The sequence below is a fragment of the Ylistrum balloti genome, unplaced genomic scaffold (assembly GCF_031769215.1).
Source record: "Ylistrum balloti isolate Yb309-2 unplaced genomic scaffold, AGI_CSIRO_Ybal_v1 Utg370450, whole genome shotgun sequence".
Lineage (NCBI taxonomy): Eukaryota > Metazoa > Mollusca > Bivalvia > Pectinida > Pectinidae > Ylistrum > Ylistrum balloti.
The window spans coordinates 3567024-3639112 of NW_026782299.1; positions in this window are offsets into that span (position 1 = coordinate 3567024).

Consider the following 72089-nt stretch of genomic DNA (forward strand, 5'->3'; position numbering starts at 1 on the left):
AAGCAGCCTCTGGATGATAAACAGTATAACTGGGTTTATATCATAACATTGTCTATAATATCCAGTAATGAAAACGGGCACGAAGTCATTATTGAACCCTAAAATTTGACCCAAGTAGATATAAATGGTATCCACTTGTAATTATAGTTGAAGACATGCTTTTGTCTTTCATGTGAAATTCGAATATAGATATTATTACGCTTTCATGTTGTGGGACAAATGTATGAAATACAACACTACAAAGAGTACGATACCGTTTATATATAATTATGAATTGTATTTATGTATGCATTAGGTTATAATACTACATTTCAGCTAGTCATTAATGTATAGGATGATTTAATCATTTAATAAAGGCTGACGTCATTATATATTGTAACATTGCTATATTGTTATAGTATTGATCCACTTACTTACTGTCAACGTGTAAGCCCTCGATAGTTCATCACATCCCGCAATATTGTCACCACATAACATCAGCTTATCAATGGCATTACTGTATTATATAATTTTCTTAGAACTTTTTAATAGCATCCATCACACAGATATGGTTGGCCGAAGCTCCAGTTCTGTTGGTTGTTACGTCTTCAATTTTATGACATCACATGAACTGTAGTGTCACAATTTTACATTTGAAATCAGAAGGAGGGATTTTTAATACAATACCTTTCTAATTCTTCTGATTACCGACTAATTCCTCAAATACATCATTTTCTAAATGGGATTAAGAAAATAACCTTAATTTTATTTTCAAATGGCCAAAGACTCGCGGAATTCAGACAAATAAACCGAATTCGTTCCATTGAGCCGATTTAAAAAGAAACTGATGTGACATCAAGCGTATACTTTGGTAAATAGTGAAAAAAGTTATATTCTATAACAAGATATCTAGAAACATAATCCCTACATAAATAGGATATAAATCTACACATGGCGCTGTTCTGAAGGTCACCAAGACAGTAAAATGATGCTTGTTTCCCATGACAATATTCGTGTTAACATGCCGTCTATTACACACTATTCTATCACTAGATATGAATAACAGCGACGCCAAATCACTTATAACTGTTTGTAATAGACATTTAATAGACACACCAGACTGGGCTAGACCAGTATCGCAGACTCGACAAAATTTGCTCAGGGCTATCCATTGTTTTGTGATATTATATATATATACACTTGATCACTGTTAAGTCTATTTTTAGATAGTTCAAATCTTCGCAGTATTATCGGAGCCTTGAATAAGAAAATATTAGGTTTTCATGTTAAATTCTTCATCGGAATCTATGTAAAACGTTGCGGTTCTTAAATCAATGTACAAGTAAGTTTGTTATTTTAATTGTTAACATCCCAGCTATTGTAATTTGGATTACACAAGATAACGTAATCTTGTGATGGGTATATACTGAACGTTTCATTCAACATTTAATTAATAAAATGCCCTCACGGATATACTGTTAATCAACAAAACTGTTCAAATATAAAGCTGAAACACGTTACATTATCAAAAGAGCTATATGAGACTCGCACATGCTTTAATAGGAAGTACAATTACAAATAAATAAAAAAGTGAGGAGACGGCATTTTTTTTCTCTCTCTACATCAAACGATGTAACCAAGTGTTAACAGGATTACAGAAAAAGAACTACGTGTACTTTTAGTAAGATTAGGGTCGACTGAATATGATTTGTTCACTATAAAACGAGGAAATATTAAAGATAACAGAAGACATTTTTATTAGTAACCACCAGGGTGAAAACTTATTATGGTCTGAATCAACATCAGTGAAGTTTGTACTTTAAGTTGCCTTCCCTCTGGGCAAGAAAATAACATAATGATAAAGATAAATTGTTATTTTCTCACATCTGTCTTACCATTACTTTCCCTATTTACTTTTCATCACCTCATGCTATAATAAATTTAACAAATGGTTACAGCCCTGATTGTTCCTATGTTAGCTTATAATGGTACGGAGACCTAGAAATGATGCCGCCAATTTGAAGCTGTAAGTTTATAAACAACACACGTGATCGGTGATAAAAATGTTTCGTTTCCTGTTATAAATTTCCTTGACATACTTCTTGTTTCTAATAGGCCTTATATTTGATAAAGCACGTGTCATGAGATGCGCTTTGTATGTATAACAATACTAATCAATGAAATCTAAACACGTTGGAAGAGTTATAAGTCTATGTTATTAAATTTATTTTATAGATATTAAATCATCATATGACGTAACCTTTCATTTATCTTAACAAAACAAGATAAGTATGAAGTGATAAATCCTAATTGATATTCTGGTTACGGTCGTGGTATGTAGACAAGTTTATAACCTCTTCTTATCACAAGATTCGACAATGTCGTATAGACGTACATTTATACAACAAGGAAACCTCACGTGAGCCTGAATATTAAACATTTTAAAGTGATAATCTGCAACAATTGGCAAAGTTTTCTTTGTTTTGTACCTTTTTGGATCTCGTTCTATGACTTTTTAAGTATTGTCAGCATCAAAACATCTTTCCTATGATCAGTTTGTACAGTTGAAATTGGTGAATATACCCCCTCCTAATATAAAATAACTGTATAAAATATAGCACATTTAGGAATCCGGAAGTCAGTTACTGACTGGATTTTAGATTGTATGCGAAGTAGAAACACGGATTCGGATTTGTGATTATTATTTTTATTGGGATCGGAATTTCATTGCTTTGTTTGGCCTTTTCTAGTCAATTTCATAATAAAAACAAATATTTAACTTTGTTAGGCTAATACAAAACTCAATCATGGTCGAGTTAATGTTTGAGAATCGATCTGGCTAGATTTATATAGAATTTCTACAAGCAAGATATTGTGTGTTTGTTTATATGGTGAATTTCTATAGGGACATAAACAGATCATTTTATAATTTTCTCCTAAAAGACACCATGTAAAATCCTTCCCATCACTATATGACCAATGCGGAGTTTAAACCACTATACATTATAATATGAAAGTTTACTGGATTGAATGTCTTGAAATGGAATAAAAACTTGAAATATTTTTAAAGGTTGAAAAACATCAGGACAGTTTTGAATAATTAGTTTTGGAATTTCGATTATCTTAAATATCAAGTTTATTGTACCACGAAGGCAATTATTTATTTAGTTCAGAATCTGAAGTCACCTGCGTCATAAATATATCTAATTATTCAAAATAACGGTTGTTAATTTTTCTTTCAACTGTAAATACACATATATCCATGTTACCTTATTAGTCGTCTTACTATGCGAAATAATCTCGCTAACAAGTTTTATCAAGACTTTCTGAAGCGTAATAGTTCAATTCACTTCAAACGAAGTAGAGCTCAAATTTAATAAGTTTATAAAACTTATCACAGACCGTTTAACATCTTTTAGCTGTTCAGGACTGCTCATTTCTTTGTTTTCTAGGCGTTTCAGTTCATGTCTCCGTTAAAGATGAGTTTAAGTACTAGATCTGAAAATTACTGTCTAGCGTATCAAGAGAAAGAAGACCATTGCTTGTGTTATATTGTAGAAAGTTTGATCTATGGTTCATTGGCCAGTTAACCAATAATTATGTTGTTGTGCATAGACATTGCAGATTTTTAACTATCAAAAAATATCTTTATAAATGTGGTCTCTTATAAAAATATAAATAAGTTGACCAAGAAACGAATAAGCTGGGAATTCTTACATCCACGAACAACAAATCTACTTAACGTTGGTTTCAATTATTTTTCTCATTAGCCTTAGAAATATTACGAAATATTGTGAAATAATATATTTTCATGTAACTCAATTTTCGGGAGTTTTTGTTTTTTCTTTCACAAAATCAATCACTATTTCTTGGACTCCTAGTTTCATGGTTGGAAATTTCTCAATTTCTCAGTTGGCTCATACTTATCTTTACACTTTGTAGACATATCAATTCGTTAAGTACCCACAAAAGTTTCCGAAAGAAAGTAATGAATTCACAGTAGTTCAGGATCTTCATAGTTAAGTAATAAGAATAGCAATGCATTATGTACAAGCTGACCAGTTACACACTCGGATTGACCAAGTATCACATGCCGAGTGCCGTCGGTGAAGCAAAAGACGCTTACTCTTTCTGAACACATGGCCTTATTCTCCTTGTATTTTTACATAAATCTCTAAATAAATCTTTCTATTGTTCATATTTTGCCCTTGTTTTTAATGAATTTAAGATTTGATTATGATTATGTTTACATGTAAGTGTTTTCTTATTGATTTCCTAACAGAAATACAATTGATTACGGGTAGATATTTGGCGTGTCACCATTGCAAAATGAAACAAGGTAGAGAGGGCAAAATCCACGGATAAAATAGCAACAATGAGATTTATGACCAAAAGCATCACTAAACAAATATACATATGCACATGTGAAATGCGGGTGTTTAACATTGGTGTCCTACGTGCTGGAAAGTAGGAGGTTTCATATGTAGATTAAAAATATAAATGAATACTATTACTACATGCTGGCAAGTAGGTGTTGAGTTTGATATTGAGATTTTAAATATACTGTTACTACATGCATACAACTAGGTGTTGAGTTTGACATGGATATCTTAAATATACTGTTATTATGTGCATGCAAGTGGGTTTTGAGTTTGATATGGAAATTTCAAATATACTGTTCCTGCTTGTTGGCAAGTAGGTGTTGAGTTTGATATGCAGATTTTAAATATACTGATACTAAATGCTGGTAAGTAGGTGTTAAGTTTGATATGCAGATTTTAAATATACTGATACTAAATGCTGGTAAGTAGGTGTTGAGTTTGATATGCAGATTTTAAATATACTGATACTAAATGTTGGCAAGTAGATGTTGAGTTTGATATGGGAATTTTAAATATATTGTTATTATTTGCATGCAAGTAGGTGTTAATTTTGATATGGGGATTTTAAACATACTGTTACTGCTTGTTGGCAAGAAGGTGTTGAGCGTGATATGGAGATTTTGAATATATTGTTACTACGTGCTAGCAAATAGGTGTTAAGTCTGATATAGAGATTTTAAATATACTGTTAGTAAATGCTGGCAAGTAGGTGTTGAGTTTGATATGGAGATTTTAAACATATTATTACATTTGATGTACCGGCTGGCAAGAGGGTGTTAAGTATGATATAGAGATATCATATTTACCGTTACTTTGTTCTTTGCCTAAAACGTTTTCCGCACTTTTAAGAAATGTTGTGCTGAGTTTGGTATAAAGATTTTAGATATCAAGACATTTCTTCGTGATGAAAAATTCACACGGCAGGAATGGCCCACAGAGATGCTCCAAATAATTTTACAATTTGTGTTAATGAAAAGAATAACTTTGCAGTTCACGCGTTTTAAAGTAATCTTCTGTTGGATAAATACCGTTATTACCTTGTCATGTCAGAAAATGGAAAAAAGAAAGTAGTTTAAATTAAAGAAAATAGGAAATGATATACAGATAGCACAAACTGCTAAATGATTTATTTATTATTTAAGAAACGATCAACAAAATATCACATAATTATTTCCCATTTATCTACAGTAACGACTACCATTGGTGTATTAGCACATGAATGCATTGCGCGTTCATACGAAATAAGAACTGCTATTTGCAAATAATATCAATATTTCCCACAAGTCATTTTGGAAGGAAATCACACATCATAATGTTCTCGTAGTTTAGGCAACATAACGACACATCTTGGCACCAAGGCTTTATAATCAATAATTCAGATCCGTGTTGATACATGAAATTTGAAAAGGAATTGCCCCTCCATTGTAGCTCTCGATGACAGTAAGATGTCGATGATACTTCTCCACCTAGAGAATGTCACAAGGTGTTCTGCTGCTTGATAGGTACAATGGTATAACAGACTTTTTGTCAACAGATCTGTCCATCGCGAATAAAACCCAACAACGGGGATAGTCACCAAAAACATATTACGCGTTAAGTAAAGCTTAGATTCGTTACGATTGTTCCGATATGAATTGTAGTTTTTCATTTAGCGAGGGTTGATTTGAGATACTGATATGGACTCCATTAGTGAAAAACAGTGGAAGCGATTGACTCTAGAGTAAATGTTTATTTACAAAAACTGACGAAGGTTTGTTTTTATCTTTACACAAGTAAATATTTTTCTTATCAGATAGTTATTGCTTCCTGAAAATACTTTATCAGCGTTTATTTATAGTTTATTTACTTCGGGTTTAGGGATGTAGCGATTACACCTATCTGATTATGATTATCTCCCCTTACTACAAGGCATTAAGATAAGAAATTTAATATCTTTTCCATTTGTATCTCTAATTCATTTGAACAAACCAGGGACCAGGCAATTCGGTCATTTAAGCCGTTGGTCTACTAAACCTCAGGCAAAAGTTCGATTCTCCCGATCTGTGGAGGTGAGGTGAGCTGAGCTGAGCTGAGAAACGAGCCAGTCTGTGCTAACAAGGTTTAAGATCTCGGGCAAGGAAATTTATCCCTTTTGCTCCGCATGGAACGGAACGGACTTCCTGTATGTTGTTCAGTGAGGTAGCCACCAGCTAATAAAAGAATTCGTCTGAAAATGTCACTGGCTGTGCTTGTTCAACTAACATGACAGACTGAGAAAACGAAGTGTTTACTGTATATCAGGATGGAAAGACATGAACACGAAAGTTAATTTAGGCGACTTAGAAATTAAACGGAAGAAATTTTAACCATTCAAAAAAAGTAAAGCTCTCAGAAGACACTTCTCAATGCCCTTTTTGCGTATGCAACTCCTACAGAACTTAATACGTCATAATAGTGCGAATAATGGATACTAAGTTTGACATTTTGATTTGTACAAAGGATGTTTAATATTATTATCTTTGCAACACATGAATAAGTCGATCAGTATTCTGCTTTAAGATGCTGTTACTATATCACTACTAAAACAACTGTTTTATGGTTCGTATCCTTACAAGGAGTTTTATACATTAAAGATTCGTTAAGACTCAATCAATAAAACTCCCTCCCACACTCTGAGTATTCTCCAGGACGATATGTTGGTGATTTACTATGATAGAAAGCAGTATCACTGGCATAACTGAATATAACTCGTGATATATGGAAAAATGGAGGAGATCATTGCATTTATATTTGTATGGGGGTACGCTGCACATAAATCACTATTTCTCTGTGTATTTACAGTGTGATATCACTTTTTCTCTTACTCTGGACAGGTAAATCCACGCTTTTTCGCGACTTAAGATTTCCTTATCTCATCCTAGGGTTGATACGAGCTACTTCTGAGGGGTGGAAATCGTTCCTATTCATACGCCGTCCACATGTTATTGTTTACACACAGAACACTTCGTTATTGCACTCGGACAAGGAAAACAGTGTAAGAGAAAAAATCATTCATTCCCTTCAGGGTAAGATTTTGGGATCTCAGCCCTCGAGGAAGACTATTAAGTTGTCAAACACGAGGCTTGCTGTGTGTTTGACAATTTGATAATCGCCACTTCGAGTTGAAATCCTCTATCGCACCCTAAAGAGGATGAAAGATTCTTTAAGTCTCACCCTAGGGGTGAGACGGATGGATTTTTCTTTCTTGGCGAATCGTTGAAATAGCAATAACACATACATAGAAAGCCAACGGGGTAAAATAAATATGATTAAACCCTGTTGATGGGATAGGTGATTCTCCTTCCCGCGGGGGAAGATGATCAAGTTACGAACACTTGGCATGTCATGTTTGCCAACTTAATAATCTTTCTCCTCGGGTTGAGATCCCCCATCTCAACCCTCTGTGGGTGAACGATTCCAGTATTCCACAGTTGGAAAACAGCTATTTTCTATACCAATTACATCTGCTTTCAAAACAACTCACCATTAGAAATACTCATTGCTTGCTTTCGATAGATTTGCTGTCTTGAGACATTTGTTATTTTTGAGACACAAATGAGTTTGACATATTGACATATTATTAGAATTTCAGATATCAACGTGTAGGATGATTGAGAAAATCACGCTTTCAAGACACAATCATTAAGGAGTGTTATTGCACATCACAGACAGACAAGTTCAAAATCCTTGACATGACGCCAGAAAACAATGATCTCGCAAGCGCAGCTATTGAAATATTTTAGAATGTTTTCAAATTGAATTGCAGCGAGTTTCTAAATACATGAAATTTTAAATGTCTGATGATCCACGTCAGTGTTTAATTAATATTTTAATTAACATCACATCTTACTTGAAAAAAATATAAACATTGTTTTATTATTGTATCATTGATAAAAAAATTGTCAAAAATTATATATCTACTAAACTTGAAATAAGTGAATAAACGAAGATATATATATACAAAGATTTGTAGAATTCCATTCATTATGTTTGATGTTTGTGAGACTTTAATCAGATAAGCTACAAATCCATCTTCTTCAGGCTTGCTGTATTATTCCCCCCCTCGTCAATAATGGAACTCACTGAAAGGGCAAATAGTTCTTTCATAAATATAACACTCCAACAGAAGGCCGAATCGTCACATCTGAAGTAAGGAGAGAAAACAAATAACAAAGTAGTCGTTTGGATCAATTTGACCTCGTAAAATGTAAGGCTACATAGGTGTGTGTCATGAGCAATTTGAAATTCGAATAAGATGATCCGAAGAATTTAGCTGGAGGAGTATTGTTATAACATTTGTTATAACATGTACATATGCAAGTCAAGGATCATGTGTCCATTCATTGTCGTAAAGGTATCAGTCAAATATCTTCATTGGGAATTGTTGTGTCAGCCACCCTGACAGAAAGTAGATTCAATCTGTAGTTGATCGTAAATTCGCCAATTATACACGACAGTTGAAATCTATTATTGGCAATCGTAGACTTTCCCCGTGTCTTTTACTCTCGCGGGATTTGTCCCAATGTTATGGTCGTAAACTTGGTATAAACGATATTACTGAAAAAAAAGGATTACCTACAAATGGCCGTGATGGCGGTGTAGACACATTGCGTCTTTCATTGACACACGGCATCAGTAAGTACCAGTAACCGACAAGTGCGCAAGTTTATGATATTTCAGGTGATTGGCAGAATAACGCGGTTGAAAGAGGTTATTGCGATAAAAGCTATATTTCAAATCAAAATTGTCTCCCTGTATGTAATAAAACAAGGGGATCATTAAAAAAATCTCGTCTTCAAGATCTCCTCACGTAATCAATTTTGGGAAAGAAAAAACTTGTATCAGGTATTAAACCAAGGAACACTCGTAACTGATGTAGTAAACGCAAAACACACCTTGAAGAATATTTGATCAGGTGTGTCATTTAGTTTAGTTTAGTATATATATTTTTTTAAGTTCAAATATATGACGTCATTGAGGCAAGGTTTGCACTAGAATATGTGTCACAAGGTGTTTTGTGTACATGATCAAACTACGGGCTGACAATATCACATTATTGGGAAGAAGCTATGCCCCTCTCTTGCCTGGCTTGGTTTTATTTTCAATACACGGATTGGTTTATCGATGAGCTTTACAAGGAAGGTCACAACGACTTTGCAACGTCCTTCCATTTCCCTTTTCGAGATGATGGTGATATCTTGTCTTTAAATAACAAGACATTATTGACCTTTTCTATAGTATATACACACCAATACATTCAAGCTTTTCAAACCATTTTGCAGCTAAATCGATGTGAAAGGACCAGTAACGAAAATTGGGATTTTGTATCCTCTTGAAAGACATTGACAGATGACAGATCCATGTAAACACACAATACAGTGTTTCAAGGAATGTTTGCTGATGAAGATTATGGTTCTATGGTTGACGTTTTCAGGAATGTTTGCTGGTGAAGATTATGGTTCTATGATTGACATAATGATATTTTTTATGAAAATATTTTATTTCCTTATGTAATATTATGTTTGATTGTTGAAAATATTGTTTCTTATTAGGAAACAAGATATTGGATTTACCAAAATTGTTATTGCGGTTGCCGTCGTGTCGTCATATTGCTTTTTTCATGTCTTCATATATGTTTTCTTTTGTTGATACTTTGCCCCAATTTGAGCTCCGATTACGATATTGTTGACATGTTGTAATCTTCTTTCCTGTCCTGATGGCCTCAAATATATCAATATATCAACGTAAACTTAACCATAACGAAAAATGTTAATCATAAAGTGAATGATTTCGAACAATGTAAAGTCACATTTGTCTAATGGAAAATTCAATCTTCCAAGACACGTGGTTCACCGTGGTAAAAGCGCTTTTCTTATAAGCAAAACAAGTTTCCCGCAACACAGGTGCTTATATCTCCTGATGACGTCAAGAAATTGCTGATGTCAAAATATACACATATCATATTTGCTATCCGGTGTTAAGGTACCTTGTTATGGGTTTAACAGCAATACTGACGTAAGCTGTACGGTTTCGACCTTTCGCTAAAGTTATTAGTTTGTTGATACCTTCTCGGCGGGCGAGGTTAGGTGCTACGATACACCAAATAAAGAATCATATTCTCTAAAAATAGGATGGACGTAAACGAGATATTTTGAATGTATCCACAGTTTCTCATTAAACATGTTTTGTTTCATTCAAATATTTTGCTGTCTGATATATTTTAGGCAATTTATCACCCTTACGGTTCAGACGAAAACAGTTTGGTACCAGGTATCGTTCAAAAGACAACACACGTGTACTAAAGTTAGGCTAAGTAATTTGTTTTATTTCTTAAAATAAACCTGATACATGTACCTATTTTCGAAATGCTAGACAGCGGAAATACGTTTGAATCTATTTCTGATGAAACACAGTGTAAATAAACAAAGCATTCGAAAAACAATGACAGGGTTATGAAGACATACTTAATTCTAAAAAAAAGTAAGTTTATTTGATATAAAGAAAGGGTTAATATTGTGCGTGCCTTCACCTTTTTAATTAAATGAGACTTAAAGACAACACAAAACGTTTACATTCTCATACGATTGTAGGTACCAACGTGATCAAATTGCTATGAAGATGCTGGTAAGCTGAACAGACTATCGAAACATGACCCACACGTGCATGTAAACACGTATACAGGCCAAAAGATTTGTTAGCTTTGTAAGCAGTTAATCAAAGGGAGCAGAAACTAAAAGGATTAGTTATATCTGTAAGACTGAATAAATCACCAAATAGCTTTACTAATGGTATGTCTGGTGTGCATATATTTGGGGAAGGGTATTAGTAGAAAGCCCTTCGTATAGAATGTATGCAGATGAAAAAGGTTTTGATCAAACATATGTGAAGGTTCGTAGACATACACTCATACATCAATATGTGAAATTTTAAACTACAAGGAAACATTGAAGTATTCAGCCACAAATAAAACACTTCTATGTCCTGTATACTGTAAGCATATTGTTCAAAAGACTCTCAAGTGAATAGTACATTACAAATGCAAATTAGAAATAGTAGAGACAAATATTTAATTGGACTGCATTAAACATCAGTTTTGTCCTTCTTACTGGCATCAGTGATTCAAGGACCTTAATCTAAAGGTTGCCGAGGAAAATAAAAATTGATCGAAGCACGTCTCATTCTAAATGCGGATGTACACTCAAAACTCAATAATTTCCTTATTTTAAAATATCTCATAATTTTTAAAAGAACAAGGATTTATGCAAATTGTTACCTTCCCTCTATTCGAATGAATTAAGACGTGACATGCAGGTTACATCGGAAATGTCTACCACCTGTTATCTGGAATATTGTAAAAACTGACGTAATACTAACCGTATCTGCGTGAGACGATTGCATTTTCATGGAAATGTAGTTAAGTGTTTGACATGTTGATTTTATTTATGTGTTATTTTAAAAAAAAGGGGGGAAAATAGATTGACTACATTTATATGAAAAACGTCTGGATCTTTTTTTGCAAATATAAAACCAACCAATTTAAATTCAATTCTGTTTCAAATCTTTTAGTTAATGTTTTCGTGTCTAGAACTTTTGACTGGAGGTAAATCCCGTTGACTTTGAATTAACAATAAAGATAAAAAAAAGACCAGCAACGTTTTGCATGCTTCTTTTGAACGAAATAAAAAAGAAGACATTCAAAACACATTGAAATATTTTAAATGCTTTTTTCATATCCCCCGCAGACCATTACAGAATGGCGGTCGTGAAATCAGCATGAAATGAATTCTGTTTCCAAGTCTGAGTCCTTGAAAACGACATTTCTGACTTACCGTTATTTAGTCCGCTATTTACAATTGCCAACATTTCCTTGTTACTTTATCGGAAACATGCCTTTGGGATTTTCTCCGCTATGAAAGAGCCATAAAAGACTGCATTCCATTCTTTGTGTTTATGCATTAGAAGGGCTAAAATATTTCTAACGAGTCGTAAACCACGACAACGTTAATGATGTAGCAATGTATGAGGACTCTATAATGTAAATCCTGATATAGGCGATAAAAAGTTAGAAAACTAATGTCAAAGCGGTTTTTGCTAATCTTGATTTGTAATAACATATTTTTGCGGCAACAAAGCATGTGCGTAAATTTGTATGACTAATGAACAAATTCGTAAAATATAGCTGAGCCATTGTAAATGATCTAGCTCTCCGTGCTTTTGTGGAAAGTGCATTGATTTCATGCTGAAAATGTCAATGAACTACTTTTATTAGCTATAGAGAATTGTTTGGGAGAAATCCTGCCGAAACCTCAAGGTTTGAGTGCAGTAGAATAAGAGATTCAGAAAATATAATTCAATGTATGCGTATGTCTTAGAGGTGTATTATAACAATGGAACTTGTCGAACAGCTTTAATATGGATCATGACATTCTTAATAGATACAAATAGACCAATTTTACACAAGAAACACTTAAGGCCTGATTTTTTTCGTAAGCGATGATCGTGTGATATGATATGGATACGTAGGCAGACAAATTCCATAGCTATTTCACTGCTATTCTTAAATATGAATGAGAGAACGTACAGATATTTTCAAAACATGTGATAAGTGTATACAACAAGAATCACAGCTAGAATAGACAAATTTTGGAAATGTGTTACAGATAATGTAATATTCTTTGATAGATGTTGTGGAATGTTAGTATTGATTTTAAAAATGCAGGATAATGATATTTTTCTACAGCGCCTGTTCTCGATCACGATCACACCAGGACGTAAACAAGTTCTTGCTGCGATAAGATGTAAACTCTGTTCGATGCTCGTTAATACACTCGGTGGTGGCGATGTTTACTGACGACCCCACTTCCGCACAAATAGAGAGAATGCGCGTAAACATGGCAATTTCAAATAACTTCCCTGTCGTAGCATTTTGTTATTAGAATAAATTGGCTTTAGAACATTTTTTTTTTTAATTTTTTAACTTTTAAAAATATGTGCTGATTATAACGCTTATAAAAATTATTTTCTCATTATTTCTCTGTTTAGTTACTTATCTATTTTATATTTTTACCTATTTCAACTTGCACTATAGTATCATAACACCAAGTTCAACATTTTGTTTTCCATTTTGCGGAGGAGCTTTTGAAGTCCTGCCATAAATATTCAATGATTAAACATAAGGGTGTTTTATGCATATAGCAAACACGAATCTTTATAATTTCATACTTAAAATGTAGGTAGGTATATTTGGTATGTATATATGAATGTAGAAACACTTTACACACATCCACGTGGTATATGACTGTATATATTTCTTTCTAGAGAGTCCTATGAAGACACAGGGTTTGGATTTTTCAAGGTACAAAACGCCGACAATGGTGACCTCGAAGCGACGCTCTTTTTCGACCTTACGAGCAGTAGTACTCTGGACCTAACCTTTATGCTAAATTCATAGCTGTCGATGAGTGTTAATTAAATCAAATGCTATCGTCCTGGAGGATTTGATTCCTAGCAAACAAGTCGGTATTCGGGGGCAAACAATATTACGGTCGATAACGCATCAAGGAATGTCGCTTTAGGCATCAATGTGTCCCAGGTGTAAATAAATCCCCACTGGAAGTGGTAGTCTGTTAAACATACACATGACCATAATGAACTAGTGTTTTAGTTACATATACGACTCATCCGATCGTTCGACTCAATTGCGTCTGTATGACCTCATTTTTGGAGTGGCAACGACTAATTTAGAGCATGTTCTAGCTAACATGCTCTTCTAATGTACCTTTCATATCGACATTCTACCCTCACATGTTTAGTTTGGGAATATAAAAATCGGAAATTCTTCATCGGGTATACAAACTTTACAAATATAAACGTATTTGTATGCATTTATCAATATCCGTTTCAATTACTTCAAAAACATTAATTTTCGGGAGGATTTATTTTCGTTGATTTCATTTGTACGTTTAATCAATCCATATATTTCATTTGTCAACGAAGTGATAACATTAATATAACTAGATCTATTGAGCAGCTCTATTTATCTATGAAATCAAGTGTTCACGAAAAAGCAGTAATTTTTAAAAAGCACAAAAGTTCAAACCCGCGAAAATTTATTATTTCATGTTTATATGAAAAAGCATACACCATTGATATGAATGGTTAGATCCTTATCAAAATAGACCGAAGTAACATTTTAATATGCCGTGTTTGTAAATAATGCATGGTTATATCATGGCCGTTTGATCTGATAACCATTTGAAGGTAATGTTCCATTTATACTTATCAAGGGAGGTTCATGTCACTGATCACTCCTTCCTGTAAAGTCTAGCGTCGACGTTTAAGATTTTATCAGTGATATATAAAGCTTTTAACAAATATGGTCTATTTTTACAGCAAACAAACAACTGCTTTCTCTGTACGTTGTATTTTCATTATATCTATATATATTTAGTTCTGTACTCCAAAATAGCAAAACAGACATCTCATAAGTGTGAAATTTGTCTGGATATTTGAGAGTATGCAGTTTCTTCGGAACAATGGAAATATTGAGGAGCGCAGATATTAAGTGTAGTAAGTATAGCAAGAAATGACTTAGTATAAGGTTCGTTCAGAGTACACTTTCATACAATACTTTTACGTGTTTTATGTACGGAATTAACTTCGTAAACATTTAAAATGTGGTTATAGACACTGCATTTCATCCAGATAATGTTGTCTACATTACCTAAAAGGTAATGACATCATTGCTATGCTTTTCAAATATTCGATTTCGTACATTTACATAAGAACCTATTTCATTTCCACTGATTCCTCCATAAATTGACCTTTTTTCAGTTTTTCACTAATTGTTTACATAACGTAGTATTTCCTGCTGTGCATTTTTGTACATGGAAACCTCCATGGACAAACGCAGACAGGCTTCAATTATAAATAGTTATTTGAACAGAACCAGAAACACCAGAAATGTGCACGTTCTGACAATACAGAATCTCATTATCTATAAGGATTCTCCAATGTTTTTTTCCGGTAGTTCCAATAAACCCGATTTCTGCGTGTCCATTTCCATAAAACCAAATTGTTCGTCTTGTCGCATCGTATAACAATCTTGATGGGAAATTCCTTTTCAAATAAGGATCTGAGAATTTCTGGCGAAGATATTGTACCTGTTTTATTTGAAACAGAATAATACTTGTTTCTAATTCCTGTCAGACTTGTGCCAATGAATGTTACAGATTAATTAAACTTGTAAAGCATGTAGAATCATCGCAAGAGTACGCTGCACTTTTCAGTCTGCTAATGAGTAATCTCCTGAAACAATTCTCTCGGAATTTAATTGCAGTCTGTACGTAGAGCTAACGATGTCTCGGTGCAAACAAAGATGTATAGATAGTGCTTTAGTAATTAACTACGTGTCTTACTTTTTATACAGCATGCTGTTTTACCGTTTATATTTTCGTACATGTAAACGAAGGCCATCCTCCCATCAGTCAAACTTAATTATTATTGTATATAATAATGCAGATGACGTAAACTCAATAGAAACAGAATTAAAGTCGAAGTTTTGAATAAGATAAACATATCATGGTTTGAATTGACAAGGAAATAGAATTTTGATAAAAATGTTTTTGTGACAGTTTTAGGATTATGGTTTGGGTTTGTACACTTGCTTATTTTACATGTATGTCTGATAAATTTACGGAATTTGTTTAGCGAATATTGCAAATCCTTCCAATTTCGTATCAACTGTCAGTTATTTCACGTTATATCATATGCGTACATCCCTATATCAGCTATAACGTATGTACTGTAAACATAAGCTACTAGCTATTTTACAAGTAAAGGATAGATCGTACCAAAGGCCTTACTCACGAAGGAATCCAAACGTCTAATACATGTACATGGGGAAACCACAAGTTTATGCCAATGACCCCATACCTTTTCACATCCGATCGTAGAATCGAACTCAGGTCTTTAGGTGAAAGGCAAGAGCGTAGTCATGGCGCTCAAAAACCATGACGTGTTCTCAGATATTCTGGTAGACTCTATCAATACCCTTATTTATTAGTAAGTAGCTTGTCTGAATTAGCAAAGTAAACAAGTAAGCATTGAAAAAGTATCGGAAACAAGCTTGGTGCTTTAATACAGTACGATATTGTATTATTTTATTAATGATAATAGTTTTAAACACGCATTAATGTCTTCAGATATGATACACAATGAAAATAACGGGATGTATGAGCATGTTCGTAGACATTTGTATAACACACAGTCCTAGAATGGAGCTCTGTTGTATACTCCCGTCTACTGATCAAAGTACAACCATCAATGACGAATTCCGTCCAGACATAATCTATATATATGTTTGTGAATTGGATGCCACAGAGGAACCGTGTCAAATTCTTTCATGAAATCATGTAAGAATACATTGATTTGGCCTCCTCTATCTTCCACATCAACTGAAAAGTTCAGATGGAAGTACAAATGGATTTTCGCGCGTTGGATATATTCGTCTCCTGTTTGTTGTTCTGTGAGGTAAAAACCAATTACTACTAGAGGACCCATCTCTAAGCATTGTTCAGAACTGTAAGTTATTGTGGAAAAAGCCAAATCTAGTAACCTTGGAGTGTCTTATCTCGAAATTGGTCAATAAAGTACCAAACAGAGACCCTGTAAACTTTATATTTCTTATTCAAATGAGAGCAGCGGTTTATCATAACAGCTTTAATTACAAACGAATGAAATGTCAAACACCTTAACAATAAAAAAGAATATTTTTGAACGCAAGAATGTTGTATTTGAAAGCAGAAACTTAACATTTTAATAATTCATAAGTTTTGATATTTTCCCCCTATTCTTATTTTGTTTACAGTGTTATGTTCAGTTCCTTGACCTCAGTTTCATCAGTCGATGGACTAAACTTGATACACTAATGGCACTAAAAGAAACTCAAATGGGTTTCTCAAATAAGCAGATGAAGAATAACAAAATTCAATTTCAATTAGTTTTGTATTTCAATGCAACTAATTGGTATATGAAGATACATATTTCAAGTCGTACGTAATTAAGCTTGAAGCTGCTTTTTAAACAGATATTCTCAGATGATAATTTCAATAGCACACCAAAGACAAGAGTACACATAGATTAATTTCTTAGGATGAGTAGTATTGAGTTGCTATGCCAACTATATTAATAGAATTTGAGTTCTTCGTTCTTGCAATTACTATCAATAATCAAAATATGAAGAATGCCAAGCATATACATAATATGCCTTCACTATTATCTGTCATATTGAATTTATTTTGCATATGTCCTTGTGTTTTCATCTGTTGTTTTCTTTCTTGTTTTCTAATTTTCTAGTAGACTCTCTAATTACGTTATGGTTTGTTTATCAGTTAAGTCATCACGTTATTACGTCATAGGTTGACATGTTATCAAAGGAGAGAGTATAGAAAAAATATAAATAGATTAGAGAGGAGTAATAAGGGAGAAAATAACTATCACAATAAAGGTAAAAATTCTATTTACGCTTCTTAAAAGTATCCAGAAATTTAATTTTGGTTTGACAAGTATCATTATCTAGAAAGAAAACAAAGTATCCAATTGTCACAGGATACGCAAGCAATTGTTTTTCAATAAAAAGTTGAGAGAAGGAATTGTTAGTAATATGTCAAGGTCACCATGTTTCCCTGAAAATTTTATCTGAACACGAGGTGTACATTCAAGCAAAATAAGGTCCGAAAAAGGGAAGTGACAAAGAATCAAAGATATCGTAAATTTCCTTTCATTATGCAACAAAGACAAAGCCAATTTTTGCCTACTTTCCTTTCTCTTTCACATTGACCAGTATGGGAGATTTTAATCATTAATACGTGCTCAGAGCTTTGTATCCTTGTGAACTATAGAAACGCCGTTTCACAGGACACATTTAAAGAGGACTGTAATAGGCATTGTCTTTCAGATCTAATTATATCAACATCGCCAAAAGAAAGGAGACGAAGGTCAAAATGTTCAAGGTCAAAGTTTATTTGTACGAAACCATATCGACTTTGGTCTAGCTAGACGTATTATTCTTTAGCATTCTCCTAATTGTTCGTGATGGTAACAATATGTTAGTATCCATTGTATCAGGAAGTACGAAAAATTATATAAATGCTACATGTGCACGTAGCTAAGCACAACATTTTTTCATAAATTAATATTAAATATTGATATATACTGTGACTATATTTCTTTGAATTTCAAAATTCTATCGGATTTTTCACTTTATATTGCCCTTTCTGGACTGAAAAACATTCACCACAGCTTGTCCAATTAAATATATGTGCAGGTAGTCACAATGAGTAACTGCACTTGGTGCAATTAACACTGAATTTATATAAAAAAAAACATGTTATATGTTAAATAAACAAAAAAACAAAAAAGGACGAAACATAATTCACATGAAGATCCGTGAAAAGTACAATTAGAATAAAAAGACCAGGCCCCACTTGTATAAAACATCTCAACTTGAGATTTCCTCAAGCCCAGATTTTCCTCGGCTAATATCTCCTTGAAAATATCTTGTATGAAAATTCCTCAAGAAATTTCAGGATATCCTAGCCGATGCCTTCCTCCTGTTCCTTGGGAAAATTTTATACAAGCCGTTTTTGAGGCGATATCAGCTGAGGAAAATCTCGATTGAGGAGATCTCAAGTTCAGATGTTTTATACAAGTGGGGCCAGGTGTTCCAAAGTACAAAGTGTTATCGTATTTTTAGATGATTGTCAATTCATTCGCCATGTACAGACGCATCTATTTTCTAAGCAAATGTCAACCTCTACATTCTTCGTATAAACCTTGTAGTATTGAATGTAACGTAAGTTCATACAGTAAAACGAGGTGTCCCGAATGTCAATGTCAAGCAAATCAGAGAAGTACGTGTAACCTGAATTTTAAAGATTCATGCGTTCCTCAATTTAGAGACGAGAATCGGCATCGCTAAAACAATTAAAAATTATTAGAAAGATGTGCAGTTTCTGCAATCCGTTAAAATGTGCTACGATTTAAAGTACCTTGAACATCGATCTTACTGTTATCATATTTCCCCCGAAGTATCCATAATCAAAATGAAATAAATTTAGACACGTTTAAAACGTAGAATCATGGAATAGGGGTTTTCATTGCATAATGACATATTAAATGGTTATATTCTTCGTGCACAGCTTGACAGAAACGCCATCAGAATATATGTAATTATCTTTATATCATTTATTTCCATGAATCTCGATATAATAGAAATGGTGGTTAAGAAATGTAAGCCTCCAGAATCAGTGCATAAAGATAGCAAGGGATGTCATTTATGAACTAGTATGCTCACAACTTTCTAGAATGACTGGAATTTCCTCTGATGATATAACACCTTGGCATTATGCAAATTGTTATGGGCAACAAACTACATGCTCTTAATGCGACATCGTACAAATTTTATCGTCAAATAGCGTTGTTAGTTTCTGACAAGTCTATTAAAGTGACAATAAAGCAAGCGTGTGTCGTAAATCTGTTGATAATAGCCATTGATTATCAGCTTTCTGATTTTATACGATATTTTACTTCAAGGACAAAGTTATTATTGATTAACCTAATTCTTATTATTTTCAACTTTAAACTGAAAACCATGTTTTGATTCTACTATAATTGATCAAACAGGAGACACATTCGTATTTAATAAAGGATTGCCCCCTGAAAAGAATAAACAAACATCTTAACATCATAACAGGTTGGCAAAATTTCAGTCGATCAAAACCGTTCAAATTGATAGTCCACTTTAAAAAATAGAAAATCTATAATAAATGAATAAAAAAAACTCGTGTGCTCGTGAAAATAATTGTATAAAGCGATACAAGTGAATCGCATCTGTTAATCCAGAATGTTAAATCGTAATAATACATTCTTTCTTACCCACATGTATTTCACGAAACATCATAAACAGGAAATATTTTGATAGTTGTGTCTCGTAGAATGCATAAAAAACATTTCGCCTTCTGTAGGTAAAAGATACCAATGTTATTTCAACCATGTCGGAAGCCAGTAGGTTAATGCGCGTGTTTAAGCCAGTAGTTTAATTGATAAAACGATGTGAAACTTGTTCGTTTATAATAAAACATGGATTATGATATCATGTCCAGGTCAATACGTCCATGCTTGAACGGATCTAAAATACTCAGCACTGAGGTTAACATTAAAGTATGTTGACCAAAAGATTTCATAACATCCAGGGTTTGGAAATGTCAGATTTATTTGTCCAAATAGTTTTATCTCTTTACTTGTTTCGTTAGATATTTTGACACAGATTTTGTATTTGTGTACAAACTCTCGTGGTTTTTTTCTGTTTTGTTATCTATTTACAAACTCTCGTAGTTTTTAATGTTGTGTTGTTATTTGTGTACAAACGCGTAGTTTTTAATGTTTTGTTATTATTTGTGTAAAAACTCTCGTAGTTTTTAATGTTTTGTTGTCATTTGTGTATAAACCCTCGAAGTTTTTAATGTTTTGTTATTATTTGTGTATAAACTCTTGAAGTTTTATTTTCTGTTAATTGTCAAATTTGTTAAATTGCAAAAGTTCAGAGTATAAAACTAAAGACTTGCAGATTGAGTTTTTGGAAGAAGACGCCAGAATTGTGTTCAGTGGATATGAAGTTGAACATGTAGTTTTGAACATCCTAAACCAAAACAAAACATAAAAAACAAGGATCAAACAAGACAAGAAAATGAACATAATTAAGCCAAAACTTCCTTTCAATGTCAGCATATTACAGCTGACCCACATCACCCACCAATGAGTGTTCGGATGATTCAGTGAACACTGACTGTTCGCTTCAAAAAACTGGTGTCATAAATCCTTAAGCAAAAATTATGCAAGTAACGAATGACTCTGAAATATTTCGCAGCATATCAAATCGTCATACCACGGAGATCGCAATCATGATTGACTATGATTTGTCCCGGGTCAAATCTGGTATAATCTACTTTTAAGAATCACCACTTAAGAAAGTTCCAGCGCAGACCTTCCGACATCCCCGATGGCAATCAATACCGGCCGAGGATATACGAACTAGACACCGTGACATTATTCATTACAACTTTTTCATCGTGTGTTTCTAGATCATGTGACCTAATCTTGGATCATAGGAGACACGTCTTTCTGAGTGTTACATTTATTCAAAGTAGATTTCATCACACTAGTCATCTTCGCATCACAACTTTTTTCTTCAAGTTTTACCTTTTTATCTGTCATTTTTGACACACATCCATCTTTTTCAATCTTCCATTTGTCAAAAAGGTGACAAAACATGGCATTTAGGAGAAGAAAAAACAAACATTCCTAGAGTCACAAATTCACATCAGATGAAGGCTAATATAAAGTGATAGCAACGATATCTAGTAATTTCATTTATACAGATTTGTGTGACATATTCTGTGATATAAAATTGACAAGTACTTTACCGAATATGACTTTCAGAACTACTTTCACAATTTATTTTAAAAATTCATAATAAATAAAAGATACAATGACAATCACAAATGGGGATTTCCTATATTTTTCCAGATTCGAACCTGTTACCTCGGCTGATTATCTTGAAAGACTATCTGTAAACTAGGTCACCATTTATCCAATAACACGCCTCTGCCTACTTCAAGAGTACATAAATTCGGAAATAGCAGTAACTATATCGCTGGTGATAAGCAAAATACCGGGTTGTTTATACTCCGTTCACAGCTCCGGAAATAGATAAAACCGCGAATGGCCATCAATTTTACTCCGTACATTGGGAAGGTCGAACAAAGGTTGTTTTTGCAGTTACTAATAGACTAGGTCTATTTTATGACGAATTTCTTGCAGAAGCTTGTAAATTGGGTACCAGTACAATCTTTTAGATCACCAAGACTTGGAAAACATCTGGGTGATCACAACGCTTGTTATGAAAAGATTATGGATTACGTCTAGCCATGAGGAGTGCAATCATTCAACGGAGGCAGAATAACCGCCATAATGCGATTTCAAACTTGACTTCTCTTCAGCATTCGCAAGCAATCAATGTAACGGTTTTATACTAGCTTCGCCTTCTACTTGGTCCATCTTGTGAGTGGTATTGTGCTGACCATGTTCGAGACAAGGGGCCAAGTCTGGTTCATCTACGCGAGAAAAAAAGTCAATTTCTATAGAAACAATTCACGCTCGCCCGAAATAAAGCTGTCATCCTAAAATCAATAGAAATCAAAGCAATGTCAAAGCTCTCATCAAAACTCAATTTAGACTAAATACCACCAAGGTTTTGTTTGCATGAACTTGAACAAATATTTTCGTTGAATGTCGTTTTGACCTAATTTCAGTCCTAGGGTATGGTTGCCCATGCTCAGCAGTTGTATGGTATAAAATAAAAGATACCAGCCAATTATTTCCTTTCTGTCAATTTGTATAAATAAATGGTTTAGTGACGGTAAAACTCACGAACGTGATGAGAATAAGGTTGTGCGTATTACCTACATTTTGTATCGAACCCCACAAAGAGCTGACCACTGTCCACTATCAATGTTTACCAGATCTTACAATTACTGTAATAATGTTTCTTGTATCAATATATATCTCGCTACCACCTACCTCGCTTTGGCTCCATGATGCATCGACCGAGACCGGTCTATTTGGTTTTCTTAATTGAGACATCCTTATTTGTATATATGAAATATCTTTACGTATTTCATCAAATGACATCGCCAGCAGAAATATTGAGAATCAAGAAGGAAGGAATCATAAGATTATTGGCGGCATAGGTTTTTGTATATCAGCCAGTTTTGATACATGCCGTTGCAACGCGTAAGACGAAGATTTGAATAATCAATCTTTAGAGCCAGACGTTTTTGTATTTTTAATATTCACCACTTATTGTGAAAAAACATTTTAAAAGGGATGTATAAGACATGTAAATACTTCATACCTCGGCTCCCTTAATAAATAGAGTCATGCACTTTTCAATGCTTTCTTGATTGAAAACTAGGTTATTTTTGGATTATAAAATTGTCTTTAATTTTTTTTTTTTTTTCGCAATAAACAAAAATCTATATTTTCAATATATTAAGTAAATAATATAGCTTTTGTGTTACCAATTTTCCCAAAATATGATGTAGTGATATTTCCAAGAATTCGTTATGTCATGGTTTGATTAACGAACACCAGAAGTAGAACCATTCAGAGAACTGACCATTGCCAGGATATATGCCATTTGCAGTAGATCAAATTGATTTCTGATACTTCACTCTCAGTTCCGTCATCTTCAAGAATGATTTACGAGAGTTATATCCTAGAGCTCTTTGGAACTGTTTGACATGCTACGCACTAACACTCGACCCCAAGTCAGAATCCCTGATGCATTTTTAAGTAGAGTGTAATTAACTACCATGATAGAAATACATATATATATATTTGAGAACTCATCCATGTTGAGTTGTAGATTCCAGTATTTTGGCAGTACGTGAAAGAGGGAATAATTACGCTAGCAAATCGGAGAGTGACGTTTTGATTGGCGTATATTGTCGCTATTATAGAATGTATTAATTGTACATGCGGATCATGCTGAAGGCTTGATGAACGGGCTGAATAGCTGGCAATACTTGTGTCAGTTTTGTTATGGTGTGGAAGAAGGAGCGAAGCGGTGAAGACGCGCAGGGGGTTAATGGACAAATTATGTCTCAATTGGTACAAAAAAGTGTTTTATTTTTGCAATGAATCCGTTCGCGTTACATTCTCTGGGGATTGAAATTCATAACAGTTAAATGTTCCTTGTGTGCATTACAATAAATTTTATCTACTTTACAAAGAACAGCGAAACAAGTTATCGACTCGGATAAAAGCGTAGTGGGGGGTCTGCAGAAAAATCAGAGACAGGTCTGAGAAGAACGCCATGTAGGAAGGACATTTGAGAGATCCATGGCCACGACATGCAAAGTACACTAGTATCGTCTAAATCATGACGGTTATCCCAGCCACCGTCATGTATTGCCAGTTTCACGGCTGTTTGATTTCGGGGCGATTGACTTTCTCCAAATGATTTATTTCCCTGTACTGTAATCGTTGTGTGTCATCCTTGCCTCCATTCGCGACGATTAACTTTCGCGAATGTATTTGATCAATAAAATTGCAAACGAAAGACATTTGTTATGTAGTATGCTACTTCCCTGGTAAATATGTCAGTTTTTAGACTGTTCCTTTATCAATAGTAAAGTAATTAGTGAACAATTTTAACAACATTAACTTCAAAAAGGTTTTCGCAAGAAATCAAAAAAATACTATATAGAATACATGCGTGAAATATCTTTATTAATGTATTTCCAAATTGAACACGCTTTTAGTCTATTTTTCCTTTTATGCTATCAACAAACGCTGACAACGTTTCCATCCTGGTTCAGAATTCCTCTTAACAAAGCACATAGCTTGTTAATCTTTCTCATTACTAACATCAACAACGAGAACACGTGAAGATCCGTAATTATAAAACTGATAGAAATATCAAGCACACCAAGACAGGATCCTAAACACGTTACATTGATTTTCTGTATATGTCGCGTATGAGTGCATCTCTGCATGCAACCTCTAAGGAGTTCGAATTTAGTTAGCAATCATTAGTCTTTTTAAGATAATCTGTAATTCTGTATAAGGTATAAGGAATTCCATCTACCACAATTGATCTGATATGCAAGACTAAATTTTAAATTATCTAATTTTCTATTTCAGGAACAGCCTTTTAGTATGCATTAATAGTGCAATTAATATTACTTATAATATTTGCGTCTAAATTACTTTGAAATGCGAAACTGCGGCTTCAATTAAGGTAAGGTGCCAATTAAAGGTGAAAGAAAAACATCGATGTGTACTTCTGTTTATGTCATATTGGTTTCAGTAAGAGTCGAGATGCCATGGGTACTACAGAATACAAAGTTTGGTTCCATCGAAAGTAAGGCTTACTTTTGTTTTCATTTGCGATTGCAACTTCCGGAATCAAGGAAAATATTGAATCCATTTATCAAAATTCATAGCGTTACAGAAAACACATCCTGCTTTCAACTTGTATACTATTTCAGCTTTGAAAAAGGATAAGATTGTTGTAGTTCTATTGGAAAACGTAAAGATATATAATTCAGATTTATATTGCAAGAGACACATTAAACGGATATATCCTGCTTCGGGAAAATTTCGGTATGAAATATTTGTCTGCCAACGGCATTGAAATGTTGCAAAAATATTTCAGACGTTATGAATAAACTATTATGACTACTTCCATATTCCATGTGTAAAGAATATGGAAGACATCATAGTTTTTCATCAGATGATGATGTAGCGAGATATCATTACAGGTCGGTTGTGTTTCCTTAACAATGGTTTCTTATTTCAGTCCCCGAGGTTTGCCGTAACCTAAATGCCACGTAATATTTCATTCGAATGGTAGCATGGTTCAGAATATACACATGTACCGGACGCTGTTCCTATATCACCAGATATTTATTACGGAACAAGTGCTCCTCCCCAAATACATTTTGACTTCTCTTTCGACAATTTGAATTTTCCTCAGTTGCCTCATACGCTTCAAACTCTAGGCCCTTAGCATTACTGACGAAACAGCTATGTAATGAAGTTCAATGTTTGGCTATACTCTAACAATAAAGTTATATTTAAGGTGTTATTCACATGTGTGTCTTTTATACATATAGGATTAGGACGATGTTTATATTATCCGTAACAAGTCATTCCTTTAGTTGTGATATTAAGCGTAAATGTGATGTTCTGTAATATTTTTCTTGATGATGGACGTCATTTCACTATATCGGAAGACATTTTATGTAATATGCCCTTTATGCATTAGACATTCAAGAAATCAACATGTGTTGACCTTTAAGGCATTTGCTGTTTTATTTGATTGTTTTTCATTGATTGTTTGATTTTCATAGAATATTGATTGACAAACCTAACTTGTCATATGACACATAATACTTTACATATGACAAAATCAGACTGCTGAACTTTGTATATGACATAATGATACTACTAGATCACATGAGACGTTAGAACAGGTTTCACAATGTGCTCGAGTTTTATTCCTATGGAGGAAACAGACACAATGGTTACATGGAATCGAACCCAAACCCTCAGCTATATTGCTTCCTACCGTAACACTGGATCAGTTTTGACCGGAACAGATTTATGATGAAATTTCATTCAACATTTGGCTCTACTGAATCGAATTCTAAATTTGCACAGAAAAGTATATGTATATTTGAAATCACAAGATGAAAATAACGGAATTCATAAAATTATGGGGCTACCACACCTTCCTATCTAAATTCTAACATTTCTTTCGATCAACTCGGTTTTCCCTTGTCGCCTTATATGTTTCAAAACGAGTTCTAGAGGGACGAAACAGCTGTATGATGCAGTTCAATTCATTATTTCGCTCAGCTCTGTCTAACATCGTATTTGTATTAAAACATGCTAATTACTTGCGTACTTTTTGTTTTGTTTTTTCAACATTCGCCTTCCTGTTTGACAAAGCGACAAACACTGATAATGAAATGCATGCACATTTTTATAATGAAATTTCGTTTACTTTCAAAGTGTATAATGTGCAAAATTCACCAGTTACATTCATTTCTTTGATCATTTTGTCTTTTTTATATATTTGTTTTCGCTGAAGACACAACAAACAAATTGTCGTTGGATTTTCATTTTCATAGATCCTAGCATTTTGAACCAATATCAAATTTAGAGTTACTCCATGGACCGATATGATAATGATATGAAGTTCTGTGAATCTGTTGCATATTTTGCTTTTGAAAAAGAGATCATGGTGACAAGAATACAGTTCATTAATAGTTATCACATTGTGTAAAAAATAGAAGCAAAAACATATGAATAGATATCAAACTAGATTCTGATTCAAGGGGGATCACTCTTACACAAGTATCTATTTAAAAGTTGCAACGCAGCATGCATCCTTAAGATGGTATTACTATAATAATATGAGTATAAAAGGATCCCTGTTTTAAAGTTGATATTTCTTTATCGATACCAGAATCACTGTCTTATTTTAGATCTTTCGCATGGCGTCAGAATGTTATATGGTATAAAAGTTTTTGTTGTGTCAGCGAATTTTCGTTTACTTAATTTGGATGTTCGTGAGAGTATCATGATTGCGAATGTTGCTCGCATAAAGATGATTTAATCATTACAATTTGTTCGTAAATGTATCCCTTCTAATAATATCTTAGTAAAATGCTAACAATAGCCCGTTTTTTATTTGATAAATTATCGTGCCATTGATACGGATTGAGTAAAACCATGACAACCCTGTCAGAAACAAACTTGCGTTCCAAGAACCTATTTACGGCAACCTATAAATGTCCCAATCGCATTTTCCTTTCCATGAATCATCCTACATGTTATCTAAGCGTAAAGCATTGTCAGCTTTACGTACAGCGATAAAAATATGTATCCGCAGTTGTATGTCAAGCAAATATACGTCCGTAAGTAAATCACTGTGTTTAGTTTCCTGTGAGAATATTCCCCAGACTACTGCGTGCTTGGTTTGAGATACCACGGCTCCAAATGTGTGATTAAAAACCTTATGGTATAAAAACACTTTGCTGAATGATTTTTATGAACGAAAGGCGACCATCTGTAGTGCTGGCAATAGCATTTTTTCGAAAGCACAGATTTTCCCCTTATGTCAGACAAATTCAAAGCAATACCTGCAAACAGAAAATAAAAATGGATAAACCCAATGTTTTCACCTTTTGCCTCCCGTTGAAGTCTTGAAATTATCTCTTAATGTTTCTTAAATATTGAGATTTTTTTAAATCAGTATTTATCCTTACCTTTAATATATAATTTCAAACCTCCAACATAATCTGATTTTTTCTTTTGAACATTTTATAGAATAACACACAAGTGGTTTTCATGATTCACTCAGATGAAATACAGATATATGAAATATGTTCAGAACTTGTAAACCGGAAAAAACCCAAGAAAAAACAACAACAAAATACCAACATGCCAACATCATAATCTATACTCAAAGTCAACAAAACCCAAGCAAAATATGAACAACAGAAACTCTTGAAAAAGTACAAGGAGAATAAGATTGTTCCGGAAGAGTAGGCGCCTTCTGCTTCAACAACGGTATCCGCCATATAAACCTTTGGTCAATCCAAATAAATTATGTCACGTTCTCAAGTGAGATCAAATTAGCTAATTATGAAGGTTGGTTTTTCGCAACATATACGTTTATCACTAAGAAAATTACCGAAGCTTTGTGGATAAAGACAATAAGTTACATGTAAACAATAAACCAAATCTCGCTACACTGCACGGTTTTCTTTGTATTGTAAGGAAACGCCTTTGGGAATAGTGGGTCTTATTCCCGTTACTTAATGTAGATGATATTAATATAATCTAGTCTTTTGTTGATACTTCCCCTAATATCTTTAAGTTTTAGTTTAAACAAGTACATTGGATTTAGTATTCTCAACTGATTTTTAAATAATTGATTATTGAAATATAACGATATAAATTTAAGTCTTCCGGTTAGCATAGCGGCGAAGAAATTAAGACGTATTTTGCTGTATCCCGGTATTAATATTATAATGTTTATTTGGGTTCCTTATAAATACGTTCAAGACTAAAAATGAATGAAAAGACAAAACACAAGAGCAAAATAGTATCAAGCTGAAGCTGATGGATAATTGAAATTGATGTGTACAGGATGAAAAGCTGACAATGCGAGGCCCCTAGTTATTCCAGACACCTTGCACACCTTTGCCGTGTTGAGACCTGTCGAGATCACAGATAATACCACACCCGTTGTAGTATATTAAATATTCAAAGGTCTACCTTAGACCAAACCATTATTGATGATTTTCTGACTAAAATAAGTGATACCTACGTCATTAACTATTTTTTACAGCTTACTATTTCACAATAGCATTTCATGCTCTTTATTAATTCATTTTCGGTATATTTTTACCAGATTTCTTTTTAATGTTTTTACTGGGTGTAAACATTTTCGCGAGATAAAGTTGTGAATGCACCGCTACACGTACGAAGCTTTCATGAACTGAAAGGAACAAAAGTAAGACCACAGGCATTTTTTACATAATTTTAAAGAGGAAAGGCAAAGGAACCGTCACACAACGGTTCTAGAAAGCCGTTGTAACCAAGACAATAAATGCAAGTCACCTTGTTGTATTTTGACGTCATGATGCTCTTGCTATATATATTTCATGCTTATGCTGTTCCGATAAATGAATTTACTCCGTCGTATAAGATAAGGATTTTGCTAAATATAACTGGATATCTAATTATCAGTATTGCCCAAAAATTAATTGCAATGTAAATTTAAATTGATCACGTGTTTTCTGAATGTAATTATAGTCGATGTGATTGCAAGATGTTCTTTTCGCAAACCGTCAATAAATCGCTCACAGTTTTCGTGGTGTTTTTAAGTAGGTCTGTTATACCACCTATAATTACATTCACAAAACACTTTATTGCTTAATTAACTATTTTCCCTTTAATTGTAAATTTCTGAAATGTATTGCCTTCCAGAAAACTTCGAAAAGACCTTGTTTAAAAATAGAAATCCGGAACTGTTCATTTGGCCTAACATTCAAACGAGAGTCCAGCTATCAATAACGCTTAATGAGGCTATTCAATAGCAATTACTATTGTGTGTCCACCGAGATAGCACACTGAGACCGGCTGGCATGGAGAGCTCAATTTTGATTAATATCGCAAATCGTTCACTGGTAAAAATTTACTACGTGCTTTGAAGACCCTTAATTTCTTCACTAGAACATAATTGTGAAGAATTGCTCCAGACCTTGGCTCACTTAACCCCGGCGAGAATTGCTACGGTTTTGATCTAAACTTGCGTACAGGAAACGATATTGCAGGCTAGCATGATAAAATAACAGGCGCAAAGATTGGTGACTCATAAACAGTGTCTTTTTAAGGCAGATTTAATATTGGAAATACCTCAAAGTAACGTTCTATACAGAGATTTCATTCGTCTGTTAAATAATACATACAAGCTGATGTCCTTGTGCCAATATATAATGGCTTGCAATATAATTGCAAGACAATTTTGCTTGAACGTTAGTTAACTCAAGGTAAGCGTAGAATCGGTTGTTTACGAGACATGCATGTGGTCTGTTCTGTGTGGCAAAGACAAGCTAGTCATTTCACCAAGATTTACCAAAGGTGCATAAGTGATAGCACCTTTTACTAAAAATTTAGAATTTGACAAAGTAGAGCCAAACATTGTATTTAACTGTAATAATCAGCTGTTTCATCCAACTGGAGTTGTCAGTAACGCTAAGGCCAAAACTTTTTGAAACCTAGAAGGCAAACGATAAATGTCACAATCATTAAAGTTTGTGTCATGTATGATACCATACGATCAGAAAACGCATTGGCTGAAATAACAATTTGGTATTCAGTACAGCTTATCTTTAAGGTCTGTTTGGTAGCTTTCAGCTAAATTCAACTGCATTGCGGATGGTTATTGTTTATTTTTGTACTCGTTGAAAGCTAAGCAATTGACTCAACAAGTAGCATACATGAGACATGGGGCCGATTACAAAGAGCGGATTGCAAATAAAGGTTAACTTGAATTTTAGTATAACTGCAGATTTTTATCCCGACAATTGGTATGAAGTGGATCATTTACCAAATAAAAATAAATAAATAAAAGTACATATATTTTGAATTCTGATTCTGATTAACGGCAACATTAATTAGTATTAAAAAAAACTTGAAGACACCTAATTCTCTTTACAAATGAAAAGTGATTTCCCCAACGATTCATATGCCTCCAGTAACTATTTTTGTTTCTATTTTTAAATTACAACTTGTAACGTCTCATTCCATTGAAGTCTTTGATTCTAGGCGTTGTAAAGTGAAGATTCAAACTCCTGACAAACATGATTAACCAAGACCAAAGCGGAAAACAGTTATAAATCGCTGATCCACTTTACAGCAAATTACTTCAATTTCACCATGCCATCCTTCATGTAAAAACAGGAAAAAATGCTTTTGAAGACGGGACCATTATCAATATAAATGAATTTGAAAATATAGGTATTTATACCTTATATAGATATTAGGTAATTAACTCACGATTCCTCCACAGCTATCAGCATTATCAACAAAGCAAGAAAATATTCTATTAGTTTTCATGGTCAATTATTCATACACAAGGTATATGTTAATACTAGGACAGACATTTTCCTTGTTCAATATATCTTAGTTACACATGTTTTACCGTTAAAAGTACATAATGTAAATTATTAACAAAGGTCGCTACAGTGAGATGGTGAATCTCAGAGCCTCGTTTTAAAACAGGAAGAAACAGAAGTCATTAAACAGAATGAAAGTTCTTATAACACAACTAATGGAAGATTTGAGTTTGAGTTTTTAAATTTAACCTGTTTACCATCTTGTCGCTCTATCCTTAAACCAAAGTGTAGAAAGGATATGGTACAGCCGTGAAAGTTGGTCGATTCCTTACCATCGGTTACACAACGTACGTCAGTGCTAGTACACTCAACACTGGTCAGTGGTCTGATGAAGGTGACCGTGTAGTCATCGTCACATTCTAATCTTCTACTGGTTGTGTTGTAAGATGAAGGTGACCGTGTAGTCATCGTCACATTCTAATCTTCTACTGGTTGTGTTGTAAGATGAAGGCGACCGTGTAGTCATCGATACGTCACTCTAATCTTCTACTGGTTGTGTTATAAGATGAAGGAGACCGTGTAGTCATCGTCACACTCTAATCTTCTACTGGTTGTGTTATTAAAAGATGAAGGTGACCGTGTAGTCATCGTCACATTCTAATCTTCTACTGGTTGTGTTATTTAAAGATGAAGGTGACCGTGTAGTCATCGTCACACTCTAATCTTCTACTGGTTGTGTTATAAGATGAAGGTGACCGTGTAGTCATCGTCACACTCTAATCTTCTACTGGTTGTGTTATAAGATGAAGGTGACCGTGTAGTCATCGTCACACTCTAATCTTCAACTGGTTGTGTTATAAGATGAAGGTGACCGTGTAGTCATCGTCACACTCTAATCTTCAACTGGTTGTATTATAAGATGAAGGCGACCGTGTAGTCATCGTCACACTCTAATCTTCAACTGGTTGTGTTATAAGATGAAGGTGACCGTGTAGTCATTGTCACACTCTAATCTTCAACTGGTTGTGTTATAAGATGAAGGTGACCGTGTAGTCATCGTCACACTCTAATCTTCTACTGGTTGTGTTGTAAGATGAAGGTGACCGTGCAGTCATCGTCACACTCTAATCTTCTACTGGTTGTGTTATAAGATGAAGATGACCGTGCAGTCATCGTCACACTCTAATCTTATACTGGTTGTGTTATAAGATGAAGGTGACCGTGTAGTCATCGTCACACTCTAATCTTCTACTGGTTGTGTTATAAGATGAAGGTGACCGTGTAGTCATCGTCACACTCTAATCTTCTACTGGTTGTGTTATAAGATGAAGGTGACCGTGTAGTCATTGTCACACTCTAATCTTCTACTGGCTGTGTCATAAGATGAAGGTGACCGTGTAGTCATCGTCACACTCTAATCTTCTACTGGTTGTGTTATAAGATGAAGGTGACCGTGTAGTCATCGTCACACTCTAATCTTCTACTGGTTGTGTTATAAAGTGAAGGTGACCGTGTAGTCATCGTCACACTCTAATCTTCTACTGGTTGTGTTATAAAGTGAAGGTGACCGTGTAGTCATCGTCACACTCTAATCTTCTACTGGTTGTGTTATAAGATGAAGGTGACCGTGTAGTCATCGTCACACTCTAATCTTCTACTGGTTGTGTTATAAAGTGAAGGTGACCGTGTAGTCATCGTCACGCTCTAATCTTCTACTGGTTGTGTTATAAAGTGAAGGTGACCGTGTAGTCATCGTCACACTCTAATCTTCTACTGGTTGTGTTATAAGATGAAGGTGACCGTGTAGTCATCGTCACACTCTAATCTTCTACTGGTTGTGTTATAAGATGAAGGTGACCGTGTAGTCATCGTCACACTCTAATCTTTAACTGGTTGTGTTATAAGATGAAGGTGACCGTGTAGTCATTGTCACACTCTAATCTTCAACTGGTTGTGTTATAAGATGAAGGTGACCGTGTAGTCATCGTCACACTCTAATCTTCAACTGGTTGTGTTATAAGATGAAGGTGACCGTGTAGTCATCGTCACACTCTAATCTTCTACTGGTTGTGTTGTAAGATGAAGGTGATCGTGTAGTCATTGAAACGTAACACTCTAATCTTCTACTGGTTGTGTTATAAGATGAAGGCGACCGTGTAGTCATCGTCACATTCTAATCTTCTACTGGTTGTGTTATAAGATGAAGGTGACCGTGTAGTCATCGTCACACTCTAATCTTCTACTGGTTGTGTTATAAAGTGAAGGTGACCGTGTAGTCATTGTCACACTCTAATCGTCTTCTGGTTGTGTTAGAAGAACTTCTATGCTATTGACATTACACACCCGAAGACAATATTTTGAAAGAAATCGCTCACTCTTTTATAACACCTGTTTGTTATAATATTAACATTTTTGTGTGTTCTAGTGTTGATGTCCCTATTGTTATATTGTATCGCTGTTTGAATTTATGGTGATCTGTTTCTATATTTACAATCCCATGCTATATGAAACCAGGTTTTATTTCTCGGGAAATTACATTAAGATCGAACAGGGCACTGAAGTATATATGATGAATATGTATTCTTAGTTAGGAAAAGATATATTTAATTTAACAAGTTATATTATATGTTATGATTATAATGACTACATGTGTCACGTGACAGTTGATGTCGATTTAGACATCCAGGTCTATAAACTACATTGTTAACCTTAATCAAATTATTCCGGTTACTATTTTTTATGATATTTACTTTAAAATCTACTTTCAGTTGTAACAGACTACATTGTGCACGTGGAAGCATTCCAATTTAATTTCAGCAGTGCAGAGGCATCATTAAGCTGACGCTCCAGACCAGAAAGGTTTCAACTTTTCTGTGGTTAAAAATTTTGCAGCGTTGCAGGACTTAATACTTCACTGACAATTTACAATAATGTTCGGATACATTAACAGGCAGTAATTTAACCCACTGATTATCTCAATAACACCAACATACCACTGAGGTCTATTTACTCTAATAACATAGAATGGATGTTGATGTTGAATGTCACGACATCTACAAGCTATGGGAGGAATATAAAGGGTTCAAAAAATCGTCCGTAGAGACCTCAAAGCATCTGTTTTCAAATCAAATCACTGGCATGACCTTTTGTAAATTTAATAAAACCACTCAGTATGTATTTTATGGACTTATTTAAATCTCAGATTATCGAATCTATCATGGACGATGTCAGTACAATAAATTTCTCTGACACGAGACTGATTGATTTATTAGCAACTTTTTTTAAAATTGAAAACCAGTCGAATATAAGAGCACATACCTGGTTTGTGCATCAATATATCAACTTGATTTAGTTTTCCTTTATCTTATATTATAGCTAAGTATCTTTGTATCTGTATTTACAATGGTTTAATTTTGTCATGGCATGAGGTACAGGATGTCAGCACTATGATGTGAGGTACAGGATGTCAGCACTATGATGTGAGGTACAGGATGTCATTACTATGACGTGAGGTATAGGATGTCAGTACTATGATGTGAGGTACAGGATGTCAGCACTATGACGTGAGATACAGGATGTTAGTACTATGATGTGAGGTACAGAATGTCAGTACTATGATGCGAGATACAGGGTGTCAGTACTATGACGTGAGATACAGGATGTCAGTACTATGACGTGAGGTATAGGATGTCAGTACTATGATGTGAGGTACAGGATGTCAGCACTATGACGTGAGATACAGGATGTCAGTACTATGATGTGAGGTACAGGATGTCAGTACTATGATGTGAGGTACAGGATGTCAGTACTATGATGTGAGATACAGGATGTCAGTACTATGACGTGAGGTATAGGATGTCAGTACTATGATGTAAGGTACAGGATGTCAGTACTATGATGTGAGATACAGGGTGTCAGTACTATGATGTGAGATACAGGATGTCAGTACTATGACGTGAGGTATAGGATGTCAGTACTATGATGTAAGGTACAGGATGTCAGTACTATGATGTGAGATACAGGGTGTCAGTACTATGACGTGAGATACAGGATGTCAGTACTATGATGTGAGGTACAGGATGTCAGCACTATGACGTGAGAAACAGGATGTCAGTACTATGACGTGAGGTACAGGATGTCAGTACTATGATGTGAGATACAGGGTGTCAGTACTATGACGTGAGGTATAGGATGTCAGTACTATGACGTGATCTACAGGATGTCAGTACTATGATGTGAGATACAGGATTTCAGTACTATGAAGTGAGGTACAGGATGTCAGTACTATGATGTGAGGTACAGGATGTCAGCACTATGACGTGAGATACAGGATGTCAGTACTATGATGTGAGATACAGGATGTCAGTACTATGACGTGAGGTACAGGATGTCAGCACTATGACGTGAGGTACAAGATGTCGGAGGTACATGCATAAGAGATCGGGATTTTGAAGCGATGTACGGGGTGTCAAATAGAACGATTGCAAGCCATCACCATTTTTTATTCAAAGTTGTGTAGAAACGTGAAAACAATACTCATAAAAAATCTCATTTTTCTTCTTTCACTCTTTTAAAATCTTCTGTGATTATCAATTAAATTGAATATTGGTATTCCTGTAAATTCCACTTTGCAATTCTACATTTTTTGGCAAATTCTGAGTTGAAACCCGATGAATCTCAAACGCAAATTTCCCGTTTTATAGATAATCCATTTCTGCCTTTCAAGTTGAATACTTCTAATGTCATTGATTAAACGTGATTTTTTATATTGAAAAAAAACCCTCTTTAATGAACACTAATAGTCGGTCTAGGTTAAGGTTCTTCTGTCAGATATTGATTCCGATAGAAATAAATAGCCATACCAATGTGTTGACATTACAGTGCATGGCACAAATTCACTTAATCTCAAGCCCGTCTGGAAGTCGTAACCTATCCATCACGTCCTTTTCCATTCTCTCCCTCTCTCAACCACAACCATCTAAACCACAAATCAACTTTCAATGGAGAAGGTCTAGACACATTTACATTCCTATATATTTTAAACATACTGTAAATGGGTTAATTTTCGCGGTATTTCATCTTTCGTTGCTTTCGAGATTAAATTATACTCGCGGTAAATCAAAAACCTTGAAAATAATAATCCGCGGAAATTCTAACCGTAATTCGCCTGAATGAAAAAAACAGAGACATCCAAGGTCAGGTGCTATCTCACTGACATACGAAAAGGTTGGCACATAAGCATAAGACTCAGTCCGGTCCATACATTCGTTTGATAAAGGTTTGAGTTGGGCAACACAACTGAAATAAATCTGACAGTAGATATATAGATAACACAACAAAGACGGCACGAAACAATTAAAGGATACTTATGACAGTAAATAGAGTATTCATATTAGTCCCAAGGTGCTCCTTTAATCGTTGTAGGTACACTGTATATAACTATTAACATCCAAAGCTATTGCTATCAGAAGGATAGTCAGCGATAATATAAGGTTAATTACATATTCATATAGACCTTAATGATACACGATTGTACATTTATGATAACACTGAAGACTACGTTGTAATACAGGTTCAGATAGGGCACAGCCTAATCTGGAATTAAACAGCATCATACCACTGTTTCGTCTTTTTATGACTAGTCGGTGATAGACTCTAATTTATAGGTAAGAACTATATTAAAATGACTCCGAAAGAGGCCTTTGGCATAATTGCGGGGGTAATGGACAAATGAACATTGTTTGTGTGATTATCAAAACAGCGGTGTTTTTATGTACTAATTTCCAAATCTCATTAAGACAACACAAATAAAACACAATTGAATAATAAACACGAATGCAATTATAGTGTTCAGGTTGTCAATTATACTATAATGTAAGAGATATATGTTGGAGGAGTATGGAACATAATGAGCCTGGTACGGGATAATGAAAAGGTCTATCCCGGGATATTGCTGTAATTCTCTCCACATAGTTCCTCATTAATGTGTGGCTCTGTGAATTATCTACTCCTTCACTTTTTATATATTTATTTATGTATCATTTTAGCGTTAATTAAGTTCATCCTCTTTTAATATAAGCTAGGTCATTGACTCTAGATTATAAATATATAGATAAGTTACGACTGGTGTATTTATGGTACCGAACGATCACCTTTCATTTTTTTTAATGACATCGTGCGATTTTAATTCATAAAGATATTTGTTTTCATCTTCTATACCTAAGCGACTTTAACATTTTTTCCGATCTTCAACGGCCTTACTTTCCGCAACTAAAACATCCAGGTATTTAACAAATGTATCTATCGAGGCTAACCATGCTCCTTCGCGTAAAGTAGTCCCATTCCACACACGGGTTCTCACCGGATATCATTGTATAGATGAGATCATGAGCGTGCGTATGATTCGACTATTACATCTAGCTGAGAAAAAACTAATTGAAACGAAAATTGGATATGACATGCTCATGGTTTCACAACAGCATAAATCAAAGTGACATTTGCTGTAGTTTTTATTACCACATATATACTAGTGTATCGATTTGTTCAATCTTGCGCGGTTTGTTTTAACATTAATTCTGAAAATAAATATATTGCCTTATGGAGAGGATGATAGTGTTTTAGCCTTTTTGTACCAACGGTTTTTAATAAGCAGTTTGCATTGGTATCAAGTCTGTATTCGATATCTCGATATAATGTCCTTCCTTCCATTTTCTGTCCTGCAAATCGATCGCAAATGCATTTCAATTCGTTTTATACGTGCTTGTAAACTGAGCATTATATAACACTTTATAACAATTTTTCTCTACTTATATGTTTCTGATTCTCATTTGACGCTGCTAGACTCGTTATAACGCCATAACTCACTGTCAGTACGCTTTCAAAACCTTTGTTATTGCAAGTTTTACAAAAAAAAATAATAAAAATAAAAAACGACGACTTTAAAACGAGTCAAGCTTGATTTGCATATTGTGACCTCGTAATCTAATGATTTTACAAAATCCTAAGACAATATAAGCAGGTTGAAGTTTATGAAATGAAATCACCTTTGTATTTACAAAAGAAATTCATGTCTTAAAAATATGAAAAATACCAAATATCAATAGCAGATATGAAATAGGTTACGTTTTGAAGGAATAGTATTACGGGTATATAACGAGTGTGCTGATTAAAAGTGACATGTAAAGTGAACAAACATACATGTTAAAGACTTAAATAGAATATGTAATTACTAAATCTATAATAATCAAAATGTGACGTTAAGCTTGAGACAGTTAATTGCATAATGACAGAATTTCAAATTTCAACGTCACTAAATCTGCACCAGACCTGATCCATCATATTCGCAAGGATCAGGATCATAAATCGAGTACTGACCTCGGGGGAAGTCAATACTTGTGTAAGAGATTGGCATAAAGTGATCGTTATCTAGACCAAGAAGCAGTGATGACTGGTATTTTCAAATGACGTCAAGCTAAAGACGAATTTCTAGAAAAAGGTTGATTGCCATAAAGCATGTAGGAGAGAGGGAAGTTGACAACGCGTCAATTAAAACGCATTTATCTAGTCACCCTCAATCAACTTTTTAAAAAATAACACTTAACACAACGTCATTAAAATCACTCTTTCTAAAAAATAACTTAACCGTCGTCATAGTGATCTTCAATTTCTTTGTGTGATATGCAACTGGACGTGTTTAATGCTCATTTGTTTGCCTGTTGGTTCCATTGTTGTATACTTTCTTTTCATTTGTAAATGAGACATTACCTACATAAATTGTCCAAGGTTTACATGGCGGGTCTCGTCGATGTACCTTTTTCACGAGTCTCCGTGTAAATCTTTCTTTTCCTCACATTTTGCCCTAATTTTATTGAATTTGAATTCGGATTATGATTTTGATTTTGATGTTGGTAATTTCTTGTTGTTTTGAGACAAGTTATAAATCTTAATTCTTGATTAAGCGTTCTTGTTTTAAAGCAATTTTGATTTTTTTAAACTGAAATCTAAATTGCGTGTAATTCGTCACTCTCTCCAATCAGCAAAAGAGAAAACAACTTTCATTGATAAAAATGAATGACTGTTAAAAATAGACAGCAATATATTTCAATTCAGTGTCACATAGCACGGTACAGATTATAAAGGATGGATGATACTTGTGATTTACACTCATAAAAGTGATAGCCAGTCGGTGTTGGATAGGAAACACTGTTATGTAATATACGAGAATGATGTTACCTTATTAAGTACGTGGAAATGCACGTCTGTATCACGGCGTTAAAGACACGGTCTAGCTAATAAAAACAACAACTGCATGTCCCTCATTTGCATAAACCATAATTACTCAGATGAAAATTCGGTTAAACAGATGTAGCTTGCGTGAAAAGATGACTTCTCACATCATGAATATTGAACAGTGACAGTTACAAGAAAATGAAATTCGTCTTCAATTTGACTACAGTTACAAAGGATGTTTGTGTATAGACCTGTCTCGATTGAAAGGAGGAGACAACTCGTACATAATCTCGATAACGCAACATATTCATCATTCTCCTACAAAGTCCCAAGGTGATTGATATTATATTACCAGAAGAATTTGTTATCATATATCTATGAATGTCATAGATTTGTGACATATTTCATTTGTCACCTATAGACCTATAGACACTGCTGCTGAACTTTAGTCCCCGAGGTTTGCCGTAACCTGCTAATCACGTTTTAATTCATTAGATCGTGACATGCGTGTCAAATACAAGCATACACATGTACTTGATGCTGTACCAAGATATTAGACACCCTAAAATAACGATAACTTAATTAATCATGGGGCTACGTCTCCTTCTCCTTTTCGGTCGCCTCTGAGGCTTCGAAATTTAGGCTCATAGTGTCACTGACGAGTCCTAGAAGGACAAAACAGCTGTATGATGCAGTTTTATTTATAGTTAAGCTGTATAGTATCTAACTCTAAATTTGAATGAAAAGGTCATATTCCCTTGTGTGTTTTTGTACAATCCTGTGGTTTCATTCACTCTAAAAATACTTCATAGCCAAAACGGTGACTGCAATACCTTAAATATAGGGAACTGGTTCACTGCTAACCATTAACTTGGAATGCAAATACACCCACCCGATCTATGTATGTTTTAGTGAAACGACCGACATTCGTACCGGCTCTGTGTTGTTATTCCGACAGGCTATAGAACACGACAAAGTACCCTTCACACTGGCCGATTAAACAAATGATGCTGTATTGGAAAATATATTGCCTACCGACCCATTACATCTACAAAGATTATACCAATTCCCAGACCGCCAGACAGGGTATTCCCTAATGTATTGTTAGCTTAACATTCGTTCAAATATTTATCGTTAATGAGAACTTCTTAGACAAAGCTGGCAAAATATTAAAATGGAGTTTTTAATCATATCATCACAATTCTAATCAAATATGAGAACGCAACATCAAGTGATTCGTGGTTTATTTTTTTGTTTTATTTCTAACAAAACATCTTTTTTTCAAGATTCCAAAGTAAAAAAAAATATTTGTTTCAAAACTCTTTTAAGTTTTGAATAATTTTTCCCAAGCGTTGGGCATACATGGTAAGGCCATTTTATAAGTTTATAAGGTGTCACAATAACTTGATAGAGGAGGAGAATTCTGTCTGTTACTGCTTTTTGCTGGCACAAGTGCAATCATCAAAAACTAATAATGATTTTTTTGGACATTTTAAAAATACGAATCAGACCTAAAAATAGCAATTGAGGAGTGAAATCAAGTTGTTGTTTGTTATTGTTGTCCTTGATTTGTAATTATACAAAGTTGCAGAATACTTTTAACTACTAAATGAAACAATTACTGGAATCAGTGATTCTCGAATTCAATTTTGTTGGAGATGTCGGTCTCCTACGTTTAATGAAGTTCATTAACTGATATCGATCTCAGTATTGACTGTTTGGAAAGCATGGCGTGGTGAGAGGGGCCTCTGCGGCACGCATGTCCTTTTTAAATCTTAGAATGATTTTACGATATTTTCGAAATCTCTGAGATCTTGTTCATATACATAAACTCAAACTGGTAAATAAAACTGCAGTTCCACCTTAAAATCGATTATAGAACATAAACATAGAAATGATTTTCAAGGACGTCACTAAAATGAATTAAAAGATGATATGGTCAAGTGTTCGAAATACGCCAAGAATCCTTAAATCTACACATACTTTGAAAACCTAACTAAATATAAGCCAAGTATAGGTAATGTCACGTTTTAAACTTTGAACCGGGAAAGTACCTATCACATTATAACGAGCATCAAAAAAAGTGAACTTCATTCTCATCTTCCCATGAAATTGTGTTGTAAAGTTTAGTTTCTGCCAGCAGTTAACATCATTCAAAGTAATTGTGATATTAAAAAGAATCCTGAAATTTCGAATCAAAAGCTATTGTATACAGAATTTTAAACAAAAATCGGAAAACTTTAATGTACATAGAATATTAACGCTCATTAAAAATGGGTAATATTGAAATGTCTGCTTCAAATTTAGTTCTTAAACTACGACTGCGGGTGAAATATTGTTCCTTGTTCATGGTTCCTACTAGGGCACTTCCGGCCATATGATACACACAACAACATATTTTAGCTGTTCGCTATTATATTATATGTACTTGTGGCAAATTTTGAAATGTATAGAGCATTTTGTTGGAACTACCTCTTTAAACGAGCGTCAATCTGATTTTATGACGGCTCACAGTTTCCTTACACAAAATCTTACATATCCACTATGTTAATTGTATACTTCGGGGCAAACTTAAGTAATGGCGGATCAATAAGAATAGAGTTACAGACAAGCCAGAGAATGAGACCCACTTAACACGTATTTCAGCATTATAGGACATATTCTAGTCCTTTTGATCCTGTATTCTGTAATGAGATCAAACAGGAGTTGTAATGAATATCTAATGCATTATTGAATTGGTTGACAAACTTCATAACTGATAAAAACCCACGTTTTCTGCCCTAGGCATATTCTATTTCTTTTTTCACCAATAATTGATCCCTATACTCGTGTGGTTCAATGATCCCTACTGGGAGCCAGCTGTGTGTGTGTCAAGAAGCAAATATCACAGATAGGCACTTGCTGTCATGTTTCTGTCCTTGGGAAAGATACGTTAACCCTATCGACATTGGATGCTGTACGGTGTGTCTCCTGCAAGTCCATCAGTGAAATAACCACCAGCTTATAAAATCTTCGCTCAAAATTACTCGTGATTTTAAAAAAACAAGCAGACAAATATATTTTGGAACATACATTCCGGAGACGAAAGTGAGTTGTTTTGTGAAAATTTCAGCACAATCTCGTATCAACATGGGTATTTCAGTTTAATGCAAGAAATAAATTGTCTGTTTCGTCTTTCGATTGTTTTAACAACTTTCATGCGACATTTGAATAATAGAGACACTACAGCAATCATAAAAGGATACGATGATATTAGTTGTTCACAACTAACAAACCTTTATACAGAACAACGTAATTACCGAATGATGTGTTGAATTGTTTTGTAATCCGTGTTCATCTATCTTAAATAGGTAATATGGGGGTTTGTTATCATGCTTCAGACTAAAAATATTTTTCCTGGCATCTTACAACTTTATCTAATTGATCCAAACGTTGATTTAAATTGCAACCTCCTCTAACGAACCTTTATTGACATGCAAATCGACCCTAATAATTGATGTCGTTTTTTTTTTTTTTTTAAATCACCTATCAAGAATAACATTAGATGTGGACTTTAGACAGGGTTTGTTGCTAGCTCCTCAATCATTACATAATGATGACAAATCGAGTGTTTAGCGCTAAGCGGCAATCAGACCTCAATCAAGAAGTTATACTACCGCGAGTACCCAAGCAGAACCACTCTAACTGTTCACTCAACTACATTGTTAAAGTGCTTTTTCCATCGTCTTTTCTGTCATAGTTTCACATTTTGATTAACTCGCCAAAAACCACAAGCTTATCGATGTTGTAATGTGTCAATCCTTATTCTTAAGACCGATGGACCAAATTTACAATTATTTTGTCGAGATTTTCGCGATTCGGAAAAAAAACTGTACTCGCGAGTTCATACATTGAACATAACATTGATATCCAATTTAATAATGTGAGTGTAGACTTTGTTGGTCATCATAAGCATCTAGGAGTAGTTTTAGATAAAATTGTAAATGTGGTAGACACAAAGGAAATATATGTAACAATCCAAACAGGAAAGTGTTTTCTGTAAACTTAAACATATACATAAACATGTAAATATATTGAATAGACAAACTTTAGTCAAAATCTATAAACCATACATACTTCCATTATTCGAATATTGTTGTGAAGTTTGAGATGGGTGTTATTTCAGTGACGTAGACAAACTGGAAAAACTGAAGTTAGAATCCGCTCGAATTACTACAGGTTTGCCAGCATAAAACAGCAGAGAATCTCTCTAATCTAAAGTGGTATAGAAACGCTGTCAGAACGACGTTCTAGAAGAAAACTACAGCTATTCTGCTAATTAAGTTTTACAACTAACGAACTTATCGTTTTTCCCCCATACTATCCGACTTTAGAACCAACCTGACCTTGAAATTAGACATAGTGTTTCTTATTCAGATTTAAAGATTCTATTCGAACCCCGTACTAGTTCATCCTTTTTTTTGATTGGTGATCGGAAAGCTAATATACCGCATGCTCGACTAAGATATAATTCTAGTACTTTACACAATGACCTTTTCAGATCCAATTCCATAGCTCGCGGTTACTTCCAGTACGGATGTTCTCGTGAGGACTTCTTCGCTTGAAATAATTATGCGGACCAGAGAGTAATTCTACACCGAGAACTAAATGATTTTATCCCACTAGACCTGAAGTTACTACTACATGGTGGTGATAACCACTCGAATGAAGATAATATAAAAATATGACAAATCACATATCTCTATCCTCTTTCTCTCCCTCCCTAAAATGTAATGTTAAATTAAATGTCTAAATGCCACTGGAAGAGGACATTTGGAAATTGGAGCTATGTAACATCTATTGAGGCAGAACTATCGCACGTACCTCTGTGACACGGGAGGATTTATTCACCATCAAATGTAATAATTTTCAGTTTCATTTTAATCTTGAAATTTCTAGTCAAACTGTTCGTATAGAATGACCCAACTAGAAGATGTTGAAATTTTTACCAAAATACTGCAAAATAATTTTTTTTTTAAATTGATCGTTATTTTATATTTCATAATAAAACTAGGTAAAATATGCAATTTTAGGAATGTATTTTGCTTTCTAGCTAACAAATGCTACACACACACAAGAAACCATGTAATGTTACTATGTCATTCTGTGCTTTTGTCATTTATGATATTATGCGAGCAATTTTAAAGGAAAAGTTATCAGTTTGTCTTAAACGGTAATATATTTGTTGATCATAAACGATATCAAAATGGTTACATGTTTGCTGATAATAAACGATACCAAAACGGTTACATGTTTGTTGATAATAAACGATACCAAAACGGTTACATGTTTGTTGATAATAAACGACACCAAAACGGTTACATATTTGTTGATAACAAACGACACCAAAACGGTTACATATCTTGTTGAAAATAAACGATACCAAAATGGTTACATTTTGTTGGAAATTTAACCATACCGGCACGGTTACATGTTTGTGGAAATCTAACGATACCGGAACGGTTACATGTTTGTGGAAATCTAACGATACCGGAACGGTTACATGTTTGTTGATAATTAACGAAACAAAAACATTTTTCCTAATGTTTAATCTTTTTCTTCATTCACCCTTGAAAACATTTTTTATCATAAAATATTCAATTCTCTTTAAACACCGATAAAAAAAGTCTTGTCGGAATTGAAATTATGGATGACTGAAATAACTGGCATTGCTATCTTGAGTTTTAATCACCTCGCTCACGACAGCCTTTGGGATATACATGTTTTATACATGCCGTTTTATCACTTGTAAAACATCTACAGTCTCACGTGTGTAACTAATTGCTTACTATGTGTTAATGCTGGAATAACATACAACAAATGAGCTGTTAATTCGTTCTAACTCAGAAGAAGTAATTAGTGTCGTCGAGCGTTAAGGTGGCCTAGTCTTAATGAACCCGTGCGTTTGAATCGGTTCCCAAATTAAGAAATTTAATCGAAGAAAGAAAGAAAAAACAATAACCAAGATTATTGAGCAAACTATGTTATATATACTCATTACGTACAGCGATACAAGTTACAATTAAATTACAATCGAACATAATTATTCTTTAAATATTAATTGGGTTCTATTTTGTAAATGTTGCGTTTTCACAACACTCTCTTTTTTGTAGATGGATGGTTATGAATGAAGTTTAGAAAACTGTTTCTTATGAACAACTTTGTCGCCTTGTGCATGAAATTATCTGATATTTTTATTCTACAAACAAAACCATTAATATATATATATTGTTTACAATCTCGATTTTTATGGTTGTACAAGCCGATATACAGGTAGATTCTACACCCTTGGGATGAGATAGGGAGCTCTTTTCATATATACAAGTCTTGCCGAGTTATCGCAACTCGATAATCGAGACTCCCTTATATCGGTGTGAATGATTATAGTTTTCAAACGTAGTTAGTCATCTTAGAAATGTGTCGTTGTATCTCCCAGCTAGCCGTATTAAATATGTGTCGTTATATCTCCCAGCTAGCCGTAATAAATATGTGTCGTTATATCTCCCAGCTAGCCGTATTAAATATGTGTCGTTATATCTCCCAGCTAGCAGTATTAGATATGTGTCGTTATATCTCCTAGCTAGCCGTATTAAATATGTGTCGTTATATCTCCTAGCTAGCCGTATTAAATATGTGTCGTTGTATCTTCCAGCTAGCCGTATTAAATATGTGTCGTTATATCTCCCAGCTAGCCGTATTAAATATGTGCAGTTGTATCTCTCAGCTAGCCGTATTAAATATGTGTCGTTGTATTTCCCAGTTAACCGTATTAAATGTGTCGTTATATCTCCCAGCTAGCAGTATTTAAATATTTGTCGTTATATCTCCCAGCTAGCCGTATTTAAATATGTGTCGTTGTATCTCCAAATGAACTGCGTTGCTGATATGAGGCAGGGTCTCTATGATAGCAGCAGCCTGTTCCTATTTCCAAAGAACAATAGCGTAACAGCACATGATTCTGGTTCATTTATATAACCGAAAGATAATCTAAGATATTTCAGAACTCGATGAATCAATTTCAGTCTGTCTGCCCCAACCTTCCCCATTTCCAATGGACATATATGTTATTCATATCATGTATGTGTCATACTTGAGAAAATAATATAAGGACAACTATAGCACATTGAAATTATTCTAACTGCATATTAATGTTTACATAACATTATTTGCCATACCGCTTAACCTATATTTGGAAAATTGCCAATTCTACCAGGTTTTGTTATAATTGTGTCGCCATTTTGTCACACAGCTGATCTGAGTATATGTTGATTAATTAAGATGATCTGACCACGTGAAGACGATGTACAAGGTTAACTGGCCGAAATATATGCTTTCAAACTCAAATCCAAGTCGTCTGCTCGAAGACTGTCCGCGATATTGATGGGATCGTATTGAAACACCAGACATTTATCGGCTACTTTATCCTCCCGTATCATCTGTTTTAATTCAATCGATATCTCACCATGTTACACATAAACAAACTCACTGTTAATTATTGGGGATTACTTATGAAGGCTATGCAAAATTACTTTTCTGAAACTTTTGAACTGAAGTTAACTTGGTGACTACAAAATGGTACTGATACAGTCTTCTGTCATCGACCAGCACTATAGCATGCCTGCTTATTGCGCCTGCGTTGAATTGAATTCCCTGTCCTGATTTGGAGGTCAACATGGTGTAAGTAACCAAGCGTTGCTATTAAATGTTGATAAAATATTTATCAACCGTAATGAGCAAGAGTATATATCTTGTTTTCAAATGTGCATCGTATCGATTTCATTGTGGTGGTTTTTAGGCAGTGCCTAATTCGTATAATTGCTGTTTATAGATCCTAGCCCTGCACCCAGAAACCTCGTAACGAGTGGTTTACAATACAACGCCTAATGATAAAAGATTGAAAACACTGATTAATCGACGTAATTAAAACGCTTTCAACCGTCTGAATCAAAAGTGCAAACCAGAAATGTGTTTACAATACTGACGTGTCAACGTATACTCACTCCATCGCTTGCCTTAAAAGAGCGAAAATGAATAGTGCATTTTATAGGTACATATAATGTCAGGTAGTTTGATTGGATTTGCTCATAGGTATATGAAGGTGCAAGTACTTCGTCTCAGCAGGATCACGTATATAAGCTTTCAATGCGTGCTTTGTGTCGTGTGTTCAAAGCGTTCAGAAGATCTTGTCTGAACCGTAGTCTCAGATTTATTCCAGGTGTCAGCAATACTTCAATCGATCCCGCGAGGTTTCCATGTATTCAAAGCGTCGAGAAGATCTTGTCTTGTGACCCGTGATATCGTTCGGAATATCTAAACTACTGATGTAGAAGATGTAAATGAGATGATAGATACAACGAGAAAAATGGTCTTGGAGGCAATCGACAACTTCTCATAGGGAAACTATAACAGTTTTACAAGGTGTCAGATATGTATACAGATAAGGTAGTTATTTATAAACATCATGAGAAAGCTAATAGAGTCAGCGAGTTCAAACAGTCAGTCTGGTCGGTCATGGAAATGAAAACAAACGCAACACACTATAAACGTACTAGTTTTAACTTTTATTGAAGATGTAAGATGAATACTGGTCACTGGTAAATTTTCCTCTTTGTATCACAATTCATTTTTGCATTGCATCGTATAAATTCAGGTTTACGGTAGTACAGATCCTCTTTATCATACTAAGATTAAGCGGACAGGTATTTTACTATATGATGTGTATTTATCTTAATTCATTTTCTCTCCCGGTGTACATGTGCGATTTGAAAATTGAAAGGGGATAACTCAGTTAGACATTTGATCTCGGTAGCCTCAGGGTAACCCAAGATCTGTGGTGCGTAGTTCAACGTTCCTGCGAGTGGCGGTTTGTGTTCCTCAGAAAGTTATAAAATCGGAATATGCTGTCGCGGTTATGTCATTCGCCAAGGCACTTAAACCGCATTACTCTGGATAACACGCGACGGGTCACTGTACACCATGCAGCTGCACCATCGGTGCAAAGAACCCATCAAACACATATATCAATATCTACATATTCATTATTATCATTGCACTAAGGCGTCGAAAGGCATTTCAATTCAAATTCACTGATAATGAATTTTCCATTTCTCGATAACAACTTCTTGTGTAAAGCGACCGTTCCGTAATTTTATTAATTAACCGCTATATTAACTGATTACAACTTTATTTTTTGAATTATAGAAAGCAATTAAACATATGTTCTCATATGTCAAAAGGACCTTTTTGACAACATTTTTTTTTTTTTTTTGTTTTCTTCTGTTTTGTTTATTATTATATAATTATTTCTATATTGCTTCAGCTTTAGTGCATATGTGTCGTTTACTATCATATTTCGTTATACTGATGATGCATGTACTTTAATGGCATATCAGCCATCTTGTTTTTGTCCCAACAGTATATTCCCCCAATAAACCCAAATCCATTATAGCAAGCGCATCACTAATGCATGTCTGACGATCAAAATATAGTTTTATTATCAGTGTCCGTCTCACTCTGAGCACGTGCTAATAAAGCATTTACTTCAGATATTTATTTGTACATCATATATGTCCATAACATTTTATTTCATTCCTGATACAAGCGCCCTCTATGTCCCCATTCGCTGTCAACTTTCTATGGTGGCCTCGGTTTCAGATACCATTCCGTGCATTGAAAGCGCCTAGCAGACCACGACCAATACGAAACATCCAGGGCTTACTACACAAGAACATTGTTACCTTGACTTACATATATATTTGATTGAGTAAATATAACAGACCTTAAAATTCTTTTATCTTTATAATGGTGTTATAAGAGATATTCTAAATCATTAGCTCATCATTAGATCGAAACCCTGAAATGTTTAAACAGTTAACTTTAACTCCGTACCTGTTAAGATGGTTAAGCTGTAACGATAATGGTCAACATCTCGTTAGTACGTGAATGCTCATCTTATTGGAATCGACTGCACATATATATGTAATCTCGCGAGACTTGAGACGATTCTGTATAATGCGTAATTCAGTTCCGCTTAACGTCGACCGCGGTACGGGTTATTAATCTCAATACAGATGAGTTACAATGCATATTAGCGAATATCTCGGTCTAAACGGAACACGATAATAATGGTCGCCTTTATTTAAACGGTTAGAGCGATTGGACGAATGGGTTTTAACGGCCTACTAGGTTTTGTGCTTGACGTTTCGTTGGAAGCAAAGTCGACTAAGCTTGCCACGCGATGTAGGAAATTGACACATCACGTAAGTCATATTGTCATAAAACGAAATTCTGATAATGATAAATAAGTTCAAATACGAGTAAAGAGAAATCGTTACCTTACTTTATATTGGTCAACTGTGTATCGTTCATATGTCTGCAAAAATTTTACTATAATGGTAAAAAATAAACACAAAACCCACGACAACATACACTGATGGCGACACAAACCGCCCGGATCAGGATGAAATAATCTCGAATGCTTCACCTGAGTTTGCGATTTTAGATGCCCCTCCCCCCTCACTTCCCCAATTCCAACCCAGTTTAATTCGTAATAAATGTGTTTGACTTCATTGTTTCTCTCGGTATGTTCTACCTTCTTTGTCAATCAATCGTTAGAACCACTCTTTCTACAGAGTTTTCAGAGCCATTAATGGAGTTTTTTTTGTGCTATCACACATCACTTCTGGTCTTAGAAATTAATGTGGGGCATATAAAGGAATCTTAATGTGTTTTCATTACTGTGAATCCTAAGGTTGCTTTAAGGCCAAAAACCTCAAGCGAATACGACCTCAATCCATCTTTAAATAAAGTAAATTTCCAGTTTTAAAAGGACATTCCTTAGCCCTTAAACAGAAATCTAACATTAAGTTTCACGTTTCCTACTAAAACACCAGTATCAATTTTGTTTTATGTGTTCCTCGTCGAAACTTACAGATTTGTAAGAAAACTAAGTTGGTTTTGAATACACCAGAAGTCAAAGCCAGCTAATTCAAAGGCTCCAATGGGATTAAGTAGATTCTTCTAACAATTAAATAACCAAATGCACTTTACAAACAAGAGTGTGATGGGCAATTTGGATGTTACTCCCTGCAATCGAAACGGTTCCACCAATCACTGTACATAAAAACGCTTACTTTTACTGTAACTTTATTGTTCATTTGCAGATAAAAAAAATTGATGGTAAAACCGAAATCTGTGTTTAATTTGATTCCGGCAAACAAACTTGGATGAAATGTACCTTAAGTGCCTTTACTTTAAGCAGAACTAAATATATCGGTTTCCTTTTTCATCAAGATGCTGTTCATAAAACAAAACATATGTGCTATATACAAAAAACGCATTACATGCTGTTTATTGATCTGATACAAAAATGGAGAAAAAAAGAAAAAGCAAAGAAAAAAAATAAAAGAAAAAAAATAAATGCCTCTCTAATTCATAATTCATTCTCTCTTAATATAATTCTCATCAGATTACATTATCCAAGGGAGACAAGTTCAGACTTAATCGAAGGAACTTATTTTTAAGGGAGGTAACTCCAGTTTAGAGCGGTATCCACTAAATAAGATAACATCAGTTGGAAAATGGAGAACACTGTAAGGGAAATAACCCCAGCAAGAGAATAACATCAACTAAGATAGATGACACCATTTTGACCAAAGGAGAATAGTTTCTAACGGAAATAATCCCCAATCAGAGAAAGACATCAACACTGGGAGATAAATTTGGTTTGGAGGAAAGAGATGCCTTTTAAGCGAAATAACCTCAGGCAAACAGCCAATAGAGAGAAGATAGCTATATTCAGGTGAAATGACGCTACCGTTGATACATTAGGCTTAATCAAAACATCAATATGACGGTAATAATTAATTAACTAATTGCTCTTGCACCACCACACGTGGGAAGGGCAAATTGGGAAGTCCATCCAAGGGGATATAAAATACTACTAGAAGCCTGCTTTGACTACACTTTATGACTCTTTATACTTGATTCATCAGTTTACAAATACAATTACAGTGAATTGAAGATATAGATATACGATCCGGTTTCATTATGTTGTCATGCGCCTAATGTACTTAGACGACATTAAATATCCACCGGTGATATGTAACCAAGGATACATGCTAAAAATAGCAAACGTGTCCTGTGAGATACATTTGAATCCAACACTAAGTTTTATTCTTCCCTGTCTTGACAAGTAAGGATTGCTAAGGTATTTTTATGGTCTATCATATAAGTAATTTGAGAGTTTATTTGTCTACCGTGTCTCTCTTTTAGTTGTAATTGAATTCAATGTAATGTAGAAAAGAGGCACAAGTGCTGAGTTAGGTACAGTATCAGAAAGGGACCTCTAAGACATGACAGTGATGCTAGGGGCTTTTAGTGTTAAACATATGAGGCAACTTGGAAAATCACATGTCCATGCAAAAATAACAAAAAAACAAAAAAACAGCAAATGAAAAATGACGTCAGTTTTGTCACCTTCTTATATGACATTGAAATGAGTGACATTAGAACGCTCTATGCGTCGCCAAACCAATAGTTTAATCACCAACTCCATGGCATCGCAGTGATGTGTGAATCATATTTTGGCATCAAATTTTTATTCCCTGACTAGACATTAAAAAAAATTCAAACGAGCAAACAGACAACCAATTACACAGACTATGAAGTCCGTCAGAATTATTTACAGAACAATAATGATCGACGTGATTTTTTTACTGACGTTTAACAACAGAGAACCTGGAAGACTGATATTTTAACATCATCTTAACAATTCATTGATTTTCATAACAGAGTTAACGTTATTAGGATTGACACGGAAATACTGTAACGTAACGCCTGTGTTTACGCTTTAAAGGATTTGTGTCTGTTTACGCTAAGGAATTTGTATTTATCATAGTTCCTGTTCATTTAATGTGCTGTAAAGGTAATAAATTTTAACATTGTGTTTCATTATCTTAAACTATAATTTTTTCATGAAAAGTATTAATGAATATTCCCTGTGATGTTCTCTTCAGCATTTATCAAAGATGTGCAAATTTATCGACGCGTTGGATTATGAAGCGTGTTTATCTGCTCAAATTGTGGTGCACTAAAACGAAAAGTTTAAATTTTATGGAAACATTAATTAGTTGTTTTGTTTTGCGAAATAAATGTAAAGTATAGATAAGCCTTTGCTTTTAATTACTAGTGTTCTTTCACAGTCACTTTGTAATAAAACAGTAAGTTACGTTGGTGATAGTTCAAGAGTAACAATCAAAAGCTACTTCTAAATAACGTCTCATAACTCTAAACCAAAGATAGCTAAACATTTAAAATACACAAAGAGAAGAGCTTTTATAATTCCTGTGTTATTTGTGACCAATTTTTTCGCTTTTATTTGACAACGAAATCTGTTTAAACTAGACACAACCTTTTTTTCTTACACAAATGATACAAAGCTATCTGCGGCATCAGATTAATTTAAAGAGAGCGCTACGACCGATTGGCATCAAACCAGTTGTCAGTGTTTCTTTTTGTTTTCAATAAATTTGAACAAACAATTAAAGTCTATTGCGATAGCGGAAGCGGAAAGAAGATAAAGCTCCACAATTTTTGTTTCATTATGAAATCATTAACAGGAACAACGAAAGATATTCGGAGGTTGACACAAAAAAATAAACACAACTGTGTATTTCGTGCCGGCATCGACGGATCAAAGATCCAAGTCTGGCGAAAAGATATTTCAAAGCAGTGGAATTCAAAGAAATAGCCACTCCGGAACAAGACACTTCTACCCTTTCAACATTAAAACCCACGACTGCTACAAAGACACATACAAAGCCATGCCTACCCCCACCCCCGTACAACAGAGAAACGAAACTTTCTGTTATGTCGTATGAATAGCAGCACAAGGAACGATGCTTTCATGTTTCATACACCCTATCCGGACAAAACTTACAAAAACAGTGTATGAACATTTTTGAACCCTGATACATCTCAACAAACGTCCAACCTTCCCACGACCCCTGACGTCAATCTGTGACGTAGTGGGTTCAGAATGAGAAAAAAATGTGTTTTTAAAACGGAAATCTCTTAAACTGGGTGGCAAGCACAACACAGTCATTTATAGTTTGCTATCGATGCCGATTATGACGTATTTTGCTATAAACATACGGATCACATAGGAAGAGCAATAGCGAAATAACATTGCTCTTTCACATTTTCATTCTCAATAAAAAATTCTTCAAAAATACTCAAACAAAATGCCAGCATGTAAACAGAGTGATCGTTCAAACTCAAATTCAATGACACTATACTAAAATTGAATATCAGCAATGTTTACACGGAAACTAAAACAATACGTGTAGAACAAAGCAAGGTATTCCGGAAGTGTAAACTCTTCTGTTTCCTGGACGATTGAGAGCACGACAAACAACAACGGAAGCAACAGTCACATCCATGAGAACAAAATACACCTAACTATATATCACATAAGAACATAGGAAAACATATCATTATGAGGACCGTAAAACTTTCCCATCGTTTTCATCAACCTGCATCCCTCATCGTGATACTGAGAACAGACCCTTGAACATCACATCAGCTTTGACATGTAAACAATTTGAAATCATCCCGCTTGTCATACAGCTAGCAAAACCTGTCCATCTTGATTGCGCTGTCGGAAAATATCGAGACAAACGGCTGATGTTGGAGAGTCGGTTATGTCCTTGATTATGGTTCAGCAAGGCATATGTGATGGAATACTCAATATATTCCTTATTGTCTAACGACACAATATTATCAATATATTTTAATTTCTACTCAAGTTGGACTCTTTGAAACTATCAAATTAAGCCTGTTTCATTTTTCAACGATTTGGACCAATTGACAGTGAGCTGGGTGTATGTATACATTCTTTAGGAATTCTGTATGTTGAAAGAACCCATACCCAAAGTCGATGCTTTGCTTTTGATGTTTAATATAGGCATAACATATTTGTTCTGCGTGATACCTTGCAAATGATGGTGTCTATTACAAAATGGCAAGTAACTGAACAAGACCAAAAACGTCCACTGAGGGATTTAGATACAGAATTGGTTCTTTAATATGTTCTAGATTTCATGGATACATATTGAAAAAAGTAAAACACAATCCGTAATAATTTCAAAACGGATGTTACCAAATTGGCAGCGGAGACAACCGTAGAGAACGTAGTATAGACATTATTCTTCCGCATACTTGTCTGAAATACATTGACAAAATCAATTAATACAATTTAATTGTGTTGATTTGTGATTGCATTATCGTACTTTGCCTTAGTAATAATTTGATCGACCTCTAATTTGAAATGTTAGGATTATTTTTAACTCAATCCATTAGACTTGCAAAAGTTCTAGTAACTGTAGACTTGGCTTTGTTCAAAACATTGAAAGTACAACTGTCTTTACTGAATTATAGCATTGAATCTACATAGTTCATTAGATTTGTCTCAAGAATAACCCGATTCAATACCTTATAGAATCAACCAAAACAAGATTCACTGCTTAAGTACAAGTGAAGGACATCGCGTGGTCTTTGTGTCCAAGTTTGATAAGCTCTTTGATAAATTCGGCCTCGTAGGAGAGGTACTGTTTTTGTTCATTGTTATTCCAATAGGCTTGTACCGTCAAACTTGGTGAAGATATTGTTAACTAGAAATTCGATCATTCCAACGAGATCGTCTTCCCTGTACGTTTTCTTTGATTTTGAAAACATCATTGTTCACAAAAAACGCTTCAGCATAGTTCACAACCATATATCTGCAACGTTGGTTGCCTCTATTTTGAAAGAAACTCATAACAAGAAAGCAAATATGTTTTTCGAGGCTTTGAACATAACGTAAATTCCGCTTCCTGAGTAAACAGCAGCACAATAAGAATATAACCCTGATTTGATGGTAAAAAGAAACTTTGATAAGATTTGGTTGAGGAACTAGATGCGATATCAATAAAACTTTGTTTATAAGGATTCTTGTGCAGTTTAGGAATACAATACAAACAATGGAGGCCCATATCAATACGTTTAATTGACAATCTGAATAATTGGTATACAGAAGCGTTATTGGCTGGTATTTCCACTTTGGAAAGATTTGATAATGTGTATATATAGAGTTTCCTCCGTTGCCGAGCGAGCCTAGTTCTTTCTGTATGCAAAAATGACTGAAGACAAGAAGCAAATTACCAGATGTCTTGTCCATTATGTACGGTTCGTGTTTGTTTGGCATAAGGATCAATGAATAAAACTTGTGTTTTGTTTTTAATATGTATTCAGTGTTATATCTTCTTCAGAATGATAGATAGGCTGGATTTATCCAGTCTGAAAGAGAATCAACTTCGCGTGAGGTTTTACAACGCTGCTGTATTAAGCTAATTTGAAAATGTCTTCTTGAGTTTACTCATAATCTGTCAAAAATTACTTACTTTGAAAACTTCAAAAGGACAAAAGACAATTATTATAAGCTAATAAAGGCGATGCAATGTTGCAATGTCTCGAGTGTAGACAACACAAATTTATTCGACAGATGTTATTCTTCAATGTCTATAACAACTAATCGTAACCAGGGTAACCTGAGGATTTGGATTTGTTTCTCTCTCCCTCGACTTATCATTTGCTTTCCGACTCTCGCAGACTTCTATTTATAAAAGTGCAAATAGATCTTAGATTGTACAAAAGACACCACTCTGAATAGAACCAAATTAGAGTTAGACACAGTAGAACCAAATAAATAAGTGACATCAAACAGTTGTTTCGACCATCAGACATGTGAGTATTAATCATGCAGGTTTTACAATGCTTATACGACGCTGGACATGGCTGTATCAAACCACAGGAATGACAGAGGCACAGGACTGGGCTGTATCAGAACCAAAGGAATGATAGACACACAGGACAGGGCTGTATCAGAACCACAGGAATGATAGAGACACAGGACAGGGCTGTATCAGAACCACAGGAATGATAGAGACACAGGACAGGGCTGTATCAGAACCACAGGAATGATAGAGACACAGGACAGGGTTGTATCAGAACCACAGGAATGATAGAGACACAGGACAGGGCTGTATCAGAACAATAGGAATGGCAGAGACACAGGACAGGGCTGTATCAGAACCAAAGGAATGGCAGAGGCACGGGACAGGGCTGTATCAGAACCATAGGAATGATAGAGGCACAGGACAGGGCTGTATCAGAACCATAGGAATGGCAGAGACACAGGAGAGAGCTGTTTCAGAACCAAAGGAATGGCAGAGGCACATGACAGGGCTGTATCATACACCTGGGAATGTCAGAGAAACAGGACAGGGCTGTATCAGACACCTGGGAATGATAGAGGCACAGGACAGGGCTGTATCAGACACCAAAGGCATGGCAGAGACACATGACAGGACTGTATCAGAACCACAGGAATGGCAGACACAGAACATATGTGTATCAGACCCCTGGGAATGATAGAGGCAAAGGACAGGGCTGTATCAGACACCAAGGAATGGCAGACACAGGACAGGGCTGTATCAGAACCAAAGGCATGGCAGAGGCACAGGACAGGGCTGTATCAGACACCTGGGAATGATAGAGGCACAGGACAGGGCTGTATCAGAACCAAAGGCATGGCAGAGGCACAGGACAGGGCTGTATCAGACACCTGGGAATGATAGAGGCACAGGACAGGGCTGTATCAGACACCTGGGAATGATACACGCAAAAGACAGGACTGTATCAGACACCTGGGAATGATAGAGGCACAGGACAGGGCTGTATCAGACACCTGGGAATGATAGATGCACAGGACAGGGCTGAATCAGACCCCTGGGAATGATAGACGCAAAGTACAGTGTTGTATCAGACCCCAAGGAATGACAGACACAGGACAGGGCTGTATCAGAACCAAAGGCATGGCAGAGGCACAGGACAGGGCTGTATCAGACACCTGGGAATGATAGAGGCACAGGACAGGGCTTTATCAGAAATTAGTGACAGAGGCACAGGACCGGGCTGTATCAGAACCCAAGGGCTTACCACCATTCGACAGAGATGTCGCTTCAGTTGATCTTTCCAGGAAAGGAAGATTATCATTCTCAACGCTAGTAAGAACTTAGCCGGATACCGAATGTATCATCAACGTTAACAACATACAACAATAAAAAAAAGGTGTAAGTATAGCAATGGTAATATACAGCAGTGACAATAAACATATCAATACAGCGTATATTTGTGATCTATTTTGGTCTTGACGAAAATTGAGATGATTATACTACAGACATACAAGTTAATGATTTTCGATACACAATAAGAATAATGAAGTCAGCTGTTACTTACAACTTTCATTCTTCTAGAATTCATTCGTGACGCTACAGTATATGGGCCTTAAATGTTGAAATCAACGGAACCAATGGGCAAGATGACGAAAGTCAAACACGCCCAGCTTTATATCGCACAAAGAAATAGAATATTTCTCAATACGATCACAACGATGACCATAAACATTTAAAATTCTCCAGGGTTATCATAAACCTACATCTCTCAAAACCATGTGTTTGACTGTTGGTTGACGACATCTTACAACAACATTGCGATATTTGGAATCAAATGTTAGCAGTATATGATGGAATTCACGCAGGTTGCTACCCAGCAATGGAAAAATCGAAATAGGAAAATTTACATATTCACGCTATCATACAGACTGGTGGTAAGTTTCTCATATTGGTTTCATTTTTGGGGTAGATAGAGGAAAGCGGCTGATGTAGACGAGTCTGTAATGTCCTTGATTTCCAATTCTGATGGGTATATGTGACGGATAAATTTCTTGTTATTTCTAAGCAAGACGTCGTCAATACCTCTGATAGAGACAATGAAGAACTTTAAAAGGTCTTTGTGAGTTGTTTGGATAACCTCTGTGATAAATTCAGACTCGTTTGAAAAAAAAATGTCTGTAAAAGTTGGAATATCTGACCACCAAACTCGACGAAGCTGTTGTCATAGAGGAACTCGATAATTTTCATGATATCGTCCTCCATATATTTCTTCTTTGATTTGGACATATTGTTCACGAAAAACGTTTCAGTACAATTCACAACCATATATTTGTAACACCGTTCACCTTTTTTGTTAAAGAAAGCTCTCTTAAGAAGAGAATGATTCCTTTAAGTTAAGAATGGAATTCAGGTATAAAAAGTAGCCCCAATCATCAGAGGACATGACAAAGTTGTATAAACCTGGACTAAAGATTAGATCTTTTCAATAAGACTTTTCTATTACAAAGTAAGAACATAATCTATAACATTACTTGATTTTACTGGAATAAAATCCCCATCAATAGAGGCAGTATATTGATGGTATATGACATAGCTTTGCTCTCCAGAATTTCGACCTTGTCGGCTTACAGATATAGCAAGAGATACAGGATTCGCACAGATGACCTATAAAATCTAAACGAATATTTTTGTGATCAATAGTAGACTTGTAGATGAACTATCTTTTCAGGACGACTGGTCCTTTTCTCTTTGTACTTGTAAAAAGACTGGAAGATGGCTTTGTTAAAGAGCATACCATTGTTTCATGATCCTTGACAATGTGTGCAGCAACATATTTCTTCGTGTTATGTATACATTGTGTAATTGATATTGACCAATGATTTCAGTTTAAATTTAAATCGATTGTTTGCTAAAGATTTTTGTTGACACCACTGTATTGTCTTTTCTTGTCTTATATTCATAGGCACGAAACAAATTACCAGTACCAAGACTATAAAAAAGACATAACACTTCCATACTCCAACGTCGCTAGAAAAAAGTTTAAGAAACAGTCACTACAATTTATTAAAGTATTTCTTTCTTTAAGATATTCTATGTTCAAAATCTTACCTCTTTGTCTGTCATACATGTATGGGGATGAACCTGTGATTAATTTTTAAATATCTTCTCGTGAATTGTTCGTAATGTCTATAACCAACCAATCATATTCATTAATTTATTGACATTTCCTTATTCTGACTCACTCATGTTGTTCGTTTAGTTGGTTGGTCTTGATTGTACTTTTATTTGTCGGTGTCCCTTCTTGTAATACGTACACAGACTGGCCACAAACAGTCTAAAATATTCATTGATAACAGCCACCCCCCCCACTCTAAGTAAGCTCAGCAAACTCTCGAAATACTGCTTGAAGCTTTGGGCCGACAGCGTTTATTTGTATATTTCCCAAAGCACGTGTAAATCTGCACGTCGTGCTCGCACGCGAATTTACGTATAGGTCTGCATTTTTCATGTTGACAATACCTATAGAATATCTATCGCTTCCGCAAAATATCACGCAGTGCCCTTTGCAGCCGTCCTAGCTCTAGAATCCATTTCCTATGATGAAAATGGTATATATAACTACACACATATATCTGCGGCAATGACAATTGCGTGATAGCACTATCCTGTCAGACTCTTCAGAAATAGCTACATTTAGAATTTTGATGTTTTAATGTGTAATTTGAATACATTGAGAGATAGCTGCATATAACAAATGTCAATTTCACTGATTTAGGAATATTGCGATGTATTTTTTTTTATCTCGCCTAAAATGATTTTATTAAAAAAAAATAAAAAAAGTTATTTGCAGTCTTTTAATTGCATTTAAAAAAACACGTGACTTGTAAATGGGTTACCAGAATTTGTTTTCTTATACTAAGACCAGAAAAAATTACAACAGTACTTAACCAAACATATATCGAATTTTGGTCAATTTCATTCCGTCAACAAGAATAGGTATTAACATAGGAAAAGTTAAACCGATATCAGTACTAGCTTTATCGTGACATTTTTTCCGTCGTGTCGGAAATGCTTTGTATGACCCATTGATTAGTAAGTGAGACCATTTGTGACCATAATGCTTATTACAATAGCGAGCTGAATGTATCCATCGTCGACCCCAGTCAATACTGTATTATACCTATACATTTAATTGTGTGGTATAGTGCAAGTAGTCTGGTAAGTTCATTGATATATGTACACTCAAACTATGTAATACAATCAATTCTATTAGCACAGACGACTAAACTAGGCACCTGTAATTGATAATATGAAAGTAATTCACTTACCTGTCTGGTCTTCAGTTCAGTCCAAATTACTCCAAAATTATTATTTATTAATTAAAATTGTTCCAATTATAACACTGACCGAAAGTTTTTTTTTTAATGTTCCTGAAAGCTAGTGCGTCAATATTACGCTGTCACTTTTCTGACTGAAAATTACACCAGAAAATGGTTATAGGTTTCATAACCACAGAGAACATTGCAATGGATATTCTTCTGATACCGACGCCTGCATTAGGGGCAATCAGTGAGACCAAAGCCTCCCCGGTATTAACAGACATCATTAGCGGCACACAGAGAAATCTATTGATTCCGAACCAGGGCTACTCTTTAACGGATATTTGTGATGGCATTTCAAACGGACCAATCACAACACGCTGAGCAATGAAGCGTCGCAACCCATGCGTGAATTTCCATGTTTCTGCTTGATTGGAAGTATTTCTTGTCGTAGATCCAATAATACGTGAATATATGTCTATTGGTATATTTTAGTAATGTGGTGTGGGGCGTCTTTGAGCCTGTGATGTTATTACGTCCTTTCCAACTCCCGTATTGATTGGGTGTGAGTTGTCGCTCTGATTTAGTTAAGTGTGTGTACTGCTACATATACATTACAACGAATTGCTTACTTAATGGTCAAGCAAACTAAATAATAATGTTTATAACAAAACTGTCATGTCATCCAGGTCACTTAAACAATTTAGGACATGAAACTGTATAAACACATATTTAATGGTATCTAGAGAAACCATGATTTGAGGTCGCTACTGTTTCAAACGTTACGTTACAAACATCTCGGCTTTACAAATATTTTGACACTAGAGGATACAGAGACGGGAAGCACATTATTTAGTCTAAATAGTGTAAAAAGTTTCTCGACTAGTTTTTACAGGTGTCATAAAAACCAGAAAATCAAATGAATTTTTGTAATTTTATATAAGAATTTTCAGTTTTACCTGTCGCAAGCATGCTTTAATAAAAGCACACTTCTATCGGATTAAACGATAGGACACATTAATGTAATAGGCCCGAAATATATGGCTTCACACACGGAACTCAAAGTGTGACATACCAACTGTATGACAAGGGAGATAACTCTTACACATTTAACATATATTTCTAATGATGTCTCCTTAATACATGTAATGACTGTACTGAAAGCAACAGATATAAATCAATGGGTTTTATTGAAATTACTTAAGTCCGACTATTCAATATGTTTACTGTTACCATGTACAAATGACAATAACTTTATATGACCTATATCTGTGAGTATTGTTCATCGTTAATGATTCCAAGGGTGAAAAGTTCGCGTTAGTTTTGGCGGAAACCTATTTTGCGGATCTTAATTTACATTTGCACGTGATTTCTTCTCCGAATCAACAACAAAAACAGCTATCACTACAATTGTTATAGACAATTATACATCACTACAATATCAGACACAACAAGCGAGATCTCTTTATAAGGGAAAATAGTGGTCCTACTATATACCACTATATGATCCAATATCTGTTTTGATAAACAACGTAGATTGAAAACATAAGTGAATCAACAGGCCGCTGGGGGCCGCCATAGGTTAATCGGTGAAACTTTGGCCTATACAAACTCGGCTACAGAACCGAGGTGAGTGTTTGGACATCATTTGCCGATGAGGGTTTGCATTGCAACAGAAGGCCAAGAAATGGACAGATGTGGTTATGTTCTTAGGCAAATTGTTTTACCTCATCTGCTCTCTGTGGTATGAGAAGGTGCTACCGTTTTTAGTGTTTAGTGAGGTAACTTCAAGCGTTCTCCTCTAAATGACCCTTGCTGTTCCCAGGTCGATACCCAGTCCCATCCCATCCCAACCCCGCCCCATCCCTTATAAGACCACCCAGACAAACGGGTGCATGCGCAACGAAAGCAGTGCATAACCGCAGCTAGAGCACACCAATAAGTTATAACAGTCTTTTATACAATCAATGGAATAACTTTCACATAATGCAGGTTATGTACGATGTTTACAGGACAAATGGCAACATTACTTAATGTAGGAGAGCTCCCGCACACTCCTTGTGGTCACCTCAGCGATGGAGCGTATAGGTATGGTCCGATCTCCATCTATAGCGTCAACTACATCCTCCATGGGGAACCATCATCTCTCCTCTCTAATGGAATGTAACAAACGTCCGTCTCAATCAGCAAGTCCCCCAGGGGAAGATGATCCAGTACACTCCTAAAAGACTGACCACTAAGGGTCCATTCTAACAGCCCACGTGGTAGGTCCCGTCCGATGTTCCTCCTCCCCACCAGAAAAGCTCTCATCTTTGCTGCCCAGGTATAGCAGCTATAACATTGATTTTCTTTAGTCCACACTGCCGACTTGCTGAATCAGGGTTAGCATCCCAGGGTAAATGTATCCTGGTGACGTGACGTCGGACATCAGTAGAGTGACCAGAGCTAATGAAACCACACTATTTCCGTTTTTCTATCAACGAGTAGAGCTGGTTATTTTGTTTCTACTCCTTAATATACTCTTCATGGTCTGGAATGAATGACGACTCCTCCTAGTCCAAGACACACAATACACAAAATATACAAAATTTATTAACATATAGGTGTCTCGAGCCCTCCTGTGGCGTTCGGGTCACCGGCTTGGAAAGTTTTGTGCCACTATTGTGACCGGATCTACCTGATTTAGGGACGTCTGGTTAAGTCCGCTGTCCTCGGATTGGAAATGTCCTGGTGATTAGCCACCAGTGTCTGATTATCCTGTCTGCATTAGTCATGTGTCAGAGAATCTGATAGCGACACCAGAACCCCTAATTCTCCTCAGCCTGGGACTCCTCTAGATCATCCGATACTATCGCAGAACTCCTTGTCCTTTCAGAGTTTAGGCGATCATGATGGATCACGCTGCTAACAGTCAAGTCCGTTATCCTCATAAAGGACAAGATACTTTATACTGGTTTTAAGATAATGAACAGTTCATGGATCTTTCAACTTTGCTGTGATCCTAACCTGCGTTAAGGATTTACCCTACCTGATAAGACATTCTTTTGTCGGTAGGTTTTGGCAGGTAATCCAGTGTATTTCCTGCAATGCCTTCTTTAAACTCATATTTAGCAGGGTTCTCCACCCGGGTCTGATACTGGAGGCACCGAAATAGATACCGACAGGTAATCCCCCTACTCAACGACCATCCTGCTGGGGGTGAACCCTTCCTGTCTGTTTTTACTGAGTAACTCTTATGGCTACGGTAAGTTGGTTAACGTGTCGGTCCCCATTAAATTGTTTTCCCTACTACAAAGCACCGTATTTATTGCAGAATGGTCCGATTGTATTTCTCGTTTAACGATAGAAAGTAGTCCTTTTGACGAGTATCTGAAGGAAATTGCAAACTGCTCTGACCATAGAAAAAATCATGTTCCTTCCCTGAACGTTGGGAATTTCAAATAGGCAGTTTCTCATCCACCACTGCTCGGACAACGTTCTCCGCTCTCTGGTCCGTCACAGGGTGCATTCCACCGACTTAAAAAGTGGTCAATTACATAAGGATAGTCTGATTGGGTATTGAGATAGGATCCAGGGATGTCCATAAGCACTCTTTCCATTTGGATTCCTGAATAGCACTGTCCAGTGGCTGTGTTAGGCTAGACGTTGACCTTCTCCCTGAGTCCACATACCTTGCTGTATGCCACACGCCTCTTACACTTACACTTGGTCATCCAATACCAAAGGACACTATCGGACACGCTGAAGCGTCTTTGCTTCCTCAAGGTGTCTTGATGTAGGCTCGTGATGAACATTCTGTAGAGTTATAACACGAAGGGACTTAGGCAGAGAAAGACTTGGGGTGATTGTGTCCTTCCATTAGTAGTACATGTATCATATTACATATGCTTACGACTCTGATCACGACAGTTCCACGAGAGACGGACTCACTTCCTCGCTAAACGGAAGTATGTCTCCTTCTTTAGCCAACTACTGATCTACCACAATTTTGGATCCTCCAGTTGCTAAGCCCTCGGTCCCCTCTCTGCGAGATGATATGTCCATTTGAGATACATCACAAAACCGTCTAGAGTGACGTTACAAGAGGTGTTTCGTCTCACAGTTAATGGAATCATTTAGTGTAAGTTTTCCTCAAATATAACACTGACAGCTTCCATTGGGATATGTGAGTCGTGACAACATATCCGCGTTGACAATTATTGTAGTAAGGAAACTCATCCAAACACCTTGCAAGTTGACCCAAGATATTGCGGAAGTTTTAACAGCCACCTTAAACTGTAGTGCTCCGTTCTTACCACATAAGTGTCTGAATGGTAGTGTGACAGACACTATGGGGGCAGCTCCTTCAGGGTGGTACAATTTCTCCTAAGAGGGGTGTTAGGGTATTGATGGAGAAACAGATAATTGTATCCTTGTCATCCTAACCTGACTTAGCTCCAATCCAATCGCTCAACAAGAAGCGTCTAGAATGAAGGGGTCCTTTGAATGCGTATATGCTAGTACAAACGCATCAAAAAAGGCCTCAATCAAGCCATCGAAAGTATGTTAGTATCGTTTCCCATAGCAAAAGTCGGTTTTCCCAGTGAGGTAATGCTAAGGTGCTGGCAACCTCGGAAAACATAACAATAGTACGTTATATAATAACACTTGTGCTGAATTATCGAGTCATTATCACCTAGCCATCTTAATGTTTTGCTGAACACAATCTATGTTTTTGTTTTTGTTTTTGTTTTTTTTTTGTTTTTTTGTTTTTTTGTCGGTTCGACACAATTGATACATACCTCAAATATACAAACACAACCTGAAAGAAACAAACATAGGCTTATTGGCACTTTTATGTTGTGTCGTTTTACTCCCGACGGCAGAACTTTGTTCTTCTCGAAAGGTTAAAAAACATCAGTTATTGAACTAGGTCAAAATTTGTCCAGGAGCGAAAAGCAAATCAACAGTAAATATTAATGATTTACCATCCTAATGACAACACAGAAAAAAACTACCTCGTCTTAAATCTGTGGTGTATATATGCTATTTATAGTTCAACTAAAGACCCAAAAGGAAGCTGTTTTACTATATGTTATACAACTTAACCTATGTTGATGAGAATACTGATAGAAAATATTAGACTCTAAGGACACTGCTATAATGAGTTATAGCTTTGGATGAAGATTACATCCGATAGTTAATATGTTAACTGGAGCATCATGGGAATAACGAAAGTCGAAGAATGACATGTTAATTTTGTCGTGTCACTCAGATGACGTATACGAAAGTTTTATCGGTAAGACTACTATCGTAAATCTTTTCAATCCTGTAGGCTGAACTTAAATTACAGCATGCTGAGAGCTCAACAAGTGTCTTCATGACCTCGTAGCGAAAATCTCAGGAACTGATTGTGGATTCCGTGTGATATCATATGTATGTAAAACATTTATATGATTACGATCAAGCGTTTTGGAGATGTATGTGAATGTGAGAAATCAATGATATATCAACTCCTCTTTAATAGAAATGCTCTCAAAACTATAAACGTGCTATCGATTTCCATTAGCATCCAGACAATCTTCTTGAGTATACAGATGAGTATGGGGATTGAAGCGCGCGTACCATATAGCGTCTATGTAAACAAGCGCTCTACAAACTCTGACGTTGTATATGTAATTAAAGAGACGTCACCGGTTTACACATTACCAATCCGGATACATGCCTAGCTCGTCTCCAGGAGACTCCAACACCTTTAATTACACCTAATATAAATACTTACCACAGGGCGAATTCACACGCTTTAATGTTATTGCTTTACTCTCGTATTTAAATATACACGTTTCAATTAGCCTTCTCATTTCATTTCAGATCTGGAGCAAATTAATTATACAAATAATTATTGGTTGCGAAGAAATATCAAAGTGTTATGCCTGCGTTCTAACAAACATATTAAGTGAGATTTTTTTTCTGGAATTATCGACTAGTTTTGTCTGTAAATAACACAGATCAGCGATGGCTAATTAATTGCGGGATGATTATGGTTTGTATACATAGTGAGAAAGCGCTGATTGATTCGCTTGTCTTCTATTTAGTCGGATTATTGAAGACAGACTTTAATCTAATTGGACAAATACAATGTGTGATTTCTGTTCTAGGTTACTGTCCTTGGACTGGGTTTTTTTTTCCAAATCACAAGATTTGAAATGTCAACTTAATGCAAAGTGGGAAACCAATGCGAAAGGTGTTTAAGATTTCTAGGCGAAGGGGTAGTATGTTTTTACAGAAACTTTAAATCTGAAGAGTGTATGATATAGACCAGGCATGTAGAAAAATAAGAGTGAATAAGCTAGTTTTATCACGACAATGACGGATCTAGATATCACCAAATAGAATGGAGAATGGAAGAAAAATATATTATCTGTGTTGTTCCTTAAATAAAACAAGACAACGGCTGCGTTCCTATCGGTACTTGAGCTCTAATAACTCTCCATATTCAATACATTTAGAAATAAAATAGCTAGTATACAGCCCCTACCCCTCTTGATACCTAACATCCCCCTCCTCCCACTTTCACCACCAAAACTCCACATCTACACCTCCATATTTGCCACTCCCAAAAGACACATTTGTTGCCTCTAACGTTTATGCGATAGGACGTATCATGTCACTTATTTTCCATATGTATAGAGATGTATAATATACTGATATTATTACATATATATACTCAGTAAATACAGTTTTGAAATTTAGAGTAAAACACATCACATGCATCGTCTGAAAGGATGACAGACTCAAAGTTTCTTATTACATAAATTTGACGGCTCTGTCCAAATGCTTTACTTCAATGAGGTTTTGACAAACGAATGTCTGCAAACGTTTTATTTCCATATAAATTTCAAACAAAGCTGGAAAAGACAGGATTGGTACATCCCATGAATCATTCATTTTAACGATGGTTTGATCCAGACATTTCTGTTCTTTTTTTTACCCATGAAAGATGTCTGGATTTGCTTTCCATTCATTTGAAAATCAGTATTGTATTCCTTTTCAGAACAATATATATGAAAATGGTTTTCGTTTTATGTGGTATTTTTAAAAAGTTAAAAAAAAAGTATTTCGTGTACATAAATCAAGAAATGAAACACAGAATTACAGCAAAGGATGTTTTCTTTTCGATATTCGTTAATTTGTCAGAAAAATCACGATAATTGTCGTTACGTTGTCAATATCAACGTTTTAATTGTATGTATGTTATAATTATGATGTGGTTAATCTGTTTTATCCCTCACGCAATGTATATTGACCGTGGTTTAAATTTTTTATTAATGATCTTGATAATTTGTCAGTATTTACTTTTAAATTGCTCGACCTCACAGTGAACCTTTGTAATTACAATCAATACGGAAGTACAATGTGTTTATATTTCCGCTTCCTGGAAGCGAGATCAGGGTTATTTTCACGCTTGTCTTCTCGCCTCGCGTAATGTAAATAACAATCATTCTGGTGACGAGCTGCAGTAACAAAAGACATGCAATATGAGAGACGTTTTGTTTTGTTTTTGTATCAGTAACAGTTTAACAACAATTTAAGTCAGTTAGGACCAAAAAACACCAGAAAAAAGGCAGTCATATAGAGAAATGATTCAAACTTAAAGTAAAAAGTTAAGATAATCAAGATTATATAGCAAATGCAAAAGTAAAATTTATCATATCCCTTGGTAAAGCTCGAAATAGAGTTTACATGGATGGTGTCTTTAAACATAAGCCTTAAAATAGCCACTTTTTTCTGTCCAGAGCCAATAGCAGCTTATATCTTGAGACACAGGCCATGGATTATATTTATGCTGGAAATGTAAACAACAATAGTTTGTTAGGCCAATTCAATATCTATTTACCTAACATTGACGTTATGTTGAATTGCGCCTGATGATGCACATTAAAATAATTCCTCCACAAGGAAATATATTTCTACACTACAATGGATATAAAAAGCAATTTTATGAATATAAGTTTGTTTGTAACAACAAGTAAAATCGCCTATTTAAACGGGTTTTTATATTTCTGAACAAACTATTTCTGAAAATCAGAAAGTATTTCTGTTTAATTAATTCACGTGCTCAAATACAGCTGTTTTCCGTCACTGCCGAATACAACAAAATATGTACGGCAAATATATTGCCACAATGGCAGCACCAGTTGCAGAATACAATAAAACAGACTTTACATAGAGCAATCAATCATGATATGTCTGTCTGTAACGGGTTGATCACTGACAAAGAGAAGGATCTACATATAAGTGGGAGTTGTATAGGTATAGACAATGCGGTAAACTCCACAAGACCCCATCATCTCAGTCGTTTGTCCTAATGAGACAACAGATACGTGTGTGCTTGTGTGCGCATTGCCATAACAGCTTTTATCGACATTGCCATTTCTAAAATCACTTTAATATACACTTGAAGGTAACCACAATTTCTTTACCTTATTGTATGTTTAAACGCGCTGCCGTTGAAAATTAAATGGAATGGAAACGATTTTGAATTAATAAAAGATAGCACCGAACTCCCTGGCCATTAAGCGTCTTGTGCTCATGCATGTATTTACGACTTGCGACAATGGAAATTGGTTATGTTGCAAATTTAGTATTGTTAACCAAAAAATATCAAACAGCAGTTTGGTATTGAATTCAATTTCCAATTGTAGAAATTTAATACTTGTGTTGCTCAAAGTTTAGGAGGTGTTTAAAGAAATCATCTTTTATATGTTAAAGTGTCGTCTGTTTATGGCGTCATTCGTGTTACGCCATGTTGTGGAAATAATCATGTCCCTAACTTCATGAGGTTACGGAATGTTTTGCTCTGTTCGCTAAAATTCTAGATCAAAAACATTTTTATGGACAGAGAACAAAGTCGGAACAAATAGTCATGAAAACACTGTATCAGTGTCGGACTGGTTAGGAACAAATTGTTATAGGAACACTGTACCAAGTCGGACTGGTTAGGAACAAATTGTCATAGGAACACTGTACCAAGTCGGACTGGTTAGGAACAAATTGTTATGGGAACACTGTACCATGTCGGACTGAATAGGAACAAATTGTCATGGGAACACTGTACCAAGTCGGACTGGTTAGGAACAAATTGTCAAGAGAACACTGTACCAAGTCGGACTGGATAGGAACACATTGTCATGGCAACATTGTACCAAGTCGGACTGGTTAGGAATAAATTGTCATAGGAACACTGTGCCAAGTCGGACTGGTTAGGAACAAATTGTCATGGGAACACTGTACCATGTCGGACTGGATAGGAACAAATTGATATGGGAACACTGTACCAAGTCGGACTGGTTAGGAACAAATTGTTATGGGAACACTGTACCAAGTCGGACTGGTTAGGAACAAATTGTCACGGAAACACTGTTCCAAGTCAGACTGGTTAGGAACAAACTGTCATGGGAACACTGTGCAAAGTCGGGCTGGTTAGGAACAGATTGTCATGGGAACACTGTACCATGTCGGACTGGATAGGAACAAATTGTCATGGGAACACTGTACCAAGTCGGACTGGTTAGGAACAAATTGTCAAGAGAACACTGTACCAAGTCGGACTGGATAGGAACACATTGTCATGGCAACATTGTACCAAGTCGGACTGGTTAGGAATAAATTGTACCATGTCGGACTGGTTAGGAACAAATTGTCATGGGAACACTGTACCATGTCGGACTGGATAGGAACAAATTGTCATGGGAACACTGTACCAAGTCGGACTGGTTAGGAACAAATTGTCATGGGAACACTGTACCATGTCGGACTGGTTAGGAACAAATTGTCACGGGAACACTGTACCATGTCGGACTGGATAGGAACAAATTGTCATGGGAACACTGTACCAAGTCGGACTGGTTAGGAACAAATTGTCATGGGAACACTGTACCAAGTCGGACTGGTTAGGAACAAATTGTCATAGGAACACTGTACCAAGTCGGACTGGTTAGGAACAAATTGTCATGGGAACACTGTACCATGTCGGACTGGTTAGGAACAAATTGTCACGGAAACACTGTACCAAGTCGGACTGGTTAGGAACAGATTGTCACGGGAACACTGTACCAACAAATTGTCATGGGTACACTGTACCATGTCGGACTGGATAGGAACAAATTGTCATGGGAACACTGTACCAAGTCGGACTGGATAGGAACAAATTGCCATGGCAACATTGTACCAAGTCGGACTGGTTAGGAACAAATTGTCATGGGTACACTGTACCATGTCGGACTGGATAGGAACAAATTGTCATGGGAACACTGTACCAAGTCGGACTGGATAGGAACAAATTGTCATAGGAACAACACTGTAGGAACAAACATGGGAACAAGTCGGACTGGTTAGGAACAAATTGTCATGGGAACACTGTACCATGTCGGACTGGTTAGGAACAAATTGTCACGGGAACACTGTACCATGTCGGACTGGTTAGGAACAAATAGGAACATAGGAACAAATTGTCATAGGAACATTGTCGGACTGGTTAGGAACAACTGGATAGGAACAAATTGTTATGGGAACACTGTACCAACTCGGACTGGTTGGGATCAATGTCGGACTGGTTAGGAACAACACTGTACCAAGTCGGACTGGATAGGAACAAATTGCCATGGCAACATTGTACCAAGTCGGACTGGTTAGGAACAGATTGTCACGGGAACACTGTACCAAGTCGGACTGGATAGGAACAAAATGTCACGGAAACACTGTACCAAGTCGGACTGGTTAGGAACAAATTGTTATGGGAACACTGTACCAAGTCGGACTGGTTAGGAACAAATTGTCATGGGAACACTGTACCATGTCGGACTGGTTAGGAACAAATTGCCAAGGAAACACTGTACCACGTCGGACTGGTTAGGAACAAAATGTCACGGAAACACTGTACCATGTCGGACTGGTTAGGAACAAATTGTCATAGGAACACTGTGCCAAGTCGGACTGGTTAGGAACTAACTGTCACGGAAACACTGTACCAAGTCGGACTGGTTAGGAACAAATTGTTATGAGAACACTGTACCACGTCGGACTGGTTAGGAACAAATTGTCACGGAAACA